We start from the raw sequence: 72,089 nt of genomic DNA, 5'->3' as shown, positions 1-72,089 counted from the left end.
GCGTCGCTAGACCTTTTTCAGTGGGGGGGGGGGGGGGGGGGGGGGGGGTGTAGAGGCCAACGATAACCGACAAAACTAGCGACCAATTACCGACAAAATTAAAATAATGTCCAATATCAACAAATTTAACCCTGTAAACCCGGGGCCGAAGGCTAAATTGTTTTTCCTATGGACTATCTATAGTACTTGCATATGCGCAAATGGTCATTTTCCTCGACGACATAAATATACGAATTATTTCGTCAAGTCAGTCAGCATCATAGCTGATATATATTTTAATGCAGGCGCGCAGCTAGGATCTCATTTTAGAGAGGGCGGTAGTGAGCAAGCGAATCACTTAAAGAGCGCTCATTACGGGAGGTGGGTGATAGGCCTCTAAATTATTAGTAATAGAAGACGATTTATTGTACCTTTCTAGACTGTTAATTCTTGTCTAAATGAAGTCCCCCCCCCCCCATCCCGCGCGAAGCGCGAAAGCTTTGACGTTTCATTAAATAATTTTGAAAAGAAGACGATTTGCTGTACCGTTCTCTACTGTAAATCCTTGTCTGAATTCAGTTTCTCCCCCAAGTTTGTTTTGGCGTTTCATATAGAGAAAGTAGACGATTCGTTGAACCCTTCTCGACTCTAAATCCTTGTCTGAATGAAGCTTCCCCCTCCGCGCGAAGCGCGGAAATTTTGCCGTTTCATTACAATATAGAGAAAGGAAGACGATTCGTCGTACCGTTTTCGATTCTTATTACTCCCTATTCATCTGAATTCAGTTTCCTCACTCTCGCGCGAAGCGCGGAAGCTTTGACGTTTCAATACATTATTAGAGAAAGAAGACGATCCGTTTGTACCGTTCTCTACTGTAAATCCGTGTCTGAATTCAGTTTCTCCCCCAGTTTTGTTTTGGCGTTTCATATAGAGAAAGTAGACGATTCATTGAACCCTTCTCGACTCTAAATCCTTGTCTGAATGAAGCTTCTCCCTTCGCGCGAAGCGCGGAATTTTTGGCGTTTCATCACAGTATAGAGAAAGGAAGACGATTCGTCGTACCGTTTTCGACTCTTATTACTCCCTATTCATCTGAATTCAGTTTCCCCCTCTCGCGCGAAGCGCGGAAGCTTTGACGTTTCGTTAAATTATTAGAGAAAGAAGACGATTCGTTTGTACCGTTTTCGACTCTTAATAAGCACTATTTGGTGTACTGTTTTCGACTCTTAATTCTTATCTGTATTCAGTTGTCCCCCCTTCCGCGCGAAGCGCGGAGATTTTGATGTTTCATTAAATTATTAGAGAAAGAAGACGATCCGTTTGTACCGTTCTCGACTCGTCTAAATGAAGTTTTCTCCCTTCGCGGGAAGCGCGGAATTTTTGGCGTTTCATCACAATATAGAGAAAGGAAGACGATTCGTCGTACCGTTTTCGACTCTTATTACTCCCTATTCATCTGAATTCAGTTTGCCCCTCTCGCGCGAAGCGCGGAAGCTTTGACGTTTCATTAAATTATTAGAGAAAGAAGACGATTCGTTTGTACCGTTTTCGACTCTTAATAAGCCCAATTTGATGTACTGTTTTCGATTCTTAATTCTTATCTGAATTCAGTTGTCCCCCTTCCGCGCGAAGCGCGGATATTTTGACGTTTCCTTCAATTATTAGATAAATTAGATGATTCGTTGAACCGTGCTTGACTCTCAATCCTTGTCTGAATAAAGCTTCTCCCTCCCGCGCGAAGCGCGGAAGTTGTGACGTTTCATTAAATTATTAGAGAAAGAAGACGATTCGTTGTACCGTTTTCGACTCTTAATAAGCCCTAATTGTCTGAATTCAGTTTCCCCCTTTAGCGCGAAGCGCGGAAGATTTGACGTTTCCTTAAAATATTAGAGAAAGAAGACGATTCGTTGCACTGTTCTCGACTCGTCTAAATGAAGTTTTCCCCTTCCTTGGGCGTTTCATCACAATATAGAGAAAGGAAAACGATTCAACGTACCATTGTTGACCCTTAAACCTTGTTTGAATTTAGTTTCCCCGAAAATGTTAAACCTCTGATTTCTTTAGCTGATATTATAGGAAAGTGAATCTTCGAGAAAATACAAGTATTGTAGTTGTAGTCACTCTCGAAGTCGTCACAGCGGATAAAAAGTCACAGTTCGTAGGGAAAAAAACTTGTCGGCCGACCGACAATATACATCTCACCGACTTCAAAATTCTGCATTGAAATAGTACACGAGGATCGAGCAAGAATACCGACACAGCTGACCCGACATAGCAACATATTTACCCATGTCTTTCTTGCTCCCTCGACGAGACGACTCCACCCAGCAACCCCCTTCTCTCTTTTACTCCCACTCCTCCTTTCTCAGGCTCTTACCTCTCCTCTCTCTCCTCTCTTTCACCCCCGTTTCTTTTGTTTCCCTTTTACTCTTTTTTTTCTTCCCCCTTTTCTTTCTTTTCCTTTCTTTCCTCTCCTCCCTCTTTTTCTTTTTTCACTTTCTTTCTTCTCTTTTCTTTCCTTTCTTTTCCTTTCTTTTCTTTCTTTCCTTTTTTTTTTTTTTCTTTCCTTTCTTTTCCTTTCTTTCTTCTCTTTTCCTTTTCTTTTTTCTTTTCTTTCCCTTTCCCTCTCTTTTTTCCCTCCCCCCTTTCTCTTTTTTCCCGACGGCAGCGCAATTTTACCGACAATATCCTGACAAGTGGGGGGGGGGGGGGGGTGTCGCACCCCCACACCCCCCCCCCCTTTGGCGACGCCCCTGGCGACGAGAGTGAAGCAGCACATTCTCCCACTCCGTCGAACGAAGAAATTATGTAATTCATTCGAATATTTCCCAAAGCTAATCACATTTGCTGATGTTAATATTATGATTTTGCAAATATGAACTGCGAAAACTAATGAAAACCTCGTCAGGGTGAAAATATTTCGAAAATAGACGGTCATAGCTACCATGAAACAGACGAGAAATAGCGCGTTGCCAATCTGATATTATTGTAAGGATCGTATGCAATTCTCTTGAATGCACGTACTATGACACAGATCTGTGTAGAGATCAGTGGCTCCGTACCGACAAGACTCGAGTAATTTTTGTGTAATTAAAACTTTTGATGAAAACATTTCTTGTATTAGCAATGCAATGGTAGTTTAAGAATAGGCCTACAGAATTAGAGTCCCTAAATATTCATTGTAATTATAAAAAAAAAGATATATGTCTTTTTTATTTCCAGTCCTGTAGTTGTTTTTACATGTTTTCAAATGTTTTTTTATTTTTTATTTTTTATTTTTTATTTATTTATTTATTTATTTATTTATTTATTTATTTATTTTTATTTTTTTTGGGGGGGGGGGGGGGAGTACTCGCTTTATAATAATAGGGTATACGGGGATGTGGGTGATTTTTCTTCCTGGAGGAAGAAATATGACAATGTTTATTCAAAATTACACTGCATTCCCTGGCTTAAAAATTGATAACAAATACATGCTGAGGTAAATATGTGAAGTGTACAGAATGATGATGTACAATTTTATGTCGTCTGGATTTTGAAATCATGTGATGTTATTATAGTTCTTTTTGTTATGTTTTGATGAACGGAATGCCCATCTACATGTATGGGTGAAGAACCATTTACTGGATGAGAATCTGAAATAAAAGATAAATGTCAGTATGCGAAAGCTTCCACTTAACCAAAAATAAATAAATATACTTGTATATATGAGACATTCATTTGAAGAAAAAAAATCCTCCTCCAAAGGGGATGGGCCGGGAAAATTCATTAAACACCTGATAAGGCCAAGGACCTTTTATGTCGTACTTATCATTGATGTTTTCGGCTTGCTCGTCAGTGAATTTCTTCGATGCCCCCCCCCCCCCTGGATCCACAGCTGCCAAATGATAAATTTATTGAAGTGTATCTTCATTGAAGTGTTTCGGAAGTGATCCATATTCCATTTCAGGAAAGTAAAAAGAAAAACCAAATGAGTAGAACTAAAACATTTTTTGGTGACATGTGACAATTTATTTCTTCAATCGTTTATTCATGTTCACCTTTAATAAATTCATTGGTTTCTTCCTTTATAAAATATTTTATTTTTGGTTAACAAATTATGCCATGGGGGGGGGGGGGATACTCTCATTTGGTTCCGACTGGGGTGTGCCGCTAACAACTGACACCTTGTCACCATTTGTTTAGTAAAAAATGTATAAGGCCTGACGAAATGTATAAGGCCGACAACTGACCCGTACCTATATTTAATGGTCATTATTTAAAAAAAAAAAAATTGTATACTCCAGCGAAGAAATGAGCTAAAATATCCGATCTGAATTAGGCCTACAAAACCCTAACCCTTGTCAAGGGATTTTTTGTGAAAAAATCACGCATTCCGGCGGCACATGATTCCCGTCCCGGATCCCCGTAAACTTTTATAAATATATTTATTTATATTCATTTATTTTTGGTTAATTGGAAGCCTTCACATACCGACATTTATCTTTCATTTCACATTCTCATCCAGTAAATGGTTCTTCGCACATTTAGTTCATCAAAACATAACAAAACTAACAGAAAATATGCTCTAAAATCTGTGTATTTTACTTATTAAACAATATCATTGAGTGTTTCTTATAAGTATCGGCTTCTGGTATACATATCTGACAGGAAGAGAGGGAAAAGGATATAAAACCTTGTCACCATTTGTTTAGTCAAAAATGTATAAGTCCTGACAAATAAAATGTCTGTAAACCAAACATGTATGAAAACATTTTGTAGAACTATAATAACATCACATGATTTCAAAATCCAGACGACATAAAATTATGCATCATCATTCTGTACACTTCACATATTATACCTCAGCATGTATTTGTTATCAATTTTAAGCCAGTGAAAGCAGTGCAACTTTTGAATAAACATTGTCATATTTCTTCCTCCAGGAAGAAAAATCACCCACATCCCCGTATACCCTATTATTAAGCGAGTACTCCCCCCCCCAAAAAAAAAAAATCAAAAATCAAACATTTGAAAACATGTAAAAACTACTACAGGACTGGAAATAAAAAAGACATATATCTTTTTTTTTTATAATTACAATGAATATTTAGGGACTCTATTCTGTAGGCCTATTCTTAAACTACCATTGCATTGCTAATACAAGAAATGTTTTCACCAAAAGTTTTAATTACACAAAAATTACTCTAGTCTTGTCGGTACGGAGCCACTGATCTCTACACAGATCAGTGTCATAGTACGTACATTCAAGAGAATTGCATACGATCCTTACAATAGAATCAAATTGGCAACGCGCTATTTATCGTCTGTTTCATGGTAGCTATGACCGTCTATTTTCGAAATATTTTCACCCTGACGAGGTTTTCATTAGTTTTCGCAGTTCATATTTGCAAAATCATATTATTTACATCAGCACATGTGATTAGCTTTGGGAAATATTCGAATGAATTACATAATTTCTTCGTTCGACGGAGTGGGAGAATGTGCTGCTTCACTCTCGTCGCACGGTGAGTTTATACACGTGTACGAACGGAGAGTCGGCGGTCTCGTTCACGCGCATTTCTCTTAAATAACTTGTCAATTAAACTTATGTTTTATACGAACGGCAAGGATTCAGTCGCGGGGATAAGCTGATTTGGGATTTGTGTATTTTTATCCTAGTTTCTGGTTACCAAAAACTATGTACCACAAAGTCAGTCCAAAAAAAAAAGCCCTAAAATCGCGCTCGGCCCACGGTCTACAATGTTTGGTGAAGAATATGTGTAGGTCTATATTTCATTTCAACCACTATTGTCATCATTGTATCGAATTCTATCAGACCTCTTCGTCTACTGAGTATTAGTGAATGCGAATAAAACAATCCATACAAAAGTTAGCCTATCAAATCTAATCAAGAGAATGCCGCACATTTTTATATGATTAATATTCATTAAGTAAAAATCAAAATTTACTCGTAGGGTAACAACAAAAGAAATCTTCAGAAAATGACAAAAGAGTTTTGCAGTTAACAGATAATAACCTTTTTTTGTTTCATAAAATAAAAAAATGTCACATGTGCTTTCAGAAACATAATGTTAGACGGGTAAATGCATTTACAGACAATGTTAAAAGTTGGCCCACTGATATAAGACCATGAACTCTAACAAATATGTGCACCAGTACTTCCTTTTCCTTCTGTTTATTGTCATAGTTTAACCCAAATTCATTTTCCCTTTTTTAATATTTATTTTTAAATGTATATAACTGCATTTATGTTTATCAAATTGATATCTTCATATACATCTATTTGATGGCATATCATAACAATAAATATTAACTAATTTAAAAGAATACATTGGAACTATTAAATAATATGTATTAATAATCTATATATCGGTGTTTTTACTATCTTTAGCGCAGTACCCGGATGACAGATCAATATTGATTTCGTATTGCTCTGTCATCCGGGAACTTCACTGTCGATACAATATTGCTTGATTATCGATTATTTCTCTTGTCAGCCTGATATCGATAATAATAATAATATTGTTTGGCCTTGTTTTCGTGGGATACAAAATATCATTACAAGTGCGTGCATTTTAGTTGATCATGAAAAGGTTCAGCTTTAATACGCAGTGATGCTGGGATCCCATTTCTAGAAAGTCTACGAACAAACTGTACTGCATGTTTATCATTTAAAATAGTTAATAATTAGATTTGTCTTTAAGTTCCTGAAGTATTTTTGCAGTGAACAAACCTTTTTTCCATATCTTAAACATTCTGACGGAGACGAACGCTTCCGTATGCGGGTAGAAGTCCTGTTCGTTTGACTGTAACTGCTAAACATAAATGAAATAAAAATGTAGACATGACAATATGTACAATCACAGTAAATGCACTGACTACAATTTCACAATTCGAGCAAGTGGTTCTTAGAGTCATATTATATTCTTTTTCTAACATAAATTGTTCAGATACATTTGTGATTTCGAGCTCGCTTCCGATTTATATTTTGGTCTTATGAGCTAGATTACAATTAGTAAGTTAGACGAAAAAGCAAAAGTAAATCGTTTGTTCGTACGAAAATTATCAAGGTGTACATCATTTAAATAGGAAGGTCCTTTTTTATTTATTTATTTATTTATGCAGTTCACAATTTCATAATTCGTAAATGTTTTGTAGCGAAGTATTTACACTATTTACAAAGAACAAGACAAAAAACAGAAGTATTTTGTTAAGACTAGTAAATATAAAAATTATGTTCGATATAATGAGAACTGATATAAAGATTATAATGTATGTTATATCTTACATCTGTGAAATGCATAGGCGCCGGAAGTGGGGGGGGGGGGAACAAAATTTTGCCCCCCCCCCCCAAAAAAAAAAAAAAAAAAAAAAAAAAATGCAGTAAAGGAGTAAACATGGTTCGTATTTTTAACCCCAAAAAACAAATCGAATCACATATAAAATTAAAGGGGGGTTATTTCTTATTCGATATCAGTGATTTACAAATGTTGCTGAAATGACATGATTTTTCTCAATTTTTTCTCAATTTTTTTTGGTAAGTCATACATTTTTATGCGTTTGTTGAAAAATTAGAAATTCCTAAATTTACGGTCGGGCTTGGGGGCTCGAGCCCCCCTCACTTTTTGAAAAATATGTTACAGAGAAAAAGAAAGAAAGAGAGACAAAAATAGTTATAAATGAGGTATCACAATATACAATATGCTCATCTGACCGTAATTAAATACCTAAAAAACCCGAGCTTCCGGGGGCTCTGCCCCCTGAACCCTACCAACGGCCCTTAGGCAGGCCCCTTGATGCTCATCTGACCATAGTTAAATATCTAAAACCTCTGAGCTTCCGGGGGCTCAGCCCCTTGACCCCCTGACGGGGCTCAGGCCCTGGACCCAACGCCAGTTTACGCTCTACCTGATAGTTAATAATCCACTTTGAAAAACGTTCCACCGGGCCTGCATGTAACGTGTTAGAGTAGTGGTGATGCAGATTTTTCTTCTGCCCCCTCCTTCCAAACGTTTTTGCTCAATACGCCACTGCCCCTGGCAGATGAGCCCCCTGGAATGTTCGCCCCTCCTCCCCCCCCCCAATCCCAAAATGCTTCCGGCGCGCCTGGTGAAATGATAATACATTTGAGTGCTCTTTTAAAGGAGTTTGTTGAATTTATGTTTCGAATATTGTTAGGTAAAGAATTCCATACATCTGGACCCCTCTTTCTGATTGATTTCTGGGCTAATATAGTGTGAGGATTTACCACATGTAAATTCGATGACTGCCTTGTTGAATACGAATGAACCATGTTATTAGGTTGGAACATTAAAGATAATGAAGTAGGTAAAAATTTGATAATGAAACGGAACATAAATATGGCAATTTGGAGGAGATTAATATCATCAACCATTAAGCATTTCAGTTTAACAAATAGTTGGGTAGCATAGTCACGATAACTAGCTCGGGTACAAATACATATTTAGCCAACTGATGGTCTCAGCATCAAGTTCTTAAAGTCCAGAAGCACCGTGAGGAGGTTTGTAGATAGGATAAGCAGCAATGACGTGATCAATAGTTTGGATCTTTTCACAGGCACAGTTTGGCGACAGATCAGCTCCAATTTTATGCAGGAAATATTGTGTATGGCCAACTCCTGTTCTGATACGGTTGAGATTGACCCATGCTTTTCTTTAGAGACCACTGCCCTTGGTTTTCCACAGGGCTCTGGGATGAACGACAACCATCCTATAGGACATCTTCCCCCGGAAAACTATTCTAGGGGTTAGTTGTCCGGGGGTAGTTGTCTCGGGGGGTAGTCGTCCTAGAGGGTGGTTGCCCTAGTGGGTAGTTGTCCTATGAGGTAGTTTTCCTAGGGGGTAGTTGACTGGGGGTGGTTATCGGGGGGGGGGGGGTTACGCCATAGATCACATGGTTTGCGGTTTCCAGTTCCGGTACCACAATAATGTCCTTTTGCAAGACACTAATCTATATTACCACTCTCCACCCAGGTGTTAAATGGGAACCCGATATAATGCGAATTAATGTGGTTCTATAGGAATCCGGCCGGAATATTCCACAGGAAGCGGAGTTCATGCACTGTAATGTGCGGATGAGCATTTAAATCCACTGATCGGGTTAATATTAATTACTGTGTAAAGCGCCCAAAATAGTATTATGAAGCGCTATACTACAATAAATTTGTAAAATGTGACTTTTATTATAAGCACTTGTTAAATTAGACAGTGGTACATCTCACGAAGTTTTGCTGTCTTCTTCAGTTTTAGCCAAAAGCGTAGTCCTGTTTTAGAGTGTTGCTATATCACGGGCGGGTTAAGGGTGCACCACCGGCACGTACACCATTTTAAAGAAATTAATCACTTACCGTTTACAAGAGCAAATGTGACCTTTATTACAATTTTCAACCAAATAGTCATATCAATATATATATATTTATTTATTTATTCATTTTATTTATTACGATGTTGTTGTTTTTGTTGTTGTTATGTTGTTGTTGTTGTTGTTTTTTTTTGGGGGGGGGGGGGAGGGGTTGATATTCATGAACTGTGGGATGTTAAGTATTACCGAAAATGTTGTAACCCTTTTCCTTGTTGTTCCGAATGATACTCCTAAGAATAGATCCGGCCCTTTGCTATTCTTCCGTTATGGCTGCAAATTTTGACATTTTATGACAGTGTATTATCAAAGTTGCTGTACTTTTAATATTACGAACTTGTGGTTTGTTAAAGGAATGATTCTGCTATGGGCTCTTCTTAAGCCTACATTAGGAAACGTGTAATATATTCGAATATTTGTTTGGGGTAATGTTTGTTGTAGTCTATCGTTTAAGTGTACATGAAGTTCCAAATTAATTAATTGTGACACTCTGGTACTATTCAGCCTATATTTCACTTGTTACATGTGTTTCACTGTTTCCTCTGTATATTCATATTATATTCATATGGTTGTATTGTGCTCACTTCTACACAGATATTAAAACATAAATATAAAAATTAATGATTTGTCTGTTTGTCTTTTGTCTGCTATTATCCACTTAATTATTTCATTGAATGCTTCAATACATACATATTTTGACAGGAAAGCACATTCAGCATGACACTGTATTTAGGTGATGTCATCAATAAAATATCGTAGTATAATTCATTTCAGACTCGAATGGAATATACACGACACTTGATAACGAGCAACGAAACATCAAATACCACACTTCAGCTAATGAGGAAAATCTAAGCTTCTTCAAGCAAGTTGCTTGGGAGAAAGTCAAACAAGTTAGAGAGAGAGAGAGAGAGAGAAAGAAAGAGTGAGGGCAATATATTCATTTTCCCATGGTCATCCTACAATAACTATAGTGAAGAGATTTTAGGCAGCTTCCTTTTAATCGCTCCAGCACAAAGTGACTGAAATATTAAAAATGACCATTGATTACTGAGCAAGCAATTCAAATATTGGAGAACATGCCATCCACGGTATATTTTTAGTAAATCTCCGATAGATAGAGAAATTAATATCTAAGTTGTCGCCCAAAAGGGATGTATATCATTTACCAATAATAATAATAATAATAATCCGGTTTTTTATATAGCGCTCAATACACCGATCCAACGATGTACCTAAGCGCTTTACATATATATTATTACCCCGGTCATCGGATTCAGGCTTACCCGCACACAATGTGTGCACATTTTCCACTCCCTGGGGAGCATTCCAGCCAGTCGCCATTTTACAGGCGCACACTTGCTCGTTCAACCACATGAACGTTCGCATCCTACCGGGTACCCATTTAACACCTGGGTGGAGAGTAGCAAGTGCAGGTAAATATCTTGCCAAAGGATATCAGTGCCGTGTCGGGATACTGACATTATGGTCGACTTATTCCCTAATTTCAGACTCCAATATTCACTGATCTCAGCTTTCAGACCTTCATAATTATATTTGATTTAATTCGTCCCATTTAAAAAAAAAACTCTAACGGACAGCCTTCTCCCTAATTTCAGTTGGACTAAATTTAACACCTAGAAAATCTAAGATATCTTTCCATTACAAACAAGGGGATCTTTTGTTTTTTATAAGATGAATATAAAAATGTGAACAACTCGTCGCTTTCAAGTCGCTATATTTAGTTTCATTTGTTTCTCAGGGTATCATGTATCTGTTTCAGAAATCTCCCTAATGAAAACTTTTCTGAAATCATTTTTGTAACCGGAGAGTATGGCATTATTTTTATATCCTCTTGAAAGGTTAAGTGAAGGACGTATCAACGCTGTTACATGTATCAGGTTTTGTTTTGTTGAGGAAATCAGGCGGTATTCCTGATGACAAAATATGATTTTTATATTTCCGTTACTAGACAGAAAGAACAACAATGAAAATAAAAGAAAGAGAAGCAAATATACAAAGGAATATCGAATCAAAGAGTGATAACAGACAATTGCAGTAGTATTTATATCTTCATTTTTCAAGGTTAGAGCAAACTGCAATGGATCTGCTAGTGCAATACTATTGACTTTTCGATCAGATAACTGTTGAACTGGGTGCTCTGACAATTATCATGCGGCGACTATTGCTCATGACTTTGTGTTCATTTTGTCAAAGTTATAGGGTTGGGTTAAGGATAGTCCCTTAAAGGCAATGCACAGTTTTGTTATTGGTGATGAATTTGGTTCAAATGAAAAGTTTGGAAGCATATGCGATTTTACGATATTCGATGATCGTTGTCGCGGTTAAAATCAAGTCTAAAGTGATGAAATTGTAAATGATAAAATCTTTTTGTTGTATAGCACCCTCTCTAGACTGATATTACTTTAGCTTGAAACCAATGTTTCTTGACTACAATCGACCTACTTGCTATTTCCGTTTGGAAACTATTTATCAGAACTGCATCTTCTGAAGTTGTCATGGTCACAGCTACCATGAAATGGCCTTTGGTGCTATTTGAAATATTTGAAATTTAGCGGGAGCACCGGTAAACGTTAATTAATTCAATTTCTCGAAAGCAGAAGTGTTTTAGTGGCGAAATTTTCTAAGGCTTTTAATAAATCAACAGTCAGGGGCATCCAAATATATCAAACATTTAAAGAATTACTATCCATCCAATTTTCAAAATTTCCCAAAACTTTGCATTCCCTTTAACAATGTTTCTTGACTATAATCGACCGACTTGCTATTTCCGTTTGGAAACTATTTATCAGAACTGCATCTTCTGAGGTTGTCATGGTCATAGCTACAATGGAATGGCCTTAGGCTGATGAGGCTTAAAGGCGCCGTTTGAAATATTTGAAATTTACCGGGAGCCCTGGTATATGGATTATTCAATTTTCTCAAGAGCAGAAGTGTTTTCGGGGCTACATTTTTGAGTGCTTATAATACATCAACAGGGGCAACCAAATATATGAAAAATTTAAATAATTACTATCCATCCAATTTTCATAATTTCTTAAAACTTTGTATTATATTTAATGTAGATGGCTGTACCCTTGAGGAAGTCTGGTGCCTATGTAAATGGGAAGGTTGGCAAATGTCAGTTTAATAAAACAAAATACCCCTGCACTAGACGATTGAACTTGTGTAGGTTTATGGTTGCAATTCGGTTTAAGTTATTTTTTGGATTAGGGTTAGGGTTTGGGTTAGTTTGAGTAATGAGGCCAGCGGTGAAGTTCAGAGTTCTGCTTCTATATGAGATTTTTAAAGCTGTAGTCATCGCACCATTTTAAGTATTTAAAAGTTTCGCGTCACCAGCCCAAATTCATTGACAGATTTGTTTTCCTTTGTATTCTCGCGTGACAGCCGACGCCTCTTGCTCCAATATATATTAGTATTATCCGGTTTCTGAATGTTGCGAGTGATTGAAGTGAGCGGGCAAAAAGGATTTGTCATCAGTATTATACCATAAAACATTCACATTCGGTCATCTCGTTGCCATGAATCATTTCTTTTGCGACAGAGCGAAGCGAGCGAGGAAAAATACACTACTTTATCTGTAAAATGTTTTTTCCTGATCAAAATACCCCAATTCTTATTCTGGCACTTGCTTTTTCGGATACTTTGTTTTAAATAAAGTTGTTTTTACTCCATGCAGACATCACTGACTTTCTCTCGCGGCCTCCTTCGCGGCCCTGCGGTTGAAAAACACTGGTGTAGGATAATGGTCATGGAACAACTATCTCCGGAACATGTTTCTATCGTACAAACTTAAATATAAGATCAAGATCTTGATGATTTATTTAAACAAATCCCTCACATGTAGCCATTCATTAAGCGGCCACTGTTTATTAATAGAAACTATGATGAATATCCCCTCCTTTGATTGATGTGATACTTCGAGAGTGAAGTTTCGATTACAGGTCTCAATTTTCTTCAAGCTAGGCGCACAGCATTCTTATTGTATTTCACAGTATACGTTTCAGTATAACTATTTTATCTTGTTTCCATACAAATTTATTTTCCACCACTTCCTTAAGTTTCTTTCCAATTGTTGTGCATACGTAAACGTCATTTTGCAATTGTGTGTAAGACCAAGAATGTGAAATGCTTACAATTTAATCGCAACGAAATCAACATTCAGGAAGATGAAGTCTCGTTTTCAACTTTTTATCTGTCTGTTAACTATTATATGCAGAAACGGTGAGTTGATGATCATTAAGATATTAATCATTGGTTTACCATTTATCAAGTAATGTACGTTTACCTACACAAGACTGATAGCTTTATGGCATCATTACCTTTTTTCTGTCGAACCCGGCAAACAAATGCAACAGCACATTTGCTTTCATGTGTCTCCAAAACTTTCTGTTTAGTCATTTTGAAATATCTTGGTTCATGAGCCTTCTGTATGATATCAATGAATAAGAATCGAAAAGAATTGTGGAATTATGATAACAATGACGATGGTAATATTGACGGTGTTATAAACATTCATATCAATAATTTAGAAAAATGAAAAATGGTCTACATTGCACATTTCAACATCCTTATTCGAATACGTTTCTCACAATGTTCTGCATGAATTATAATGTGCTTGCAGGCTGCCATGGGAATAAACACGTTTCCATAGTAACAGCGGATACCATCCCCGTTGATGGAGGGAATATTACTCTCGGTTGCAGCTATTCATCCATGGTCATCAATCGTGTTGTATGGCAAGATGAGAATGGTTCCGTGCTGGCATCACTTAACTGCAAGCCAGGTCCCTGCATGGAAAATGTTCCAAGGTCTCAGAAATTCGATTTGGTGGTCAATGGTAGTACTATAAATCTAACCATCAGGAATTTGACAGCAGAAGACAGTGGGAATTACCAATGCTCAGTGCAAACTAAAGATGGAGATGGTTTTGATTCTATCACGGTGGAAGTACTTGAGCAAGGTAGTCGGTCAAATCTTATTTGATTTGGTAAATTTGGGGGGTCTTTTGAACATTAATTGGGTTTTTTGACATTTTATTCACAATATGAAAGCATTATGATTTCTACGTCATATGATATACTTTCTACTTTTGTAAAGTTAGCTTCGAATATTTAAATAATCTTTTTTTTTTTTTTTTTAAAATCTCTGGCTACATTTTCGACCCGATATAGGTTGCAATGATCAGATTCAAATGTGTTAGAATTTTTCTTTACTTGTTGGTCCTGTATCTGGCGGAAACTTTCATTCTTAAAACGTTATTATTTTTCTTAATTGAACTACAACTATATCATTTCTGTATAAGCAATATTATTCTAAATCATATTCGAAACAATCTAATTAGTGTCCAAACTTACATAAGGATACAAATTCGTTGTATTCGTCCATTGCGTGATCAACCTGTTTTATTTTTACAATTATAAAATTATTAGTATATTTTCTGCCTTCTACTGTCCTGTGTAATCAGGCATTAATTAGGCTCGTGTTTTTTGTTTACATGCTTCTTGTTTCATTATACAATGATGAAGAGAATTTGGCAATACAAATATATATAATCATCTTCTAGCTCCGCCAAACAGAGTATCCATCTTTGGCGGCCACTTTCTAACCACGACTGCTGGTGAAGAGACTACCGTCACCTGCATATCTCATGGCGCTAGACCTCCTGCAACACTAGACTGGATCATTCCGGATACTCTTCAAGTGTCGCTTTGGAAACAGGTCAATGTGGCAAGAGGTGGTTCCTATGTGTCATTGCGGAGTGCTAGGGTGATACCATCTAGGGGTGACCATGGAGTGATTCTTCATTGTCAGGTCTCGTATCCTGAACTTCAAAGGGTTCTTGAAACTGAGGTTCGTCTTGATGTCCAAGGTTAGTTTTCGTAGATATTATAAGTTATGGAGAACTAATGAATTAGAGGAAAATAAATAAAGATTTTATTCGTGACATTGAGACATAAACATTGGTGATACTGTGTTTCACTATTGAACATAATCCGCAGGTACAAACAAATTTTGTGACTTTTCTCCACAAGGTTCGTGGCTCTCGAATTAAATGTGACAGGTATTTCGAACGGTTTCGTATATTTAAACAGGCAGAGGCGAAATATATTTAGTTTTCGTCGTTAAAAAAAAAATCGACAGGCACATGCTGAAAATGAGTGCAAGAACGCCAAATTATACTTCTAGAACGGCTCCCGGAAAAAGGCAAGTATAGTCATTTACATTTGAAATTGTTTACCTTCGTCCATCTTCCCGAGACGACATCTTAACATTTTACAAATGAAAGAAATAATAACAACACCAAAACCTAACTGGTATCATCCCACTGTATTTCTGCACATAGCACCACCAACTTCCCTGCAGATCTCCACACCACCAAGACCCATCATAGAGGACGTAAATGGCATCCAGGAAGTCATCGTCTTTCAAAATACTCTGACATCTATCACTTGCAAAAGCTCTGGATCTCGCCCAGAAGCTAATGTCTCGTGGACGCTTGATACTGCAGACAGCTCTGTTAATACCACTTCTTCTGTCAACCCTAATCCTAATGATGCGAGCTTATACGACACCGAGGGTACCCTGCAGATCTTACCAGAGAGACGCCATCACAATCAGACTTTTCGTTGCCTCGCTAGTTTTAGAACGAGCCGGCGTTACATAGAAGTGTTGTTGCTCGTTTATGGTATGTGTGATATGTGTATCCTTTGTCGTTTCGTCCACTTTCTTACAATAGAGACTTTTAGATTTGCACGTCAACAGCTTTGACTGCAACGTGTGACGTCATTTTAAGGCACTGCGCATGCGTCACGTCGTCTCAGTCGGCGATCGAGAATGAGCCAACCTTGATTTTCCTAAATCTAGTACGGTATATATATGTTGCGTGCGCATAAATATACAGTTCCTCAGGTAGACAAAGGAACATCCCTTCCCTGTTATTACGTAAAAATGTGTAGAACAGGTGTCACATGCATATTTACCTGTTCTACACATGTTTACATAATAGCAGTGAAGGGATGTTCTACCACAGCAATAGGCCATTTCGTAATGTAACCAAATTTAATGCATAAGTCTTTGTGAAGTGCCTCAATAGATATTATTTCATAATAGTATTTCAATAGTCAGAATTCAAACTGAATATCTTAAGTGTTGCTAGGTAGGTCAAGCCATAATGTTTGTCCAACCTGGCAACAACTAATGTATGCAGTTCGGATTCTGTCTAATGAAATGCTATTATTCTTTTTAGGTGAATGAAATAATATGTATTAAGGCACCTCACAAAGGCTTATGCATTAAATTTGGAAAATGGCCTATTGTTGAGGGGTAGAATGAGGAACTGTATATTTAGTCCCCTTTCTTTGTCCGTCATGTTTATAGTGTTACTTCCTGCATGCATGTATATCGTCGAGTGCAATCTAAAAGATTTCTAATTGTAGTCAACATGGGCAGTTGAGTACGTTGACACGCATGATCAGTCGGCGTTCGTCGTGTTCTCGTCCACTCAATCTAAAAGTCCCTAATGACAGAGTTTATACCCGTATTCATACGTGTAAGATTTAATTTGTAATTTATAAACTTTGTGATATAAGGCCTCTCCAATCCACCCACATTTAAAGAGCAAATGTAAAGCGATTACCAGAGTAATAATTTTTTGACACAACCAAGAGGAATATTGTATTGGCTTTTATTGTATTTTTAGAACCTAAATATGTATTTTTTTTTTAAATTATGTGTCCCATTTATTCCACTTAAACATATTTACTTTTCAATCACCATCACATCTTCCTGAAATTAAAGGTACACATACACTCCAAGTCATATACGTATTATTTCTTTCTTTCCTTTTTTGTTTTTCTCTTTAAAAGAATCTGTATCCCAATTATACCATCTAAATATCTTTCACTTCCAAGGACCGCCAGATCTTCCTGAACTGAAGGGCACCCATGCACTTCAAGCTGGGGTACCTGCATCTGCGACCTGCACTTCTAACAACGGATACCCTGCACCTCTAGTTCACTGGCTCCTTGGATCTAGGAATGTCACCAAAGAATCTACACTTGAAGTAACATCACATCCGGGCGGTCGCATCGGAGCTACAAGTAACCTGACTTTCACGCCGTCGCCGGACGATCTCGACGAAGTAATCGTCTGCGTAGTTATTCAACCGGCACTTCATCCTACCTGGTCAAGGAATGTTACGGAAACTCTCTATATATCCTGTAAGTTTAACTCCTCTCCAACACACAATGTTTAATAAAATTATCGGAACATGATTATTATTATTATGTATATATATTTTTAATTGTTTTGACAGGAGATTATGCGTTGAATGAATGGATAATAATTAAATATGGTATTAGGGATGATGAATAATCTTGCCGTTAATGAAATGGCTAAGTTCGTTATAAAACGGTATACCTTTGGCAATAATAATTGTAGTTTATTCGAGATCTTAAACTTTTGGTCTTCTTCTGACATCTCTAATGCTGTGGTAGAACATCCCTTCACTGCTATTATGTAAACATGTGTAGAACAGGTAAATATGCATGTGACACTTATTCTTATATCATTTTCTACTGCTACATATCTCTTTTACACTATTTGCTGTTACAAACTCGTCTCGTTCTCTCCCCTCCTATCTCTCTCTCTCTCTGTCACACACACTAAAACGCCGACCAACCACACACACACATCACTACTCCCACTTTCTCCCACTTTCTCTCCCTCCATCTCTCCCCAATGTCTTTTTCTTACACACGCAAAAAACACAGGAACAAACACAACTCCCTTACCATCTCTCTCTTTCCCTTATATTCAATATGCAGATTCGCCCGTAATCATCCAATCTCATATTCGGCGGCATATAACTTCTAATGGAAGCGTCGTGGCAACATTCACATGTGTTTCTCGTGCCAGACCCCCAGCTTATATCTTTCAGTGGGTTTACAACGAAACAAGTTTGGACAACGGAACGCGGTATTTGATTGTCCACAGGTCGGCCCAAGATGATGAGACTGTAACTTCGAGTATGCTGATTATCAGCGATGTGCATGAGATTAATAATGGAAATTATGAATGCTTGGCTAACACAGATTATGGTGAAGGCATTGCAGTCATCAACTTTACATATTCCCGTAAGTACACTTGTCATGTATCTGATGTTAATGCATAATCCTGAAGTAATTTGAAATCGATATTACGCTCCTGTATATAATATGATGCAGATGGTAATATTGAAATGAAACAATATGATACATGTTTAACTCGAAGGATACTTTGTAAGCCTGCAACAAATTTGCTGACTTTTAACTTCATCGACGATATGTTCTTGATAAACATTTAAACGATTGTCAGTTTAAGTGTTTATTGCGAACGATGAAAATATAGTTTTGTTTTTGAAATGTTGTTAGGTACATTCTCTTCAACACAGTTTTATGTTAAGTGATATTACTTATGATCCTGCATGTGATCCTGACTTATCCAGGTTATCATTCCTGGGTCCCATCAAATAAATCAATCTACACCTCCTGACCTTAGCTCTAGTACGGCGCTGTTCAATCTTCCTCTAACATACGCCACAACTGGTGACAGTCCTATCCAGGCACGTTCTCCTCGACTCGGGAGTGAGCCTCCACGATTAATGTATGTTTCCACTTCTTTGGATATCTGTATTAAAGTCTCAAGACCCCCCTTTTAATCACTTATCAACAATAATATTATGCTTGTTTCACATTTTCTAATGGTAAACAAATGGGAAACAAGTTTTTGTATTGAACTCCTACAGACCCAGACTCACCTTTTGGTTTCGAGGTAAACCAAAGTCAGACGACATCGTCATCTCTCTTCGTTGCTTGGCAACCCGGATTCGATGGCGGTAGCTTGCAGACATTTACGCTCAAGTACTGTACCCATGACAACGCATTGAAGGACCAGGACTGTGGCATTGTCAGCCACTTAAATACCACCAATCATCAATTAAGAGGACTGAACTCATCCACATGGTATCGTTTGGTTCTCTGGGCAATTAACGACGCTGGAAGTAGTAGTACCCAAGAAACAGTGGCATCAACAGCAGGTAAGATTCAATTCTCTTTAAACAATATACATTTGATTATCAGTTCCTAGGCCGGATTTCCCGAAATAATAATCGTCTTTTTTCATTTTGAAACAAACCACACATTTAATAGAATGACTAAGTAATGATTGGTCGGGGGGAAAGTTTTATTTCCCCGTTTTAATACGTGGATATTTTAAATTCATTGTTCGTCAGCAAAGTTACCGCAATCATTAAACCTCTCTTAGTCTAGGCAATAGTGTTTCCGACATCTCTATGCTAAGCGTAATTGAAAATGGAGTACAAAATCGCTTCGTGTGCTAACATGAAATACTGCTTTTATCAAGATCACAATCTCAGGAAGGCCATGATTACAAACCTGTATTCTGACAGTTGGCCTTCCTTTATTTTCTTTTCTTTTTAGAACACGTACCTGTGGAGAAAACAAATATGGCCGACAGCTTCATAGTAACATTTGGAATTGGATTGTTGGCTGGTGCTTGTTTTATCATGATACCTTTAATCGTCGCTGTTCGTGTCTTTGGTGTATCTTGCTGTTTGAAGAAAAGCAAAGGTAGAATTCCAACCTTTCCCTAATTCGTCCTAGAGTCCCTATTGCCATTGTGACGTCAAGATAGTCGGATATTTATCTTTAAATCGATCAGTACAAATTAATAAACTAACCCCTGGAAAATTTTGAAAATATTTTGAGTTTTATCTGTGTAAAGATTCCAGTATAAATTGAAGTAATTAAGTAGTTTGAGTTTGTTTATAAAAGTATTAGGTTAGTTATTTTGTCCTCCATCACGTTTGAATACACAAAATAAGGGATTTGTTTAAGCAAAGATAAGTTATGAGCATCAATAATAGAAACTTTATTAATATAAATATACCCGGTAGGCTATATAAAACTTGCATTCGTTCAATTTCAACCCCGATACATCTCCTCCCTCACCACAGATGAACCAGAAACAGGAACTACCGGCCAACCGATCCATACACGAAGGGTATGTACCACTCAATACGGTTCTTTTTATCTGTTACTATCTCATGAAGAGAAGAGTATTGGTTTCTATTATAAATATTTGCATGAAGTTAGCTTTTACATAAATGAAATATAATTTTTAAATTTTATATCGCTTTTGCTTAATATGGTGACGTTTACCAGAATTTATTTCGAATTAGGGCATGTGGAGAATGAACAGGCAAGATTTTAATAATGCATTGCAAAATCTGATCGGCTATTAATAAATTCGTTTATATACTGCCAACTGATTTTATTTTAAATTGAGAACAAGGTGAGAGAGGGGAAAAGGGCAAATTTAGAACATTTTTCCAAGGAAATTGAACCTACTTCTATATCCTTCGATTTATTTCGGCACACATTCAGGATGATGGTGATGAATTAGTGTACATCGACGTGTCGCATGAAACCACAAGCCCTCCCCAACCCATCCGCCCTGCTCGCACCGAAGAAACCCATACCGTCTATGCGTCTCTGGACCACGATGCCACGTCCAGACGCAAGGAGGAAAAGAACATTGCTACAACCACCACGGCAACAGTTGAGTCACAGCAAGTGGACGACGATGGGTTGGTTTACATCGCCCTCTCACATGACACCAGTCATCCTCGGAAAAGTGCGCATATTCCGAGCAGCGGAGGCACTGTCTACGCATCTCTTAACTTCAATGCCATGGAAAGGCGTAAGGAGACGGACGACTCTCCGACTACCTCAACGATGACGTAGGATTTCCAGCAAATGTTGTTGTTGTTGTTGTTGTTTTAGTTTACAGGCGTTTGTCATTCAGAAGTGAATATTTACGCCGAATTTACGTGAACAAATTACGATGGGTTAGTCTACAGCAATGTTGTCCATGGCACAAATAATCCTTCAAGAAATGCACCTACCGTAAAGGGAAAAGGCCACCGACTACGCTTCCTTTGAATCCGAAGCCACGGCAAGGGTAAAGAAGAAAAAAAAATGGGCCCGACTATTACTATGCCGATGACGACAAAGGACTTCTAATACATACTTGGGATGGGCTGCTTTACATCACTTTCGCCTAAGAAACAAACCAAGTATCCAGAATATACACCTTTTCAAAGGGGGGTAGAGATGGCAAGGCTCAAGGGGGAATACGGCCCATCGCGTCTTAGACCATGCCAGCGATGAAAAAGGACTTCCCGTAAAAATGAGGATGGGTTAGCTTACATCACTCCAGAGCACATTTGGTTTGTCACAGTGGTGTATGTAAGGTTACTTAAGGCTCCTTGGATTTTACCGGGGGAAGAGGTGCAAAGTTTTTTTTCTCTCTTTCAACAGAAAAAAGAGATTACCTTAATGTGACCTTAGTTAATAATGAAATCTTGCATTGTTATCTGTAATATTTTGGGATTTTAGTCCGAACATGATTTTGCACTCCTTTGATTACCACGTTTAAATTGAACTCGTGGTGTTCAGTTTCGCTCTTGGCAGCCCCGACATATGGAACATCTTTTTTTTGTCCGCACTTAAAACTAGAACGTAAAAGGCAATGAGCTATATTTTATTGAATTTTGCGATATTTATTTAAAATACAAAATGTTTGTATGTATGTGTGTAACATGTAACCGTCGTTTAATTCTTAACTATAGGGACAGCATGATATTTGTATGCATTTGCATGCATAATATAGGTACAAATTGAGGGGTACTTTAACAGGTTAAGATATCTATTTTAGAGAAACTTATTGTTACCATGGCCGCAAAACACACTTTAAATAAATTGCACTACAAACATGTCAAGTTACTTTACTTCATAGATAATCGAGTAACTATCTTTTCACTTTCAGGTTAGAATAAAAGAATAAAAAGAGCATTAATTTCTGTGAATATCATGATATATCTATAAAAAAAAACAAGCGTATAGTTTACCTTATAGTCGATGCATAATATTTATTAATAGTGATATGAATTTATGATAGCTTAAAATTGCCCAATTCATCTCCGAGTGTGGTGAGCATTGTATTAACAATTATAGGCAAATAATGACAAAGTCAATCTTCGGTTCTTTTTTTTTCCTTTTATACACTAATGTGACTACAAAATCTGTCGAACAATGTGACATTTTTTGTTAATGTAAGTTATTCAAAAAACGGCTTTTATATTTTCTTGAGAAAATGGGCTGTAACACAAAAAGCATGTTCGCTTCCGTAATATATTTATTGTATATGTTTATCAATTCCACAAATACGCTATTGCACGCCTAAGACATGGAAGAATTGAATCTTGTATAACGTTTTTGAAATTCTAATTCTGAAATAACTTTATGATAATAATGTATTTCTTTTTGGCCTTAATTGAGAGTTACCTGACTTGAGATAAATCAACCCAGAAGCAATTTCAATCACCTCTAGAGTCTAATTAACGTGTTGTGCTAACATTACACTGACATATATTTCTGAACTGGATTTTTATAGGTAGTACAATGAAATATTGAAATGGCCCCACTTTTAATTTCCTGAAAGTCTTTGCGATCTTAACATGACAAAAAACTAAATTTGCATTTTTATCTCAAAAAATTGTTAACATATGGAGCATTCCTCCAGAGTCCTCGTTAAATCCCCGTAAAAGCCCTTTCGCTTTAAAAATTTAGTGCCTGCAAGTTGCTAGGCCTGTTTATATGTTATTTTTACCGTTGAAGACAACATGTATCATTGTTATGTATTCTTTTTTGATTTTTTTCTTGCATTTTTGTGATTAGATGATATCTATAAAATGAGTCTTTGATAATTTTTGAAATACATAAGAAATCTTTTAGACATATAATTATTGATACAGAAAGTGATGTTTTCCGGTTGATTTTCATTCAAATTTTAGTTTCCTCGGCAAAATTATGCTAGTACAATATTGGTAATAAAAGTACTCTATCAAAAAATGTATTGCAAGCTGCTCCATGATGTATGCGTGTCTGTGTGTTTGTGTGTGTACGGGTAGGTTATGCGTGTGTCGGTGTGTGGGTAAAGTTGCATTTCCGGGTGTGTGTTCGAGTGTGTGTATGTATGTTATGTGTGTGGATGTATGCACATTGTCCAGATTTCTCTCATAGAAAGCTTGAAAACCTATTTAATACAGAAGGAAATGCCAATGGTATACATGATGATGGCCAAAGTCATTTATGTACGATCATCTTTAGATGATATCTATAAAATGAGTTTTTTCTAATATTTTAAACAGATAAGGAAATGTTTAAGAAATAGTAGTAAAGCTTTTAGGCATATAATTATTGACACAAAAAGTGAAGATTTCCGGTTGACTGATTTTCATTCAAATTTTAGTTTCCTCGACGAGATTATGTTAGTACAATATTGGTAATAAAAGTACTCTATCAAAACATTTATTGCAAGCTGCTCCATGATGTGTGCGTGTCTGTGTGTTTGTGTGTGTACGGGTAGGTTATGCGTGTGTCGGTGTGTGGGTAAAGTTGCATTTCCGGGTGTGTGTTCGAGTGTGTGTATGTATGTTATGTGTGTGGATGTATGCACATTGTCCAGATTTCTCTCATAGAAAGCTTGAAAACCTATTTAATACAGAAGGAAATGCCAATGGTATACATGATGATGGCCAAAGTCATTTATGTACGATCATCTTTAGATGATATCTATAAAATGAGTTTTTTCTAATATTTTAAACAGATAAGGAAATGTTTAAGAAATAGTAGTAAAGCTTTTAGGCATATAATTATTGACACAAAAAGTGAAGATTTCCGGTTGACTGATTTTCATTCAAATTTTAGTTTCCTCGACGAGATTATGTTAGTACAATATTGGTAATAAAAGTACTCTATCAAAACATTTATTGCAAGCTGCTCCATGATGTGTGCGTGTCTGTGTGTGTGTGTGTAAGTGTATGTACGGGTAGGTTATACGTGTGTGGATAAAGTTGCGTGTCCGGGTGTGTGGTGGTGGTGGTGGTGTGTGTGTGTGTGTGTTGTATGTGTGTGTATGTATGCACATTATCCAGATTTCTCTCATAGAAAGCTTGAAAACCTACGTAATACAGAAGAAAATGCCGATGGTTCACATGATGATGGCCAAAGTCATTTATCTCATTTCCTATAAAGATTGTATTTTTTTTTTCTTTCGGGGGGGGGGGGGTTCTGTAAGTGAAGTATTAAAAAATGAAAATTCTAAAATTGTAATTGTAATTTTTCAATTTTTAAAATCTTATTTAGTCTCTAAATATCAAAAGGATCATTGATTGCGATTGGCTGATCTATATGTTGAAATAAGAGAGTATTTTTATAGCTGTAAGGAATCAACATCCCTTTAAAGAGGGTCTTTATGAATGTACAGTGAAACAGGAAGGGGGAGGGGTTGTAATGTTACAAACCTGAAGCGGCCGAGAGGGAGAGGGACAATGGTGTATTTCAAAGAAGGGCAGGTTTCTGGGGGAAAATACCGCCACTTTTTTTAACCTAATAGTCAGCAGATCAGGTAATCATTGTAAGTCCAAAAACACATGTAACATAATCACCATGATCATAGTATCAAAATAGATAGTTTCGGATGATAACCCCAACCCCAATAACTCCGAATAAGGCGCTCCAATTACTGATTTTGGGGGACTAAATTTATATGGATAACATTACGACAATAAATGCTTCCCCCTCCTCATGCCAATGTCTAAGTTGTCAAATTTCCATGGGGGTGTCACCCTCTACGAAGAGGGGGCGAGGGGGGGGGGGGGCTAATGTCTTCCTCTATGGGTCGCCTCATTATCATTACCAACACCATCACAGTTTGTCAATTGTAATATAACCGATATATTTTGGACACGATTATATGCTAGGCCTAACCTACATGTGATTCTATTTTCATATACTGATTATAAAAGCGTGTTCTTGCTACGTAAATCATACTTTCGTTTAATTAATGGCTCAGCTTGTTAAGCCCGCTACGTAGTATAGGGCTATACAATAGCGCTCAAACATAATTATGCAGTCACACAAAAATATACAACAAACCAAAATAACTGTATATTAATGACAGTGATCAATGCTGCTTGGAACTTTCGCTTTCGTACTCTTTGAGTTTCTGTAAAGTGATTGTGGTTTGTCTTGAATGTGGATATTGTTTCTGTGCAATGAAACTTAAGCTTGGCAGTGTTCTGTCAAAACCTTCGATACAAAAACACAAGCGAATTATGTTGCAAGAATTTTTTTCTAGGATTTGACAAATCATTTAACATAGACGAGAAAGGACTGAATGCAGTGGATTATTATGGAGATTTCTCATCAAATATTAATCTCTCTAATCCTTATCTTTCTTCTCACAGGTGAGTTTGTGGTTCATTTAGCACTTCCAGTATTGACACTCTTTTGTTTTCAATCAGTTTCCCGGTTACTAACATATTTAAGTTTATGGATGTTTGTTTCCCGGGAACCTAGTTGAATAGTTATTCCATTAACATGTTATTGATAAATGAACGAAAATACTTGAAATCCAGTCCACAAACAATACATGTTGCTATGTTAGGCATGCATGGGACAAGCTCAGGTTTTCAAAAACAATCTTCGTTTAAAAAGTATGTGTACAATATTTCATATCTACCATTTTATTTTGAAATCCAAATATTCGTGTCACGCTGTTGGATTTTTTAAAATACTTTCGGTTAGATTGGATTGCCACGCTTTTAATGATTAAAAACGGTTGTGTATTATAAAGGTAGATAGCAGGCAGATATTTGCTTTATTTAGTTAGTGTTGTCAATATGAAGCTTTAAAGCTTAATGTCTAGGAGGCAAACATACTATTTTTAAAGATGAAGATTACACGAACATGTTTTATTGCAAGAGGGTCGTAACCAGGATTTTTCCAACCGCTATGAAGGTAAGAGGGGGGGGGGGGTGTATAGATTGTGTAATCGTGTAATCGCTGCTGTCTTATAAAAACCTAACATTATCCGCATATAACAACCTTTATCTGTCATCGAAAGACACCGCATAATTTACTTATTATATGTTAACAGTATCAATTGAAAGGTCAATTGAACAAGCCTGTGAAACTTGCATGAAATAAAATACTTCTACTACCACTACCACTCTTTTCCTTCATCGTCTTCTTTTTCTTCTTCTGCTTCTTGTTATTATGAGTATTATAATTTTTGTTTATATCATTATCACTGTAAAAATAAGGATAATAATTATTATTATCACCATTATCACATATGTACACATGACCTAAATTTCAGGCTGCCGATGTGACGTAACGGTGTCCATATCAATAAACCATGACAAGATTCCAGTAACGGGGAATGACATCACACTATCCTGCATGTACTCTCCCATTCACCAACATCGGAAGATAACATGGAAAGACAATACAAACCACTTACTAGCTTCTCAGTCCTGTACTACAGACGGCTGCCAGAAAAACGTACCACGTCCATCCAAGTACAACATCACGGGAGATATCTCCAGCGGTAACCTAACCATTATGAATTTGACACGAGCTGATGGCAGGAGCTATCGATGTATCGTAGAAATCGGAGATGACATTGGAAGTTCCACTCTGAATCTGACGATTTTACAACCAGGTAAGATTTGAATCTACCAGCATTTGATATAAGGAAACGCGACACGAAACTGAAATTCAACTAAAATTGTAATACGGCAACTACTACTTCTACTACTACCCCCTCTTTCTCTTCTTACTACTATTCTACTACTACTTCTACTACTACTACTACTACTACTACTACTACTACTACTACTACTAGTACTACTACTACTCCTACTCCTACTCCTACTACCCTTACTACTACTACTACTCCTACTACGACTTCTACTACGACTACTTCTACTACAACTACTACTACTACTACTACTACTACTACTACTACTACTACTACTACGACTACTACTACTACAACTACTACTACTCCTACTACTACTACTACTACTACTACTACTACTCCTACTACTACTACTACTACTACTACTACTACTCCTCCTCCTTCTACTACTAATTCTACTACTACTACTACTACTACTACTACTACTACTACTACTACTACTACTACTTCTACGAATACTACTTCTACTTCTTCTAATACTGCTTCTTCTACTGTTACTGCCTATACTTCCACTTGGTATAATTTCTCCAGGGTAGATACATCGTTATCAATACCAATAATGCTGTTTCTTAGGCCCCTGCAATTATTAGCATCCTAGCATTGCCAAAAACTTATTTAATACACCTGGGTAGAGAGGGACAAGTGTGGGCTAAACACATGTTTAGGATGTAAGCACCGACCGAGGAAAGATCGAATCTGGGATGTCTCGTATGAGAGTCAAAAGTCTTCACCAATATACTAGTCAACTAAAGTGCTGGTCATCTTCGGGAAATCTTGTACAGTTGATTTCTTTCAGTACAATACCAATCTCTAGAAAATTCGACAGGGACTAGACACAAGTAATAAATGTACTTGGGAATATACAGGAAATAAACAACATAACAAATTGGAGGACATTACTTCTGTAAACAATATTATAAACATTGCGATAGTTTAGTCTCATTATTGACAATTGAAGCAGTAGGGCAGTTTGAACACCATGGAAGGTTAGACTATTTCTATGTGACATGTAAACATGAAAATGGGGAGGATTGTCAGTGACAGTGGACAGTGACACAAAAACGAAACTCCATTTTGGTTTATGTGTCACTGAGCACTTGGGCCTTAAGGAGTTAAGTCTATGTTTCACTAGTCTTTGACTCCAATGGGGGTGTTGGATGGAGTTAAGTTTTTGTGTTTCCTAGAAAGCCCACATTTTTCTGAACATTTTGATATCAAATAGTCATTTGGACAAAATATGGAGTTACGTCTTTGTGTCACTGAACCCTCGATATGTTCATTGAACATTTATAAAGAGATCCCTTGACTTCAATATCACTATGATGTGATTTATGTTCATGTGTGAAGAAATGTAATGACAATGTATGATATACATATTATCATGTAGAGACACCGGATCCTCCGAAAATAAGCATCCCTTATAACTTGGAAGATGGTGATCGCGCACGGCTGGAATGCACATCAGACAATGGTTACCCCTCTCCAACGATCCACTGGTATATAGGATCTAGGAACGTCACCTATCTATCTCGGGCAATAACTAGACCTGATGAGTTTGAACGAGCATACGTCAGAAGTACACTCGAATTCAAACCGTCAAAAGCGGACCATGGACAAATCCTCACATGTAGAACAGTGCAGATGACATCAAGCAGTACTTTGTCTTTGCAGTCTCAGAACGTTAGCATGGTTCTTGATGTTCTCTGTAAGTAAGCGTGTGTCATTTATGTTTCATAAACGAGTTATATTTTCTGCTGTCTATTTCTCGTATAGTTGCACTTCATTATATGTTTTATTTCGCTATTCTGTGCTGTATATGTAGGGTCACTTGAATTGGAAAAAGCGACCTTCTGGTTGAAGTTATTTATTTGATCCTTTTCTTTCCCCGGAATTCATGTGACTCACTTCAAACCTTTCTTACTTTGTCTTTTTCGAAAAAATAATTACAATAATTGTAAAATTTAAAATATTTACTTAGCAAACATGTATCCTGATATCAGTCAGGTCAAGCCACTTTTTCGAAATGCGTTCATGGTATACATTTGTGCCCGTTTCTTGTAACGTTTTATTTGTAAAATTTACCCTAAAATCTCTTTTTAGACAAATTCTCCAAGTTTTTGATGTGTCCACAACTTTTTATTTCCTTTTCTCTTCTTCCTGTTCTTCTTGTTATTCTTGTTTCTTTCACTTTATTTTCTCCTTCTCCTTCTCCACTTTTACCCCCTTTCAACTATTTCTTTCCCCTTCAAATACAGATAAGCCTGTCATCCTCGAGCTCTCTTTTCGGCAGTTTGTGACGGATGTTACCTTTTCCTGCCGAGCAGATGCTAACCCATCTGCCTCCCAGTTTACATGGTCACGCAACGGGTCAAGTATGAACAATACCACTGGAAATACACAAATACGTACCAATTATCAGGAGGAGCATACAAATTCTTCAAGTGACCTCACCATTCGAGATGTTTCACCAGATGATCAAGGGGAATACAAATGCTTGACATCGACAGGCCGCGGTGGTGACAGCTCGGTTATCAACTACACTTTTGCATGTACATATAATTCAACTTGTAACATAATGTCATAGATTTTCGAAAAATCAATCTCATTGGCTATTAAAATTTTGCTTAGTAAATTCTGTATGAACTATTTCCACACTTTGTAGTGCATCATGATAACTTTGAACTTTAATTGCGTTCGTGGTGTCAAAGTTTCCATCGTGCCATTTATAATGGAGATTTAAATGGTTTATTAAATGAAGACGACTCTGGATTTTAAACTTATATCAAAAGGCTTGAGACGTCAAAATAGATTGAAATGATTAACAAATTGATACAATTCCATACGTTAAGATAATATTAAATCTATTATGCCTAATTTTCATGTTCCGCATGATTTCAAATACAAAAATGAACCGATTTATCCTTGGCATGAGGATTTAAACAAACGAAGATGTAAACACTATTCCATGTGTGGCCTCTTTCTCCGTGTTTGATAATCACTGAACAAAGTAATACAATCAGTAACGCTATGCTCCACTATCCACAACTTGTAACCAGTTGAAGTGTGGGAAGTTTTTACTGACTTGATTGTATCTTATTTCTACAACAGTTACCCCGGATGCGCCTTCTAACCTAGAAGTATACCGACAGCAGACGACATCTTCGAGCATCACTCTTGCCTGGCAACCAGGATTCTATGGCGGGTTCCAACAAACTTTTAGCTTTCAGTACTGTACAAATGAAACGCCAGAACCATTAGATCAAGAGTGTGATCTTGCAACACATATAGCTGGGACAAACCATACTCTGACTAGCCTAAAGCCGTACACCTGGTACGAAATTACTCTGTGGGCGGAGAACATCTTCGGGAACAGTAGTACAAGGACAGCCATGGCGTCAACAGCACGTATGATACACATTTGCTATAATTCAAATGATTTTCCTTCCATGTCCAAAAATTTCCAGCTGTGTGGATTGTAAATTTTCATGTTAAAATTTGATTATATACCAGAGGTAAGAAATTAAATGTAAATAATACAAAATAGAATACATAATAATCATCCTTTTTGTTCTATGCTGTTCTTCCTGAGGCCCCTGCAATTATTATATCCCAAGTACCCATTTACACGTTGGTGGTGAGTGGCACAAATCCATTACTTTCTTGCCAAAGGATGTTAGTCTCGGGCAGACATTCGAACCCTTGGATTAAGAGTCAAGTGAATGAAACACTGCACCACAACACCTCAAAACAAATAACGATTATAGTTAAAACATAAGCCATAACAAACATTCAACCATTATAGTTCTAATGAAAACGATAGTTGAATGGTACACCAAATGTATGAATTATTTTTTGCTGAAATCACTAAATCTTTCGTTTCACTTTTAAATATTATGTAGAGTGTATGCGGCAATTTCAGTGTCTGATTTAAAATGCCTTTTATGTATATCGATATTCAATGATGTAACAATGATGTTAAGATGATACAGTCAAACCTGTCTATAGCGACCACCCAAGTGAAACACAAATAGTGGCCTTTGTAGATAGGTAACATTTAACGCGTTTTAATCTTTCCCTGTTTTTGTTTTCTCTCTCACTCTTTCTATTCTTTTCGGTTTTCCAATGATGACAGCATTATCACCAAGAAATTATGGTAGGCATAGACTAATAACACTTTTATACTCCTCGATTCAGGAAATTTTCTTATTCTTATATATTTACATGAAAATATGTATGTTGAAAGCCCATAAGAAACACTGGGTTATTTCTTACACAAAGGTTCTCTTGAACACATTTTTTTAAAAGAAACGTTATAACAAAAACATGTATAGATAAATGTAGTAAATACATTATTTGAAAGCATAGATTATCACTTTCACCTAATGACAAGCATAGACATTTATTTATAAAAGCCGTATTAAGTTCACAATACACGGTACTTTCGAGTTTCTATTTTTTAAATCTTGTGCCAGTCTCCGTTTTAATTTTTTCATGCTTGTCCTATTTCTAAATTTATATAGGAGTATTCATCACCCTGGACACATCGAAAGGAATCCTGGCCTTTTCAGAGAGAACAAATACAGACCCACCCATAGAGGAACTCTGCTTTATTATCATTCGCAATAGGACCGAATGCGACTTTGTTAATGGAACAGAGTGCATTGAACCCGGTACAAAGGTCAGCATAGTCCCGGAAGAAGACCCAGTTGTGGTGACCTTTGGAAGGGGTTTGTGCAGTGAACCGGATTATCCCAGAGGTTAGTGTTCGATTTTTTTCTTTTCTTTTTGCAGCATAATTAATTTCTTTCGTACATTAATGAATGCATCGTTAAGCATATCCAATAATGATGGACATGAAAATCAGCCAATCAACATTCACTCATACACTACGAATCTGCAATGCATGTAAGAGCAGGGATGATAACTTTATTTTGAAACATCATCATTATATAATTGTTGAAAATATTATTTAGACAAAGTATGAAGCGTTAGATTATGTTTTGTTTTAATAACTGAAATTTGAAACCATTTCATTTATTTATGATTCTTATTTTTTAAATTATTTTCTTACAAATAAGTGATAGCTTTTACCCATGTAAAGCTAATCGTTTCCTTTTCACCTTTGACCTCCCGATTGTAGTGACGTCGGCATCTAGATTAACATATTTCTTGACAATCATCTTGGGTGTGGTTGGTGCTTCTGGCATCATTCTGCTTTTCTCACTGGGGTTGCTGTTTTCTATAAGGCATTGCATGAAGAAAGGTAAGGATCTCTCGTTCTCCTTTTCGTTTCATATCTTTCTCTTTCTATCTCCCGCTCCCTTCCTTTTTTCAATTTCTTTCTTTACGTCTAATGTTATTAAATATTATGTAATATTAACTGAGTATAAATTCCAATACTCGGTAATCCATTCACATTTCCATAAATTTTCTGATTCAATGCTACCTGATAACGACACCTTGATAAATACCTCGATCATTTCATTGAAACCAGTGTACCATTTGTTCACTTTTACCATACACGGCATTAAACTGTGGTACCGAAATAATTATGTGGATATATAGAATGTTTCCATGATTGTGCCTATATTCCTCATTATCTTTCACAGATAAATCAGGAACAGAAAGTGAAAGTCGACCAAGCACTGGACAAATGGTACAGCCTTTTGTTTTATGTCAGGTTATCATGCTACTACCACCACCACTACTACTTCTACTACTACCACCACCACTACTACTACTACTACTACTACTACTACTACTTCTACTACTACTACTACTACTATCCCTACTACTACTACTACTACTACTACTATCACTACTACTACTACTACTACTACTACTACTACTGCTACTACTACTACTTCTACTACCACCATTACCACCACTACTACTTCTACTACTACTACTACTACTACTAATGATAGTGATAAGTAATTACAATAATGTCAATATTATGAAGCGCTTAGGACGTATCCATCTCTACTGATGATCAAGGCGTCTACAACATAATTTCAATTGAAAAACTCCAAAGTGAATCAAACTAGGTATGTGGGTTAAACGTTGAACTTTAAGTAGGGGAAATTGATTATAGTTTAATAGCAAGCATGAGGTGTTTTTTTTAGGTATGGCTTTGACAATTTAAAGGGTACTGGCTGTTGGAAGAGATAGTAACATATTCCACACATAGGAAAAAGAGCTGACGATGCAAATGCTCTATGCTCCAATTTTCTGTTAGAAATCTTTCAGTAATCTGAGTTAAAGAACAAAGTCTAATGTCAAAGAAAACAACACTCTATTAAGACTTATGCATTTCTCTATCTTAACGCTCTTTCTAATACCATGCAGATAGATGAGGATGTGCTGATGAACGACATCGCCCCACCAGCAATTGATCACCATCTTAGATTTGTACCTGCTTGTTACAATGGGCCCGGGGGATCCAATATTCACGTCATCCTTGACCCTATTAATGCAATTGTCGCTCCTGAAGATGAGAAAGAAGACGAGGCGGTGGAGGAGGAAGAAGAGGAGGAAGAGATGAAAGATGTGTTGGAGGTCGAAGAGGATGATGAGGAGGAGCTCAGTTTGGCAACATCCACAGAAGTACCTGACCCTCAGTCGATGGACAATGATGGATTGATTTACTACGACCGTTCACATGGCACCGTTAATCTTCAAAGAAACGCTCCTACTCGCTTTAAAGAAGACACCATCTACGCATCGCTTGACTATGATGCCATAGGGGCCCTCAAGAAAGAGGAAGATATCCTGGAGGCGTCAGTGACGTCAACAATTCGGGCTAATGAGGATGAGTCAGCCAAAATAAACCGACAAAGAAATAATCACCCTTCCCAAGCATGCGAAAATGTGCCTGTTCGTTATGTTGGACCCGGGAGATCCACTGTAAATTCCTTCCATGACTCGACTTGTTTCGGGGAGGCGGTAGATATTTCACCAACCTCCCAGAAAGTACCAGATTCACAGAGGATGGATGGTGATGGTTTGATCTACATCGACATTTCACATCAGATGGCACCTCATCCACGACCCGCTCTTGTTCGCTCTCGGGGAGATACGGTCTACGCAGCACTCGACCATGATGTTATGGCAACCCGCAGCAGGGAAAACATCCCTCCAACATCAATGATAACATACTCTAACACGCTGTTACTAGATGATGAAGATGACTACGTCAATCTTTCTAAAGATGCCACCCTTCCCTCTACGAGTAATCTAACTCGAACGGGGAAAGATGGCACCCAAACCTTCCAGGACCTCTATGCCACGATAACGCGAAAAAAGCAGAAGGATAATTAGACCACCTTTTCTTGCCGAACAGATGCTAACCCATCTGCCTCCCAGTTTACCTGGTTACATAACGAATATGATGTGGAATGACGGGGGGAAAAAAAATCAACTTTGGTTACTTTAATGCCATAGCTACTACCAACATGGACGATTACAACATTATGGCCACTGCAATACTCTTTCAGATATTATGCGATAAACCGCCACAAGAAAAAAGAAGAACACAAATATAAGATGCGTGTATTTACTGAGCTCTGTGTTATGAGATACAAACATCTGACGCACATTATACTTGACATCAAATATATCATGGAGGAAAGCGAGAATGTATCTGTACGCCATTATTCTCCACAGTGTTCTCCACATTTAATACCCCGGCTTTATCATGTAATTATGGCGCTCTAGTATTTCAAGGATTTAACTCCTGCCGGGTACCACACATTGGTTGAGTATGGCAAATGTAGATTAATATTTTAACAAAGGACATTAGTGCAACGGTGGGAATCGAATCGCGAACCATCTGATCCATAGTCCAGTATCCAAAAGACTATGACACCTACCTTTATACGCTACTCACACCGATGAGATTCATACGATTCTGAACAAAGACCAAACAGAATGCCCCTACAATAATTGGTCGGCTTAGAGCCGGCGTGGATTTGGCCGTGTGACCGAGGTTTTAAAGGTTTGTCTATAGAGCAACTAAACTGGTTCTATACGACAGAGCCTGTGCATTAGGTTCACCGCAAATCATTCAAGCAACGGGTTAAAGCAGGGCAAATTTAGTGTTTAGAGCTGGTGTTTTGCACACATTTTTTGGGAGCCAGTAACCTTGACAACTTGGCCAGTATGACGTTCCGAAGTTCCAGTTTTTGAGCATCAAGTAACGCCTGACTTGAATGCTCCCTAGGGAGTGGAGATTGTGCACACAGTATGTGCGGGCAAGAATTGAATCCAATGACCTGGGTAATAGTATATATGTAAAGCACTTAGAGACATTTGTATTAAGCGCTATTTAAAAGCGGAAAATTATTATTATTATAAGTGATACGTTTCGGTAATACCCAGTATATATTTTGATAGCTTCATGTATACTAATATATTCACATGTCGGTACTGATCCATAGCCAATGTTATATGATATCTTTAGTTAGTATATTCAACTTTTAGAAGTACTCTGTAGCTACTGTTATATCTACACTAGTATACTAAAATGTACTACTACACTGTAACTTGATACCCTCTAAAAACTAAACTGTTCAATCACCATTCAAAAAGGTCGATGAGTGACCGCTGTTTCAAAATGTCATATAAAACACTTTTAACATACTTGATTCAACCCTTTATATTATAGTCATGGAACTTGCATGCTAAAAGTGAAATATGCCCATAGGAAAAAGTGGCGACTCTTCGGCCCTTTTGAACATCTAAACAACATTTTAGTTTTTCTCTTGTACTACTCCGTAGATATTGTTTTATCAACTATACTAGTATATTAATCTTGTAGTACTACTCTGTAGCTATTGTTATATATATATATATATTCGAATATTTACTTTAGTGGTACTCCGAAGCTATTGTTATATATCTATTCACAAGCATATTCAATTTTTGATACTACTCTGTAACTAGTGATATGTCATTTATTCTAGGAATACTCAACTGAAATAACTGGTACGATATAACATAATTCTATTATTGCTATTCTCAGTAAATGTATTGTCCTATATCACTGATGCTATTAAACACTAAAACAATGTGGTTTATGATTTAGACTCCTTTAATCATAACATTTAAAGTTATTTAGCAATCTTTGTTTTATTTTGTATTCATGTGGAAAGTATGTAAAAACTTATAAATAATATGTGAATGATTAGGCCCAGTAAAAAAAGTTTTCGTCTCATCCACTTTCAATATTTTCGGCCCTTCTCAATTCGTTTGTCAATTGATGTGTTTTTGTTTTACAATGGGATGAACAAAGCAAATTTTACCTTGTTTGGAGCCTCTGTAGTGCTTGTAAAAGTGAAAATTCAAATTAACACAAATTGTGATGACATTTACCCAATGGTGGTTGTATTCGGTGAATGGATAAACAAAAAATGAACAAAATGGATCCCCTCCTCCTCATTTCGCACCTTCTTATCGCCAATCACTATAAACATGACAGACAAAGAAAGCGGACAAAATATACAGTTCCTCAGGTCGATAAAGGAACATCCCTTCACTGCTATTATGAAAAAAATGTGTAGAACAGGTGAATATGCATGTGACACCTGTTCTACACATGTTTACATAATAGCAGTGAAGGGATGTTCCTTTGTCTACCGGAGGAACTGTATATTTTGTCCGCTTTCTTTGTCATGTTCATAGTGAATGTCCCTGTAAGCTTTAATGGTTTACTAAATCACCGAACGGCAGATATTTTTGAACACCCCTTCTTCATGTGTTTTTTTTTTTTTACTGATTTTCCCTGGCTAATTCCAAACATTATGAAATGTGAAAGAACAGGAAGGAGAAGGGGAAAGAAAGAGCAAGAAAGAGAGAGAGAGAGAGAGCGAACCAGAGAAGGAAAGGAAGAGAAAAGGATGGACAAATGAGAAGAAGAAAAACGTGAAAGACCATGAAGTAGGAGGGGAGAAGAGAATGAAAGAAGAGGGAATGAGAGAGAAAGAAAAACAGGGTGCAACATCCCACGTTCATAGGAGTTCAAGGAAGTACATTTTAACAAAAGGGCAGTACACAGTTGTAACAATGAAGGACTGTCAGGCTTCTCACGAGAAAACTATTGAAATTTACAAAGGGAGACACCTGTTGAGGGTTGAGCCATTGAACTATTGGAATATATTTCAGGCAACAGTGGAAAAACATTTAGTTGCATACGTATCAGATTGTGCAACGCACAAGGACTGATGTTCATTGTCGATGAGACGTCTGTGGATCATTAGGGACTTTTAGATTAGATTTTTTAAGCCGAACGGGCGCCGTGGTGCTGAGTTGGCTGCTCCCGATTCTCCCGGCGTTTTTATCTGACCGTTAGGCCGTAGAAAGCCCGTAAAGGGCCCGTAGGGCACCTTACGGGTCCCATGCGGGGTCCGGACGGTGCCCTGACGGGCCCCTCACGATTTTTGGGGGTCAATTCTCATGAAAAAATCTTTACGGACGCCTTGCGCTGCTCAAGGGTTCCGTACGTGTACCCTACGGCGCCCTCAACGGCCCCTCAAGTGCCCCAGGTAAAATGCACAACAACAGGCGTCTGCCGTCCGGGGGCCATTTAAAAAGAGTATTGGCCGTGCGGGTCCCTCACGGCGGCATTTCGAGATGTACAACGCAGTTTTAAATACAGGAGGTGCGGATACCAGAGGACACATACAAAGTGAGTCAGAAAAAATATCCCACTTTTTTAAAGTTGTATTGTTTGAAGTATGAATATTTAATCATGAGTTTCATGATATTTCTTGACAGAGTTATCCTCCCAGTACATTTAGGTACCATTTTTATTTGAATCTCTGCATGCATGACTGAACATCAGACAATCTTTACAAGACTGCCATATCTCACTTGCGCCAAGTTGCTAGGTAAGGAATATAATAATGTTTTGAACAAAGACAGCCATTTTTTTGTCCATTAGCCAATTAGCCAGACGGACAAAAACACACAAAGACAGGCACACGCGCACACACACACAAGCGCACACACACACACACACACACGCACATGCACAGGCACACGCACACAAATGAGCATTTCACTCCCGACAAGTGTGTGTGTGTGTGTTGTATGTGTGTGTATGTATGCACATTATCCAGATTTCTCTCATAGAAAGCTTGAAAACCTACGTAATACAGAAGAAAATGCCAATGGTTCGCATGATGATGGCCAAAGTCATTTATCTCATTTCCTATAAAGATTGTATTTTTTTTTTTTTTTTTTGGGGGGGGGGGGGCGTTCTGTAAGTGAAGTATTAAAAATTGAAAACCTGAAGCGGCCGAGAGGGAGAGGGACAATGGTGTATTTCAAAGAAGGGCAGGTTTCTGGGGGAAAATACCGCCACTTTTTTAACCTAATAGTCAGCAGATCAGGTATTTCATTGTAATCCAAAAACACATGTAACATAATCACCATGATCATAGTATCAAAATAAATAGTTTCGGATGATAACCCTAACCCCAATAACTCCGAATAAGGCGCTCCAATTACTGATTTTGGGGGACTAAATTTATATGGAAAACATTACGACAATAAATGCTTCCCCCTCCTCATGCCAATGTCTAAGTTGTAAAATTTCCATGGGGGCGTCACCCTCTACGAAGAGGGGGGAGGGGGGGGGGTTAATGTCTTCCTCTATGGGTCGCCTCATTATCATTACCAACACCATCACAGTTTGTCAATTGTAATATAACCGATATATTTTGGACACGATTATATGCTAGGCCTAACCTACATGTGATTCTATTTTCATATACTGATTATAAAAGCGTGTTCTTGCTACGTAAATCATACTTTCGTTTAATTAATGTCTTCCTCAATGGGTCGCCTCATTATCATTACCAACACCATCACAGTTTGTCAATTGTAATATAACCGATATATTTTGGACACGATTATATGCTAGGCCTAACCTACATGTGATTCTATTTTCATATACTGATTATAAAAGCGTGTTCTTGCTACGTAAATCATACTTTCGTTTAATTAATGGCTCAGCTTGTTAAGCCCGCTACGTAGTATAGGGCTATACAATAGCGCTCAAACATAATTATGCAGTCACACAAAAATATACAACAAACCAAAATAACTGTATATTAATGACAGTGATAAATGCTGCTTGGAACTTTCACTTTCGTACTCTTTGAGTTTCTGTAAAGTGATTGTGGTTCGTCTTGAATGTGGATATTGTTTCTGTGCAATGAAACTTAAGATTGGCAATGTTCTGTCAAAACCTTCGATACAAAAACACAAGCGAATTATATTGCAAGAAATTGTTTCTAGGATTTGACAAATCATTTAACATAGATGAGAAAGGACTGAATGCAGTGGATTATTATGGAGATTTCTCATCAAATATTAATCTCTCTAAACCTTATCTTTCTTCTCACAGGTGAGTTTGTGGTTCATTTAGCACTTCCAGTATTGACACTCTTTTGTTTTCAATCAGTTTCCCGGTTACTAACATATTTAAGTTGATGGATGTTTGTTTCCCGGGAACCTAGTTGAATAGTTATTCCATTAACATGTTATTGATAAATGAACGACAATACTTGAAATCCAGTCCACAAACAATACATGTTGCTATGTTAGGCATGCATGGGACAAGCTTTTAGGTTTTCAAAAACAATCTTCGTTTAAAAAGTATGTGTACAATATTTCATATCTACCATTTTATTTTGAAATCCAAATATTTATGTCACGCTGTTGGATTTTTTAAAATACTTTCGGTTAGATTGGACTGCCACGCTTTTAATGATTAAGAACGGTTGTGTATTATAAAGGTAGATAACAGGCAGATATTTGCTTTATTTAGTTAGTGTTGTCAATATGAAGCTTTAAAGCTTAATGTCTAGGAGGCAAACATACTATTTTTAAAGATGAAGATTACACGAACATGTTTTATTGCAAGAGGGTCGTAACCAGGATTTTTTTCTAACCGCTATGAAGGTAGGAGGGGGGGGGGGGGTGTATAGATAAATTGTGTAATCGCTGCTGTCTTATAAAAACCTAACATTATCCGCATATAACAACCTTTATCTGTCATCGAAAGACACCGCATAATTTACTTATTATATGTTAACAGTATCAATTATTGAACAAGCCTGTGAAACTTGCATGAAATAAAATACTTCTACTACTACTACCACTCTTTTCCTTCATCGTCTTCTTTTTCTTCTTCTGCTTCTTGTTATTATGAGTATTATAATTTTTGTTTATATCATTATCACTGTAATAATAATGATAATAATTATTATTATCATCATTATCACATATGTACACATGACCTAAATTTCAGGCTGCCGATGTGACGTAACGGTGTCCATATCAATAAACCATGACAAGATTCCAGTAACGAGGAATAACATCACACTATCCTGCATGTACTCTCCCATTCACCAACATCGGAAGATAACATGGAAAGACAATACAAACCACTTACTAGCTTCTCAGTCCTGTACTACAGACGGCTGCCAGAAAAACGTACCACGTCCATCCAAGTACAACATCGCGGGAGATATCTCCAGCGGTAACCTAACCATTATGAATTTGACGCGAGCTGATGGCAGGAGCTATCGATGTATCGTAGAAATCGGAGATGACATTGGAAGTTTCACTCTCAATCTGACAATTCTACAACCAGGTAAGATTTGAATCTACCAGCATTTGATGTAAGGAAACGCGACACGAAACTGAAATTTAACTAAATTTGTATACGGCAACCACTACTACTACTACTACTACTACTACTACTACTACTACTACTACCACCCCTCCTCTTCCTCTTCTTACTACACTAATACTACTACTACTACTACTACTATTACTACTACTACTACTACTATTATTACTACTACTACTACTACTACTACTACTACTACTACGACTACTACTACTACAACAACAACTTATACTACTACTACTACTACTACTACTACTACTACTACTACTGTTACTGCTGCTGCTGCTACTGCTACTACTACTACTACTAATGATAACAACAATAACCAATAATGCTTTTTCTTAGGACCCAGCAAATATCACCTTAATAAAGGAAGTAAGCACCGACCATGGACAGATCGAATCTGGGATGCCCCGTATGAGAGTCAAAATTCTTCACCAATATACAGTGCTCCAAATAAATTTAGCACTAACCAGTCAACTAAAGTGCTGGTCATTGTCGGATTTTTTTTTGGAAAATTGATTTCCTTCAGAACAATACCATACTCTACAAAACTCCATAGGGACTATCTACACAAGTACTGCATGTACTTGGAAATATACAGGAAACAAACAACATAACAAATTGGAGGACATTACTTCTGTATACAATATTAAAAACATTGCGATAGTTTAGTCTCATTATTGACAATTGAAGCAGTTAGGCAGTTTGAACATCATGGAAGGTAAGACTATTTCTATGTGACATGTAAACATGAAAATGGGGAGGATTGTCAGGAAAAAGATATTCAAAGTCTCTTGGAAATAACCTATTCAAGATAATAGGTAACGTTCCAAAAAATAAATACACGTATACTTCCAAAGTAGACAACAATCAGCGCAGGATAACATTTCTTTGGAGTGGGACTTGAGCAAATCTTTAATGCTGTGATTACTATGATTGATTTGCTTTGTGGTTGAGGATTACAATAGGTTACAAGTATAAATCAATTTTGGTTTTGGTTTTGAAACGTTTTGAGGAAGTGTCATCTCACACGGAACCCATCTCATAGCTTATGGGGTTGCAAAAAAATGGGGCCTAATTATTTAAAAACGAATTCAAAGGTAGTACATCCACAGACCCCCACTTATTTCAACAATCTCTGGATACGGCTCCGTATAAATATGTTATTTTACGTGGCCTTAAATGGTTCTTTTTAATTGATTAATCAAGCATTTCCCTATTAGTTCCCCCTAGGTATATTTGTAATCTCCAAGTATTCACTGCACTACCGCTTGTGTATCTGTGGACATGAATTGTGATGGTAGTACACTCGAGCATTTCTTTATTTCGTTGTACAGTTTCACCAGACAAATTACTACTTGACTCATCTGGCTCTATGGATACTATCACGAACGCAAGGGGAAAAAACCGTACCATTGTCTTTTTGAACGTTTCTACGTCCATCAACTGCAAAAGCTTGGGGTCTCGACCAGCAGCCCAAATGTCCTGGCGTATTAGTGGCTTAAATGCGACAATGGAATTTGTAACTTCATCTTCGAGAGGTCTGAACTCGCTGGGTGAACTTGCGTACGATACTGAAAGCATTCTTCGAATAAGGCCGGAAAGACGCTATCACAACAAAAGTCTTTACTGTGTAGCACACGTTGCGGGGATAGACGCACAAGAGGAACTGAGGATGATCGTATACGGTGGGTGACACTAACATGGGCAAGTCCCAAGTTTTTGATCATGTGGTGTCCCAAACCTTCCCAATCAGTATTTTGGAGATCTTGGCCCCGTAGTACAAAGGTTTGCAATTTATACCAAAGTGGTAATGACCAATCAGAATCATTGTTACACGCACATATTGTTATCAAGGCTGGTTACTAACCAATCAGAAATGTTATTTCAAATTTGCAATTGATGGCAAACTTTTGAACATAAATTGACAGCACGTTTGTCTTTTCACTTCCCATAGGTCTGATCTAAGTTTAATTTGGGCTATCAAATTTAGATATATTAAAATGTTGGGCGGTAACGTTTGGTTGAAAATAGTTTAGATTTACCCTTATACACTCCATGGACATTAATGGTATATCAATATAAAACACAGTAATTCTACAATGTCACCTAGAATTTTTCTATCAGTTTCACTTGCCGGAAAACACACAACAAGCTGATAAGGTTCGCAAAACGTCCCCCAAATCGTCAACCGTTTATACAACGTTTACATAAGCCACAAGGAACTTTCGTGTTTCATAAAACACGATCTTAATCATTTCCTAAAAAAAACTCAAGTGCAATTTCAAAAACCTATTGTATGTTCCATAGAAATCACAATATGTGTAGGTAATACCTCATTTTAATGTTCGCACATTTGATAGGTGACGTATAAGGCCATTGAAAATGCCTTGGCTTAATTAAAAAATAGGGACTTTTAGATTTGCACGTCGACATAGTGGACTGCTACGTGTCACGTCCCTTTTAAGGCAGACGTGACACGTAGCAGTCCATTATGTCGACGTGCAAATCTAAAAGTCCCTTTTATCATGCAGAGACACCGGATCCTCCAGAGATAAGCATCCCTTATAACTTGGAAGATGGTGTTCGCGCACGGCTGGAATGTACATCAAACAATGGTTACCCCTCTCCAACGATCCACTGGTATATAGGATCTAGGAACGACACCTTTCCATCTCGGGAAATAACCAGACCTGATGAGTATGAACGAGCATACGTCAGAAGTACACTTGAATTGACACCGTCAAAAGCGGACCATGGACAAATCCTCACATGTAGAACAGTGCAGATGACGTCAATCAGTACCTTGTCTATGCAGTCTCAGAACGTTAGCATGGTTCTTGATGTTCTCTGTAAGTACCCGTATGTCATTCATGTTTCAAAAGCGAGTTATATTTTCTATTTTCTATTTCTCTTATAGTTGTACTTCAATATTTGTTGTATCTCTCTATTCCTTAGTATCTATCTAAAGTCACATGGATTGGAAAAGAAGACCTTCGGGTTGTAGTTTATTATTTGATTCTTTTCTTTCCCTGGAATCCATGCGACTCACTTCAAACCTTTCTTCGTTTTGTCTTAACATTAACTTAACATCGTAACATTTAAATGCCAGGTTACTTAGCAAACATTTATTCTGATATAAGTCGGGTCTAACCCGTTTTCCGAAATACTTTTATGGTAGATATTTTTCCTCGTTTTTTGCCACGTCTGATTTATCAATTTTACCCTAAAATCTCTTTCAAGAAATAAATTTCCTCCTTGTAAGTTGTTATCCTTCCAGTTTATCTAATTTTCTACAACTTTTTATTTCCTTCTTTTCCTTCTTGCTCTTCTTGCTCTTCTTGTTGTCCTTGTTTCTTTTAGTACATTTTCTTATTCTTCTTCTCAATTTTTACCCCTTATTCAACTATTTCTCCCCCTTCAAATACAGATAATCCTGTCATCCTCGAGCTCTCTTTTCTGCAGTTTGTGACTGATGTTACCTTTTCTTGCCGTGTAGATGCTAACCCATCTGCCTCCCAGTTTACCTGGTTACATAACGGGTCAAGTTTGAATAATACCACTGAAAATACACAGATACGTACCAATTATCAGGAGGAGCATACAAATTCCTCAAGTGAGCTCACCATTCGAGGTGTTTCACCAGATGACCAAGGGGAATATAAATGCGTGACATCGACAGGCCGCGGTGATGACAGCTCGGTTATCAACTACACTTTTGCATGTAAATATAATTCAACATTTAACATTATGTCATAGATTTTCGAAAAATCAATCTCATGGGCAACTACAATTTCGCCTTGTTAATCCTGTTTGAACTATTTCCACACTAGGTAGTGCACCATAATAACTTTGAATTTTTCTTGCGTTCGTGGTGTCAAAGTTTTCATAGTGCCATTTATAATGAAGATTTAATTAGCTTATTAAAAGAAGACGACGCTGGATTCTAAACTTATATCAAAGGACTTGATACGTCGAAATAGAGAAAAATTATTAATAGATTGATACAATTCAGTAGGTTAAGATAATATTAAATATACTTTGCCTAATTTTTATGTCCTGCTTGATTTCAAATACACAAATAAACCGAATTATCCTGGCATGAGGATTTAAACAAACGAATATTTAAACACTATTTCATTATGTGGCCTCTTTCTCTGTGTTTGATAATCGCTGAATAAATTAATAACATCAGTAACGCTATGCTCCACTATCCATAACTTGTAACCAGCTGAAGTGTGGGAAGTTTTTACTGACTTGATTGTATCTTATTTCCACAACAGTTACTCCGGATGCGCCTTCTAACCTAGAAATATACCGACAGCAGACGACTTCTTCGAGCATCACTCTTGCCTGGCAACCAGGATTCTATGGCGGGTTCCAACAAACCTTTAGCCTTCAGTACTGTACAAATGAAACGCTAGAACCATTAGATCAAGAGTGTGATCTTGCAACACACATAGCTGGGACGAACTATACTCTGACGAGCCTAAAACCGTACACCTGGTACGAAATTACTCTGTGGGCGGCGAACGTTGCCGGGAACAGTAGTACAAGGAAAGCCATGGCGTCAACAGCACGTATGATACACATTTGCTACAATTCAAATTACCTTCCTTTAATGTCCGAAGTTTCCAGCTGTGTCGATTGTAAATTCCATGTTAAATTTTGATTATATAACAGAGGTATAGAAAATAAATGTAAATAATAAAATATAGAATACATAGTAATCATCCTTTTGTTCTATGCTGTTCTTTCTGAGGCCCCTGTAATAATTATTTACCAAGTACCCATTTACACCTGGGTGGAAAGTGGCAAATATCTTTCTTTCTTGCCAAAGGATGTTAGTCTTGGGCAGACATTCGAACCCTTGGATTAAGAGTCAAGTGAATGAAACACTGCACCACAACACCTCAAAACAAATAACGATTCTAATTCATACATATATTCGACCATTTTAATTGTCAATGAAAATGATAATTTATGAATTCATTTTGCTGAAATCACTATTCTTTCCTTTCACTTTTGCATGTCTTAAGCATATTATGTAAAGTGAATGCCGGGATTTTGGTGTCTAAATTAAAATACCTTTCAATGATATCGATGTTCAATTAAGGAGAAGTATCTGGTTCAGATGATATTTAACGTAAGCTGATCTTCCCCTGTATTTGCTTCTCTCTCTCTCTCTCTCTCTCTCTCTCTCGTCTTTCTGGTTTGCCAATGCTGGCAGCGTTATCGCCAAGAAATTACGGTAAGCATAGCCTAAACAGCTTTATACTTCTCGATTCAAGAAAAGACCAACGGGTGTTTTCTTATTCTAATATGTCTACATAAAAATGCGTATGTTAAAACACCAAATGAAACCCTGGGGCATTCTTTACACAAAGATCCTCTTCAACACACGTTTTTGAAAAGAAAGAAAAGAATAATAAAGCATGTAACTATGCATTAATATAGTAAGTGTATCATTTGAAAGCATATATTATTACTTTCACTTAATGACAAGCAAGAACATTAAAGTATAAAAGTCATAGTAAGTTAACAATAAATTTTACTTTCGAGCCTCCTTTTTTCGGACGCACTGTATATATCGAAGAAGAAAAAAATCTCGTGCCAGTCTCCATTTAAGATTTTCTCCCTTGTTCTAATTCTGAATGTATATAGGAGTTTACATCACACTGGACACATCGACAGGAATCCTGGCCCTTTCAGAGAGAACAAATACAGACCCATCCATAGAGGAACTCTGCTTCATTATCCTTCGCAATAGGACCGAATGTGACTTTGTTAATGGAACAGAGTGCATTGAACCCGGCACAGAGGTCAGCATAGGTCCGGAAGAAGACCCAGTTGTGGTGACCTTTGGAAGGGGTTTGTGTAGTGAACCGGATTATCCCAGAGGTCAGTGTTCGATCTTACTATGTTCTCTTTGCAGCATCATTAATTTCTTTCGTACCTTAATTAATGCATCGCTTAGCATATCCAGTAATGATTGACATACAGATCAGCCAATCAACATTCACTCATACACTCCGAATCTGTATTGTATATTAGAGCGGGGACGATAACTTTATATTGAAAGATCATAATGATTGTTGAAATATTATTTAGACAAAGTATGAAGCGTTAGACTATTTTTTGTTGCATAACAGAAATGTCCAACCATTTCATATATTTATGATTTTTATTTGTTTAATTATTTTCTTACAAATAAGTGATAGCTTTTAGTCATGTAAAACTAATTGTTTCCTTTTCACCTTTGACCTTCCGATTGTAGTGACGTCGGCATCTAGATTGACATATTTCTTGACAATCATCTTGGGTGTGGTTGGTGCTTCTGCCATCATTCTGCTATTCTCACTGGGTTTGATGTTTTCTATGAGGCATTGCTACGTGAGCATGAAGAAAAGTAAGGATCAAGAGAAGGAACCCTCTTTCGGTCTCTTCTCTGTCTCTCCCCTCTATTTCTCTCCTGCCCTATCACTGTTTCGTCCTTTCGGTTTATATCTTCCTCTCCCTCCCCCTCTCCTTTCGTGTTTTTCAATTTCTTTCTCTATCTCCAATGCTATTTTATTTCCTGATATTAACTGAGTATAGATTCCAATACTCGGTTATCCATTCACAGATTCATCAATTGTCTGTTTTAATGCTACCTGATAACGACACCTTAATAAACACCCTGACTATTCTGTTGAAACTTGTGTACCATTTGGTCACTTTTAACATAATTTTAATATATATTTGCATGTGATAAATTCTGTTTTAATGATTTTGTATTCATATTCATATTGTATATATGTTATCCCTGTAACTATTTCATCGATACATTAGCTTGTTTACTATTTAAAAAAAAAATAGTTATCACTACTGTTGCTGGTGATGCAGCCTTGTACAGGTTTTTCAAACCTTTTGCTGCTTCCCTAAAACATGTTTTGGGTTTAATGAATGTTTTAAAGAAAAAAAATACGTGAACCACAGCCCATAACTTAAAAACAAACTCTACATCAGTATGATTTACGAAATATTATTTCTAGAGTTAGAAGGTTCTTGACCATAAATACAGATTGTCAACAAATATTTAAAAAACATTCTCATCAAGTTGGCTCACTGCAAAATGGATCATAGGGCCATGCACTTTACATTGGCTGTAACGACCTCTTTAGACGAGTTAAAGTAATATAACATGCACCGAGCTTACTTGAAGAGAGACTGGAATGATAGTTTCCCTTCGGCGTAAATATTCACAAATGAATGATACACGCCATAAAAACTACAACAACAACAACAACAACAACAACATTTTGACATTTCATCCTTCTCGTATATTTCGTCCCGTTGCACACAGCATTATACTTTGGTACTGAATTAATTATGTGGCTATATAAACTGTTTCCATGATTGTGCCTATATTCCGTATTGTCTTTCACAGATAAGCCAGGAACAGAAAGTGAAAGTCGACCAAGCACTGGACAAATGGTACACCCTTTTGTTTCATGTCAGGTTTTATGCTACTGCCACCGCTAATACTTCTACTACTACCACTACTACTACTACTACTACTACTACTTCTACTACAATACTACTACTACTATTGTTACTACTACTACAATACTACTACTACTACTACTACTACTACTACTACTACTACTACTACTACTACTAATACTACTACTACTACCACTACTACTACTACTTCTACTACTACTCCTACTACCACCACCACCACTACTATTACTACTACTCCTACTGGTACTACTACTACTACTACTTCTAATGATAATGATAAGTTTTTACAATAATGGCAATACTTATAAAGCGCTTAGGACGTATCCATCTCTACTATTGATCAAGGCGCCTACAACATAATTTCAAATCAAAAGCTCCAAAGTGAATCAATCTAGGTATATGAGGTACAAGAACTAAACGTTGAACTTTAAGTAGGGAAAATTTATTTAGCTAGCAAGCATAATGAGTGTTTAGGTATGGCTTTGACAATTGAAATGGTACTGGCTGTTGGAAGAGAAAATGGTAACCTCTTCCACATATAGGAAAAAGAGCTGCTAATGCAAATGCTCTGTCCTCCAATATTCTGTTAAAAATCTTTCAGTAATCTGAGCTAAAGAACAAAGCCTAATGTCAAAGAAAACAACACTCATGCATAAACAAGACTTATGCATTTCTCTATCTTTACGCTCTTTCTAATACCATGCAGATAGAAGAGGACGTGCTCATCAACGACATCGCTCCACCTGCCATTGATCATCATCTTAGAGTTATACATGCTTATTACCATGGGCCCGTGGGATCCGATATTCACGTCACCCTTGACCCTAGTAATGCAATTGTCGCTCCTGAAGATGAGAAAGAAGACGAGACGGAGGAGGAGGAGGAAGAAGAGGAGGAAGAGATGGAAGACGTGTTTGAGATGGAAGAGGATGATAAGAGGGCGCTCAGTTTGGCAACATCCCAAGAAGTACCTGACCCTCGGCAGATGGACAATGATGGTTTGATTTACATCGACCTTTCACATGGCACCGTTAATCTCCAAAGACACGCTCCTACTCGCTCTAAAGAAGACACAATCTATGCATCGCTTGACTATGATGCCATGGGGGCCCTCAATAAAGAGGAAGACATCCTGGAGGCGTCAGTGACGTCAACAATTCGGGCTAATGAGGATGAGTTAGCCAACAGCAACCGACAAAGAAATAATCACCCTTCCCAAGCATGCAAAAATGTGCCTGTTCGTTATGTTGGACCCGGGAGATCCACTGTAAATTCCTTCCATGACTCGATTTGTTTCGGGGAGGCGGTAGATATTTCACCAACCTCCCATAAAGTACCAGTGTCAAAGAGGATGGATGGTGATGGTTTGATCTACATTGACATTTCACATCAGAAGGCACCTCCTCCAAGACCCGCTCTTCTTCGCTCTCGGGAAGATACGGTCTACGCAGCACTCGACTATGATGTCATGAAAACCCGCAAAAAGGAAAACACCCCTCCAACATCAATGACAACATACTCTAACACACTATTACTAGATGATGAAGATGAAATTTACGTCAATCTTTCTAAAGATGCCACCCTTCCCTCTACGAGTAATCTAACTCGGACGGGGAAAGATGGCACCCAAAACTTCCAGGACGTCTATGCCAGGGTAACGCGAAAAAAGCAGAAGGATAATTAGACCACACTTGTTTGTTTTAATAGATGCTGACCATAGATTTTCTTCGAATATGATGTGGAATGACGGGGGAAAAAAAAATCAGCTTTGGTTATTTTAATGCTATATCTAGACGATTACGACATTATGGCCACTGCAATACTCGTTCAGACATTATGCGGTAAACCGCCACAAGAAAAAAAGAAGAACACAAATATAAGATGCGCGTATTTACTGAGCTCTGTGTAATGAGATACAAACATCTGACGCACATTATACTTGACATCAAATATATCATGGAGGAAAGCGAGAATGTATCTGTACGCCATTATTCTCCACAAAGTTCTCCACATTTAATACCCCGGCTTTATCATGTAATTATGGCGCTCTAGTATTTCAAGGATTTAACTCCTGCCGGGTACCACACATTGGTTGAGTATGGCAAATGTAGATTAATATTTTAACAAAGGACATTAGTGCCACGGTGGGAATCGAATCGCGAACCATCTGATCCACAGTCCGGTATCCAAAAGACTATGACACCTACCTATATACGCTACTCACACCGATGAGATTCATACGATTCTGACCAAAGACCAAACAGAATGCCCCTACAATAATTGGTCGGCTTAGAGCCGGCGTGGATTTGGCCGTGTGACCGAGGTTTTAAAGGTTCGTCTATAGAGCAACTAAATATTCACTCGCCGTCCGGGTTACTGGTTCTATACGACAGAGCCTGTGCATTAGGTCCACCGCAAATCATTCAAGCAACGGGTTAAAGCAGGGCAAATTTAGTGTGTAAAGCTGGTGTTTTGCACACATTTGTTGGGAGCCAGTAACCTTGACAACCTGGCCAGTATGACGTTCCGAAGTTCCAGTTTTTGAGCGTCAAGTAACGCCTGACTTGAATGCTCCGTAGGGAGTGGAGATTGTGCACACAGTACGTGCGGGCAAGAATTGAATCCAATGATCTGGGTAATAGTATATATGTAAAGCACTTAGAGACATTTGTATTAAGCGCTATTTAAAAGCGGAATATTATTATTATTATAAGTGATACGTTTCGGTAATACCCAGTACATATTTTGATAGCTTCATGTATACTAATATATTCACATGTCGGTAGTGATCCATAGCCAATGTTATATGATATCTTTAGTTAGTATATTCAACTTTTAGAAGTACTCTGTAGCTACTGTTATATCTATACTAGTATACTAAAATGTACTACTACACTGTAACTTGATACCCTCTAAAAACTAAACTGTTCAATCACCATTCAAAAAGGTCGATAAGTGACCGCTGTTTCAAAATGGCATATAAACACTTTTAACATACTTAATTCACCCTTTGTAGTCATGGAACTTGCATGCTAAAAGTGAAATATGCCCATAGGAAAAAGTGGCGACTCTTCGGCCATTTTGAACATCTAAACAACATTTTAGTTTTTCTCTTGTACTACTCCATAGATATTGTTTTATTAACTTTACTAGTATAATAAACTTTTAGTACTACTCCGTAGCTATTGTTATATATATATATATATATATATATATATATATATTCGAATATTTACTTTAGTGGTACTCCGAAGCTATTGTTTTATCTATTCAAGTATATTCAACTTTTGATACTACTCTGTAACTATTGTTATGTCATCGTTTCTATTATACCCAACTGGAATAACTTGTACGATATAACATAAATCTATTATTGCTATTCTCAGTAAATGTATTGTTCTATATCACTGATGCTATTAAACACTAAACCTATGTGGTTTAGGATTTTGACTCCTTCATTCATAATATTTAAAGTTATTAGCTATTTCTTTTTGTTTATTCATGTGTAAAATATGTAAAAACTGATACAAATATTTGAATAATTAAAAGTGTGAGAAAAGGCGATTGTATTAGGCCAATAAAATAGTTTTTTGTGTCATCCACTTTCAATGTTTTCTGCCCGTCTCAATTCGTTTGTCAATTGATGTGTTTCTGTTTTACAATGGGATGAACAATTATAATTTTACTTTGTTTGGAGCCTTTGTAGTGCATGCAAATTTGTACATTCAAATTAAAACAAATTGTGATGAAATGTATCCAATGGTGGTTGTATACGGTGAATGGATAAACAAACAAATTGAAACAATGAATCCCCTCTCCTCCTCATTTGGCCTCAGTCTACAGATCCAATAAGAAGTACTTATTTAGTTACAGCTAGTCGGGTTGTCGGGTTACATGAAGTTTAGTGAGTTATCAGGCTCTATTGCCTGAAGGGTCGGATGTAACGTTTGTGAAAAGCACCTTCTTATCGCCAAAGTCTTGGGTCCAGTTAAGACGGCATTTTTCTGTAATAATCTACAGCAAATCTATGACAACTTGTTTCTCGACCCAATATTCTTAACAGGATATGAATAGCCACAATAGTTCGTAAAAAGGCCAGCGATCGACAATTCACAGGGACCTTTTTCCACATATGTTTATGTGAAAAGATTGACCTTATCTAAAGGACAAACTTTGAAACAAATTTTAAAATAATTGTTTCCATTTGATTTACCCGACCTTTCATGATATTGGGGCCTACTTTCACAAAATATCTTGTAACCCGATAACGTCACGTTCCCGACTTTTCGTGAGTAAGGGGGTATGTTTTCACGACAGCTCATTTCCCCCAACCCTACTCTAAGACCAGATGTAACGGAGTAAGCCCATTATATGATATAACAGCACCTGAATGACATTGACACCAAGAGGGACAATTTACAGCTACAGTAATGTTGATTATGATGTGGAGCTCTTGTTAACTTAAAAATAGAAAGTTACTTAAACAGTCTAGAACTCTTGAAATAGACATGTTGTGGTACTAGATCCAAACACAGATGATTACCAATAGCCTCTAATTGAAACCACATAAAATAAATGTTTACAAGTAATCAATTTTTTCAACCACAATATATCACAATAACATAGATAAGACTACTTAAAGCTAAACGCTTGAGGAAAATGCACAGTGCAGGCACTAACAGTAGAAACACAAAAGCAAAAACATTCGTTTTTGTTTTTGTTTATTGTTTTATTGTAACGGAACATTTAACATAATCACAAATTGTACAGATGTTTAATGTACTTTTTTGTGTCCGTTCCAAAATATTTGAACGTACCGACAAAAGTCTGGAAGTCTTCATTTTGTGAGAATATTCCATCAACATTGTTAGTAAAAAGTGATACCAACTGATTGTTTGATAGTTTGACTTGCAATTACCTTTGATGAATCGCTTTTTTAAAATTTTAACTGTCGTGCGAGATTTAAGGACTTGATGTTTCACACTACCTTTCTAAATTTGTAGCGCATTCCAATCTGACATCTAATTTTAAGATATCGATTTCGCCGGAATTCTTTTGAGGGTAATTTTATTCTTGCACTTATTTCTGGTCTAAATTGTTGTCGTTCATTTGGTACTCATTAATTTGAATAAAATTGTATGTAGAATATGAAAAATCATGAATCGAATATCACATTCCTAATTTTTGTTAAATGTTCGCGAACTTTGAACATCCCATCTTACAGCAGGAAAGAAAAGGAAATGGAGACAGCAGTGAAATATAAAATACATACGGGAAAAGTGAAAGAGAGGCTATCAGGGGCGTAGACAACGGGGGATGAGGGGGATGCATCCCCCCACCTCACAAGGTGGGGGGGGGGGGCGGATGGCATGTACAATCATCCCCCAGGTTTTGGGGAATGATATTTGCTTACTTAATAAGTCATAATGATGATAATAATAGTAATAATAATAATGATAACAATTATAATATTAATAATAATAATAATTATGATGATGATAATAATATTCCTATTCATTATTGTAATTGTTTTTATTGTTATTAGCCGCATTCACACCGTGAAAGCCAATTCAGACGGTAAAAAAAGAAAATCTTACAAGTATTTTGTGGTTATCTTGTGGTTTGGAAACCACAAGATAACCACAAGATTAAACAGGCGCGGATCTACGGGGGGGGGGGGGGTTTAGGGGGTTTAACCCCCCCCTTGGGCGGCCCAAAAAACAAACCAAAAAAAAAGGGGGGGGGGGAAAGAAGGAAAAAAAAAGAAAAAAAAAGAAAGAAAAAAGAACGCACGCTGGAGAGAAACCCTTTCAAGTGCAAATATTGTGAGAAGATATTCAACTCATCTGGTAACTTAACTAAACACATGATAACTCTGGATATAACTGTGTATTTAACTGTTACTTGATTTAAAAAGACGTTATCATGCACTGCTTTTTATGGTCTCCATTGTGTTAATAGATGCCAGGAAAACATCACTTACGGGGTTCAAATAAACACCCCAAAAAAAAATCGGCTCGTGGACGATGCTCCGCATCGTCATTATTGGTCAACCCCCCCCCTTAGCAAAAAGCTAGATCCGCCCCTGAGTCATCCCCCCAGGTGTACGAACCTGTCTACGCCACTGGAGGCTATGTATGGGTATTTTTAAACATTTAAAATGCAACAATTGTTTCTTACTTAAATTTGCGATGTTAAATGATCCCAATTCCGTTGAAAGAGTATCAAAATGGCGATAAGTTAATTTACTTTCATATGATACCAAACACATAGTGGTTCAAGGTTTCCTTGAAATATTATTAACAAAAACTATTTTTCGTCAAAGGGCCGCTTTTTTGGACGCCCCCTCCGATTTAGGGGTGTTCGCTACAAATAAAAAAAACCCTCTGAAATATTTTGTAATATGATAACATTTTTCGAATAAACAAGGTGTGCTTAGTTTGTGTGGTAGTGGCAGGCAACTCAAAACTGAGCATGATAATTGACTTTGGCCCTCCGCTTTATACACAGTAGTAACAATGAAGGTTTGTCAGGCTTATCACGAGAAGCCTTTTGAAATTTACAAAAGAGAACAATGTTGAAGGTTGAAGCATTGAACCATTGAAATATATTTTTAGACATTCCCTAAGGGTGGATAAGCATTTATTGTATACTTGTCAGATTGTGCAACGCACAAGAACTGAATGTACACTGTCGATAAGACGTAGTTATTAGTATGTGGATCAATGCCCATGTCGACGTACTTGTGTGTACCCAAATATCCTGCTCATTGAAATGACAATTTTCTGTCTCCAAAAACAAGTATAAATAGTCTTCTATTATTTCGATTGATTTTTAATCTTGAACAAGTATGTACAATATTTTGAAATTTCTTTTTTTTTGTTAATGTGTATATTTGGTGTCTTGGTAGCCATGTCTTTATTTCAATACTATTTGCTCGCCATCCATCTCTCGATCTTCTCGGATTTATGTCTCTTCAACTTTTTGTGTGAATCTTTTACAAAATAAATCTTCATCTACAAGGTTTTGTTATGGTTTTGGTCTTTCATATTATTTCTCACATCATCATCTTCCACCACTTTTGCAATTCTTCACGCTTATTTTACTCCGCACACTAAGGACATGAGTGTCAATCTCAAGGTAATTACTTATAATTGAAACAACTCAATTAAGGAATAAATAATTACAACAGTTATTTCATGAAGTCTCTTATAAGATCAACAAATTACGTATCATTATAGTCTGACCGGATACATTATAATTCTACTATGCAATATATAATACTTTCATGTTCCTCGATATATACCAAGAACGAAACCTGGTAATCAAACCTCCTGTGACAACCTGCATAATGAAACCAACAAGCGAAAATAAAGAAATTTAAATTAAAAGTAGCTGCACTACATTAGATCGAAAAATTAAAGATTAGTACATCCTTACTTTTATGTCTTACATTTCAGTTTTATTGTAATTTGATAGACCTAAATCTACCTCATAGGTGCTGTTTTAATGAGCAGAATATAGGCTCATATTCATTTTAAAATTATCCACCAGTAACTTTCAAAATCCTTTTTTGTTGATGGTTGCCCCAAATAATGAAAAGGGTTGTGCCCCCCTTAAAATCTAGTTGACAACTTTCACATTGAAATACCACTTGGATCTTCCTAAACCACCCAGTCTTCTTAATTAGGCTGTGAATACCGTAGTTCAAATTACAGGATTCCCTTATATATGCGGGGATAAATGCTGTTTAGATTTAAGTGTTAGCCTGTGGACTAGATCTAACATTAAAGTGTATGTCAAGTAATTTATAGCTGCACCATCTCAGGAAACGCAGTCACTTTTTGGTGATTTTCCCAGCCGACTAGCTACTCTTAATGAGTGTAAGACGGAATGCTTTAAATGGTTATTGCGCTGCTGATGTTTTTTTGAGAAATTATAACTCCACATTGGGTTTTTCCATATTCCTTGCCAAATAAGAAAGGCACACCTTTGTGCCAGTCACTGAATCTTTTTGACAGATTTTATGATAGGGTTGAATAAACATTATGTCTAATTCAGTAGTGCGACTTCATAAGGGCACGGGAACACGCATCGTTCTAAAGATAACAACAGTGGGCATACTGACTGACAAACATATGATCAGACGAAGTTTGGTACTACGTTGGTGTAGATCAGAGTGTACGTATAACCGGAATATTACTTTCAACAAGATAACAGTCGAACACGGAAATACGTCCATGCTTGGATTATCTTTGCGTTCGTGGATCTATTGTGTGTAGCAGGTGAGTTTTAACAAAATAAGGGCTCTAATATTATACAAGGTGTATGAAGGTTTAAATGTAAGGAGTGGTCCCGTATTGCCGTTTGGTCTACCATCAGTTCGTCCAATACCCAATTTGTATATTCCCATATAGTATAGACCCAGCCTGTCTATTATCCATATTGTCTAATAATTTTTTCATCTAATTATCGTTGCATCTATAAACTATTCGTTAAAGTATCCATTTGGTCAATAACCCACTTTTTTTCCATTTGCCAATTATAATTATAATCGTCTAATAAATATTAGATCTAATGAACGTTTGATTTATAACCCTTTGTTTATTACCCAACTGTTGTAGTACCATTTGATCTACCATCCATATGCTCTAATAATTATTTCGTCTTCTTATCATTTGGTCTAATATCTACAAAATTTATTGCTAATGATATAATGAGAGAGATATATTTAATATACATAGAGGAAAAATAGTTATAGTAATATTTCACACGACGTGCATGTTTTTCAAAAAAAAAATTGGGGATTCCCACATGCTAAGGCGTTGTAGTCTGCTTCAAAGGCTCTTTATGTGAGACCGTTGGGCTTTCAAGTTGCATCGGGTCTTGAAGAAAAGGTTGAGTTATTGGGAAGGTGTAAGATAACTTGTTAGCTTTATCATTACTTCTGTGTTAGTGGTTAAGCAATTGCTATTTTCCCAGTTATTATGTTAAATACTTTTCAAAACCAGCATTCTAAGTGTAGATTTTCGAGTTGATATCGACCCCGGTCGATTGATCGTTCGTCCCTGCCCGATTTAACACTTCAACATTAACGACATTCCGCAGCTTGCTTACAAAAGAATATTCGCTGTATTCCTGTTTATAAAGGCCGAATGTTTTATTTTACAGCTTTTATTTATGTTATCATGTAATTGAATTGAATTGAATTAAATTAAAAATTACATTGATACAAAAGATACCAAATTATTCAAGAACAAATTTAGAAATGAAATGGGGAACTACATAAATAAAGCCCTTAGGCCTTGTACAAGCATAGTCCGCAAAGCATTCATAGCATAATGTATTTTTAATACTACTTTTTATTATATATGTTTTGTAAGAAAAGAGCCGATTTCTCTATAATTAACACAATCCATGGTAAAAATCCGAATGCTGCAATAAAGGGAAATCTCTAAAGTACTTTATTCTGACCACATATGATTTTGTAATAAATATATTCTTTTCTCTGTCCTCTCTTTCTCTCCCCCCCTCTCTCTCTCTCTCTCTCTCTCTCTCTCTCTCTCATTCTCTCTTTTTTGCTCTCTCTCGATCCCTCTCTCTCATTATATCTTTGTCTCGTTCTCTCTCTCCCTCTCTCTCATTAATTTCTTTGTTTCCTTCTCCTTTCCCTCTCTCTCATTCTTTCTTTGTCTCGTTCTCTCTCTCTCTCTCTCTCTCTCCCTCTCTCTCCCCCTCTCCCTCTCTCTCCCCCTCTCTATCTCACTCACACACACTTCTCCCCCGTGTCGTCCTTCAGGCATATCAACCAGGAAGGGAGACAGACAAATTATGTAGTTGTGTTTCACTTTAAAATATATAATTACAATGATATTTAGGAATGAAGCAAGACACTCGACTTGAAGCAAGAATAGTGACACTTGTGGTGGGGTCACCATAACAAAACAGACATATGATACATACAAATTACGTACATAATCTACATAATTTCAACGAAAATAAAAAAAGATAGAGGAGAAGTGTAAATATATTATATTCAAATCTGTATAAGATCAATGTTTACAATTCGAGTATTGCGAAAAGGGGGAATGTTTGAAGTACTACTTTGACTACATAGATATACATGTGTACTCACAAACACACACGTACTCCTAGATACACACATTGGGAACCCTGTCATATTCAGACGACGTGTTATGTTTTTCACGAAAACTGGGGAATTCCACATGCGTAGGCGTTGTAGTCTACCTCAAAGGCTATTTATGTGCGCTCGTTGTTGCAGTCGGTCTTCAAGGAGGTTGAGTTATAGGGAAAGATGTAAATTAAAACAAATGTGAGCTATTATATTCTTTCTGTGTGAGTGATTTAGCGATTCCTGCCCCCCCCAATTAGTTTCAAACCATCCGTCGTCTTCTTATTATTCTAGGTGAGGATTTATGTCTTGATACCAGCCATCGATTATTCGTCCCAGCCCGATTTCAAACTTCAAATTTAAGATACCGATGCTTGCTTACAGAGGCATATTCGCCATAAAGACTGAATGAGGTACCCAAATAGATATCATATCTTTTTCATCGAAATTAAGTATTAAATAAATCATTTCACATGACAAGAATTGAGCAATGTCGCACTGCAAAATCTTGTTGTTGTTTATAGTTCCAGTGAATTTAGAGTGATTCCTAAAACCTTTTTTCAGATACACAATTGACCTGTATAATGTTTTATTTCCAGGTGACTTAATCCTTAACAAAAAAAAACTGGCACTTTATTACGATTTCTCATTCTTGAATATATACTCAGACTCGATCAAAGTATGATTTCTCATATTAATTGGAATGTCCCCGTCTACGTTGAAGCAGATAATTCGGCTTGTTCACGTTAGCACCATTGCTTAGTCAATACCGTACTTTAAATATTCATGTTTATTTTCATCAACCTGATACCACTCGAGGTATGAACTTGAAACTTCTTGTTCAATATATGTTATGTCATCGTGGCAAGATTATCTAAAGAGACTTTGAAGTAAGTAGGCAAAAGGTCAAATAGTTCAATATCTGAAAATAAAGGTTCGGGCCTCGTTATCATAATATCTCAAATATCATTAGAGGTATGATCGAGCCTCAAACCAGGTGAAGGGAAAGTGAAGTTTCTGAGCTAAGTTTGTTATTGTGCGAAATCATGGATATTTTGAAAGTTTATGAGGACGAAAGTATCATTGTTAACCATTATTACCTATCAGAACATTATCATACATTAGCGCATTTCTTTTTGTTCAATATACTTCGCTTGATATAAACTTGTAAGGGCCTAGCCATGTGGTTCAGATACATTGCTGCAATTAAAAAAACTGAGGACATATTATTCCTCATCCTATACTTGAGTGATTCTGAATGGAACTCACCTTGCAACCACAACAATGCTTGAAGGTGTAATTATTTTAGCTAATGAGAAGATAATCACAATAATAAAAAAGACAAACGAAATCAACTTAATTCAAACTTCAATAGCTCTAGACAAGTTTTTATTAAATTTTACATTTGCAGAATGTAATTCTAAATGTGGTTTGTACAATCTCATAATAATTTTATCAATAATTTTTTTTTATTGTAAAAAATTAATTGTTACCCAAAAAGTTGACACAATATTTCGCCTTTTTGACAAGTAACTAGAGAACTCTACCCTTCATTTGTTTAAATGAATATCTTTCTTGCCCACTCAATCTTTTTCTAAGTGAAACCTGACAAACAGCAAAGTTATTGTGCATATGGCGGTTTAGCCCTTACTGTACGGGGAGGGGATTTCCAACTTCTTCGTTTTACATTATTGCTATTTCTTAACTTTGTTGCCTTTTCTCCAAGTCGTGTACATTTTTTAAAACCAAGTCTATGAAAATTTGCAATACCAGTGGAAAGGCGGGGGACTTGGAAAACAGTCTTCCCCATTAACGGGCAGCTCAAATAGCCAAGTACAGGAAGGTCTAAACGTTCATACAACTCTGTCTATACATTTCTTCTTTTCTCCGATTTTTCTTTAATAGCACCATGGATTTGTCGTCATATGAGGAAGATATATCACCGATCCCTAGCTGCTCAAGAGTAGAAGTACAGCAAAGGTAGGATTATATCTTTCACAAGATATTCAGAAGGTCTCACGGACCTACTTTAAAGTATACATTTTGGGTAAATTTAGGTATTAAAATGGAATCTAATGTTGGTACGAGGTAACTCTGAATGAAAACAAACAAAAATCAATGGAAAAAATAATGAATTTGAGACGATGTGTTAACATATACTGCTTAATTATCCTGGCAATTTCAGTTATAATACTCTACAGAAAAGACACATCAAAGCACAACAATAACGGGAAGAGAAGAATCCAGAATGAGGAATTAAACAAGAGTTATTCAATTTGAAGTGACTTGAACCGTAATATAAAAACAAACACTAATGTGCAAATGAAATCGAAAAGGATCAACACAATATTTGCAGTATATTGGAGATGAAGTTTAGTGTACTTTGTATATTTCTTCTTCTTCTTCTATGACCAGGTCTCGCCCAGACCTCATACAACCAGAACCGAAACGCTTGAAGACGATTAACAGGTTTGAATGCATACTCTACAGGGAGAAATGGCACGCCATCAAATCTACCAAAGCTTTCTTCAACGATATCAAGAGTGTTGCGAAATTGATGCTATTCCCAACTACCAAAGAAAACACATGTCTTCCACTAGCATGTGGCGATGAACTTGCTTTTCTTGTGGATACTTCGAAACTTGAATTTGACCAGGACCTTACATGCGATGGGACCGGTAAGTACAAGAACTCCAAAAGATATACATATGAGCTAGTTGTGGATAATGACCAAAACATCTTTTTGTTGAAAGAGGGTCCCAAGCCTGGCTCTCAGAGGTACACACTTATTCGCAGATATTATCCTCACAGAGATACCCCTGGATTTTTCAGAATAATATACCAGCTACAAAAAGACGGAGTGTTGGAATGTCCGATCGCCTTAATACGCTACGAATGGAGAGGGCAGAAGACAGCCTTAACACTGACACCACAAGAGAATTGTAAACAGAGTAATAGTCCCTTCATCCCACCACAGAAGGCTTCGAATGAAGAATTGAAAGAGCCTTCAAGTCAGTCAACACAGGGCAGACCTGATGACAAGTTCCAAAATCAGGAAACTACTGTGGGCAATGATGCAGCTGCATCATTGCAACGTGATAGACAACAAATCTACTCACATTGTACAGCAGGGAAGAAACAAATTGATTTGAACAAATTGGCTGAAAAGAAACAATTTGTAAGAAGCATCGAGATCTCTAATGATAAAATTGAAGGCTCTCATCAAAGGTGTGTTGCTTACACAGACAAACAGATCGAGGACATGAAAAGAACTTGTACTGCGGGCAGTAGCATTTCGTTTACTGGTCCATTTGACCTTGGTCAAATGTATGTTACTGTTGCATCGTACAGACATCATAACTTGATGAATAAACAAAATGAAGAGAATGTAATCATGCCTGGCCCATTTCTGGTGCATGAAAGAAGAGATACTGAAACGTACCAGTACTTTGGAAACCAACTCTCCAAACATCTGGGAAATGAGCAAGTACCATTCTTCAAGACAGATGGAGATATAGCAATGTACAAAGGCCTGGCAAGTTCACCAAGTTTTTCCAATTCCAAGCATCTGCTCTGCATGAAGCATCATCGCAGAAAGGTTGAGAGCAAGCTTCATGAACTTGGACTGCACAAAAACACTGCGCAAATACTGAGATCGATCTTTGGAGAGCAAGTCGATGAAATACGTTACCAGGGACTGGCAGACTGTGAGAATGACAATGAGTATGAAGAAGCCCTTCTACATTCGTGTACCAAATGGAACGGTCTAGAAACTGCAGAGACAGGAAGGGATCCTGAATTTGCGACTTGGTTCATGCAACATCAATCACAAGAGGTCAAAGAGTGCATGTTGAAGCCAGTTAGGCAGCAGACAGGATTAGGAGACCCACGACGGGACGAGTGCGAATGTATGAACTCTCTGATCGCCAAGGGGCTTGGAGGAAAGAAGTCATGGAATGAACTGGTTGATAGCCTAGAAGACTTTGTGAAGTCGAAGTACACAGAATTGGAAACATCAATCAGAGAATCAGGCGAGAAAGGGTCAGTCAATAAGCATCTTGAAACAACACCACTGCAATGGGCTCACATGAACTCAGAGGAGAGAAGGGTACCACTTAAGAGCGCCGATATTAGTGCACCAGGACAGAAAGTTGAGGCGCTTTCAATTTCTCCCGAAGAGAGTGGAATCGAGGGACTTTTGCCGTACGAATTGCAAGCTGTTTGGAGTAAGGCTGAGAAGATCATCGATTGTAGTCGTAGCATTGTTGACTTTCCATCCACTAGCTCTCAATACATTTGCTTTGATGAAAAGGATTTCTTTAAGGTGTCATGCCAGGATGACTTCTTTGCTTGTGACGAGCAATGCAGATCATTTCTACTACATGATCGTTTGTTTTGTGAACACACCCTGGCGGTTGCAGAACAAAAGGACAAATTAGCAGACTACCTGTGCAGAATAAATGCTAAAAAGCAATCGTCCTCTTGTAATCAGACCAACGACGTTTCTTAGAAACAGTGCTCTGGGAAAGGACTGAAGAAGAGTACCTGTCAGAGAAGAGATGGCAAGAACATAGTTGTCAAAGGTTTAACGGCAGTTATCCCCAAACACATTCAGGAAGAGCCTTTTGTAAAGTTGATGGCATAAAACCCTGATATAGATGTAGATAGTAGTTTGGCCAGAATATGAATGTGCTCCCGTATGATTGTGTGTTGAAAAAAATGGATATCCGAGAGTTGGCGAACAGAAAGGCAAGCTTAGTCATGCAACCAGAGGGACTTGTGCCAACGTATTATCATTTGAAACGGGATTTTTGAGAATAATCTATCCTCATACTAAATTGAGGGATATAATTGTGCATGAAGAAGTTCTTGAGCAATTGACAGCTGAATACAAAGTTTTTCTGGAAAATTATTTTGTTCAAATTGCCTAAATTGCCAGCATGGCACACAATAATGTAAATACTTCTAAAGAGCAATTATTTGGTCGTTTGGATTGTGTATATCTGGAAAACGTTATAATTGATTGTTGATAATTACTGTGCAGATGATTGAATACTATTTCACAGATAACTAGTATCTTAACATTGTTTACCCGTCAATGCATTTGTTCCAGTTGTTTGACTTATCTCATTGTACGTTACATTACACGGTCATCGTATGTTTCCTCAGCAGTAGTATTCATTATCTAGGATCATACTGTATTAAGATAAAGGAAGTACTCATAATTTCTTGGTCATTGTTTCACCAGAAATATTCGACATGGTTTAAATGTGTTATACTATAAAGTAAAGGAGCATTTACATGTGAAGGTAATCTGCATTGAGATAGAAGACAGAGCAAAAGAGGTGAAGAAATGGAAAAGAATGGTAAGATGATGACCAAAACTCGCTTGCGTAGAAAATTTCACAGGCATGCTTTCAAGAATTGGTAGCCTGCGAGGTTTACATGTTGTTTTCCATCTCTAACTCTTAGTAAAAAAAATATAATTAATGTAAATGATGTTGACATTATTGCAGGTGGAAACTTTGATCCTTATCTGCCCAAAACGGCTGCATGTTGTTAATTCATATTGACTGTTTAAGTAATGCAATGTTCATTTAGACACAACGGGAAATTACATATTTGTGATGACTCGCTAAGTTTGCATGCTTCTTTTTTTTTCGGGCTTGACAGTAGGTCATGAATATGTATGTATGTTGTATATAAAGTTTCTTGGACCTTATATCTGTTTAAGCTATTCGTTGATCGATACTGGTATTTATTACCATAACAATTTGAGTATACGTAGACTACATATACTAATGTTGGTCTGTTAATTATACTAGATTATGTTCCATACTTCTTCTGAGATTTTCTTAACTTCTATATACTGGTCAACCTGTACGATTTTAGGCATTCTTGTCAGTGCGCTACTACATGCTCTCACATTTTGTTCTTTTCTCAGGTTTATACTTCATGGTTTCAGTTTTATACCTACTAAACATTTTATGCAATAGTTTTTGAGCCAGAATTAATTCCTCATGTTTATGTTCAGTATCGTGTCATTAACTAGTGTCACCATACATATTAATTTGATTTCCTCCTTGTGCTTTGTTTTTGTTTGCTGGTTTGTTTATGAAACGTTTTGTATTTTAATTACCTTCATGCTATAGTTTGCAGGTCTTCTGGATGCACCAGTTGGTCAGGAAGAGGGACCATTACGGTTACAGTGATTTAGTTTGCTTTCCTCTTCCCTGGCAGCCAACTGATGCACTCAGTGGACCTCCAAGAACATATGAAGTGACATATTTTGGCACTACAAAAATGATGTGTACTGAACTGTAATTTTCCCTATTGACTCGATTTATATATTCAAACATGTAGTGCATGTCTCTGTAATGATTTAAAGTTCATATAAAGTCAAGAGATACCCTTTTCAGCTGTAATGATTATAGTTTGTTCATGCATTACAAATCCATGGTTATTAATATGTTCACTCATTGCAGGCATCCTATCCAACGGAACAAAAGTACTTGTATTGCATATGTGGTCTAGTTGTTCAAAAACTATAGTGAGCTGTTGTTATTTTATTCAGTTTGAGTCTGATGATTCAGCAACTTTCAGAGAGCTGTATATATTTTCAAATTTAAATGAAGTTAATTTATCTTCTAGACGTTTTCATCGATAATTTTATATTTGAACAGTGTATATAGTGTGTAACTAAAAATGATACCCAACTTAAGTAGCGTATGATTGACAAGTCAACATTTATGTGACCTAAATTTTTTATTTCATTTTATATAGGAACTAACTTTTCTGTCTAACGATACCCTATTCATATATTTTGCAACGAATGAAGGAGCAACGGTGTTTTTAAATGTGCAGTCAAACTCTCCATTTACCAAGTTTAAGCTGATGCATCAAATGTGGGTCATGCCATATGAATGTTTGACTTTGGTCTTAAATACCTTTGAAAGTAAAATATTGCTTCAGGCCTCACTATTTCATGCCAATGATAGGTAGTTTAATAGTTTATGCATTTCTAGTAGATTGTTTCTGATTTAACATGTTTTCCTCTTGTTTTGTGCGATCTGCAAATAAATGGGAATACATGATACAATCATCAGAGTGTTTTATCTTGTATTCGTCTCTGTCTGTGTGTATTGTTGGAACAATCATGATGAGTACCAAAAATATCAACACAATATAAATTATAAATTGATTAGCAAATCATTACCAAAAAACGAATATGGAGTATTTTCCTACTTTAAAGGGGCAAGGAATATATCCCCCCCCCCGACCTGGTCGATATGCCCCCTCAAATTTAGACCCTCAAGTACAGCGTTGTACAACAAGGATGCCGTAGTACCCTGAGTGCCGAAACACATACCTACGGGTGACACGAGCAAAATTCGGTTATTTACACAAATGTATTGTTGAAAAAACGTAGATTAAATGACAACAATCCGAAGGTTCAAACCCGCAAGAATTTATAATTTCATGAGTAATTTTAATATAATAAAGACTTAGCACGCTCGCTCTTAAAAGTTAATAACAGCATGACTTCAAGCAGCCAAGATCCTAAATACCTCCACATGTGGGTAATGAGGTGCCAGAAAATATTTTTTTTGTTAACAGGGAGATACCAAAATATATTTTATATATTTTGTATCGAAATTAATTATTTAATAAATCATTTTACACGTACTATGATAGGAAATGAGCAATGTTGCACTGCAAAATCCGTGGTTTTGAGTTTCAGTGAAATTGAGAAAAGTTTTCTGAAAGATTTTGTACTGATAAAGGCTTGACCTAGATGTATAATTTCTTTTTTCCAGGTAAAATAAATCCTTCAAAAAAAAAAGAACATAGAAATTTACGACATTTGATCCTCTCATCTCATTCTTGTATGTATACTCAGAGTTTTTCAAACCATGAATTCTCATAAATGGAATGTCTCCCTCTAAGGTGAAGCAAATTATTCGGCTTGTTCGCATCGACACCACTGCTCAGGCACTATTGGAATTTAAATGTAGCTGTTAATGTTTATTTCCATCAATCTAGCACTACTTGAGGTGTGCACTTGAAAATTCTTGATGATATATATTGTGTCTTCATATGAAGATTGTATTATTAGATTTTGAAGTAAGTAGGCAAAAGTTCATGGAGTTCATTGCATAAAAATAATTTGTTATCACAATAACTCAAGAATCACTAGAGGTATGGTCGCGCTTCAAACCTGGTAGGGGGGGGGGGGGGAATCACCAATGAAAAGCGATCTGATGAATTCCTGAGGTACGTAGTTAAAGGTCAAAGGTCATAGAGGTCAATTTCCTAAAATTCAGGCTAAATTTAGGCTCATTGCTGCGATATTTTTAAAACCACTTGAAGTATGAACTTTTTATCCGTCTTTTTTCATTGTGATATTCCAAGAATAATTGATACCAAGATTTTACCTGAATTTAGGCGTAGGCATATCGGAAATAAAATGAGTGATTTCAAGTTCGGTGTTGAAAGCTGGTGTTGGTGTTGTGAGAACACCAACACCAGCCACAATACCGAACTTGAAATAAGGCTGGTTTTGGGATTGACCTCGGGAAATATGACGTATTTCCGGTGGTCTGTGTTGAGGGCTAGTGTTGAATGTCGTCTGCTGAACTGAGTATCGCGGTTGGTGTTGACGATTTACTAGTAAGTAATTTTCCCATTCACCAACACCAGCCCCTAGGGATTGGGAAATTCATGATTTCAAGTTCGGTGTTAGTGTTGGTGTTGCAGTATACCGCAGGTAACTATGCGGACATCTGGCACGAATCTCCCGATCATGCTAAGGTAAAAATCCATTTTAAAGGCAAAACAGAAGTAAATCATTGGAACTATTATGTTTTTCAACAGAAATATGTTTTATCTATATACTTTTTAATATGAATATACATTTGATATTCGATATGATGTAATTTAGAGGATTTTCTGAATGGATTATGCTTTTATCACAAGGCTTTTCGTGTGTAGAGTAGGACGTCACTCGTGTTGAGGCTGGTGTTGAGCTACCGATAACGCGCACGCGTGATCGCTATCGTCCTTCTAAACTGACCGTCGGTGTTGGAGCTCGGTTCAGCAGCCTTTCCACTCTCTCAACAACGAACACCGTACTTGAAATCTCTCAGTCTCATGCCTTTTTTAAAAATATATATTATTTTATTTATGTTTTGGTCACCATAGGAGACCTCTCAAAAGGGTTGGCCCCACTACTTGTACGTTAATAGTTGATAAGGAATCGTGGAATTCAAGGCCAAATATCTCTTCTCCCCTTTGAGAACCTTCTGTCTGGTTGGCTCTGCCTAGGTTATTGAAAGTGCTCCCTCTTTTGATGAGTTTGGGTATATGACCTCCTCCCTGGAAAGACGAGTTTATTTCTAATATATAGTATCTAAAAACCGATTATGTATGGCATATCACTTTCAGTATCCATTCTATTGAAGTGTTGACACGCGAGATAAATAGATACCTTCTCCGTCCTCCTCCCCCGCACACACACCACACACGTACACGCCCTTCCGCCCACATTAAACAAATTGGTAGTGATGAAAATAACTCTCTATTTCTTTCTCTCTCTCTCTCTCTCTCTCACACACACACACACTCTCTTCCTCCATCCCTCCCTCCGCTGTCTACACTCCTCTTTTTATTCTCACCATCTCTCTCTCTCTCTCTCTCTCTCTCTATTCTCCCTCTGTCTGTCTTCTCTCTTTCTCTTTCTCTCCTTCTTTCTGTCATACCTTGTTTATCTACACCTAATGTGACAACAAGATCAACACATGTTTTGTGTAAATGTTAAGCCCGCAACCCTCTCTGTTGAACGTTTCATGAATTTCTAGACCATATATTTGAGAAATTGAGTCATTGAGAAATTGATTAAAAAAAGAAAAGAAAGATATGTCATCTTTTTTTAAAGACCATTTATATATTCACGTGCATTAATGTGCCAGGTCATAAATTTGAGTTCAAAATATTGTTTTCCAAATTCAAATTGAGTACAAGGCATTATAAAGGAAATTTAAAGAATAAGTAACATGGTTTATGCATAGTAAATATGAATTAAATATGCTTGCAGCCTTCAGATTAACTCAAAATATTAATATATATATATATATATATATATATATATATATATATAAGTAAAGAGTAACTTGCTGTTCTTGGTCATAGACAATGTCGACTGATTCAACCTTAATGTACACAAAATACAAAATGAGGAATATAACACGAGTCAATTATAATTGCATACTAGCCTAGTTTTAACACCTTTTTAAAAAGAGTGCTTGGTTTCCGAAATTTAATAAAAAGAGTGTTTGGTCCAGTGTGTCGAATGGAGTTTTGAGCAAATACGGTTAAATGGAGTTCATCAGTTTTCAAGTGGGAAAAGATTGTTAATCTTTATTTAAAATGAACTATGGGTGGAAGTATGAAGGTATTTTGTAAGCGGGTCGAACGTAAAAGTGCAATTTGTAGGATATTGATAACATAAACCTGTAATGAATTCCGAACTCTCCTTTCTTACCAATAATTCACCATCCAAAGTACATCGATATTGCCTTTTCTGTTTTAATATAAATTCGTTTTCCTAAGATTAAAGGTATATTTTTGGCATTAAACCATTTTGATAACTTCGGTATTTATTTCAAGAATTTAGTTACTTAGTTGGAGATCAGAGTGGAAACGAAAACATGAGTGTCAGCAGCGAGTAATAGTGTAATGACCTGTAATCCCCTGTTTTACAACATTACTTATTCCATAATATACCAATGTACCTATAATTCAACGTCAAGACTGTCAAATTTATCGCTCAAATCCATTCGTACGATTGGCACTCTATCACATACTGGCAATAATGCTTATTCGGTTGACTGGGATTTTCTTAATACCAACATTGGGACTTAATTGCAAACATCCGAGGCTATCTTTTTTCTTACTGTTTAAACAACTTTTGAGACTAGAACTTGGATCCCAACTGATTAGCAACAAGAAGCAAGGCCAATCGAAGTAAACCACAATGACACAAATCTAAGAACAGATAAATATAACATGTAAATACGAAATCAAAGAGCGTGCGAGTTTTATAAAAAAACACTTCGGATATAGTTTTGTGTTTTCCTAATTGTCCTCTAGTTACAAAAAGGTGTGAAAGTGCATTTTGAAGTGATCTCACAATTAAAGAAAGGAATATTATATCTTCGATGTTCACATCTAGATATGCGGCGTTCAACATAAAGGGATGATTTTTGTTTCATTACGTGCTACATGTATTTCTATATAGGCCTATTTTGGTGTGAGGGGTGAAGGGGTTTGTTTAATTCGTTAATTCAACATAAATTATTAAAAGATAAATTCTTCTTAAAACGGTAAGATACAGAGGCTATATATGCAGAATTTAAGAAGTAAGTCCCTTAAAAATCCAATATTTTAGGTGGCCATTTAATGAAATCCTGTCCCGGTGCTATAGGTAAGAATATTCTTATACCTCATTACAGTTCAAATTCTGAAAAGCAAATAAACCTCTCACACATTGATCAGGTTATTGTTGTTTCAACCCACAAAGTTACAACAGACCTATCGTACATTTATTATCATAATATTTCTCTATAACATGTGTTCACATATTAAACGCTAAATGAGCAAAAATAGGCCTTGCTTTTCAACTGAATGAAGAAAACAAATATATATACTGTTTACTGGTTTCAGTAAAAAGGCATCTTCATCAAATCCTTGCAGAAAACATGACATCTATCATTATCTGCCAAAGCAAATTGTGTGCGGGCAAAATATCACTAGCATCAACATCCGACCCCCCCCCCCCCGGCGTATAGAGACTGAAACTGTCCCCCTTCAAATACACTCAAATATTTCATCACTTCTTTTTATCTCAAGTACTACTTAACATACAATATCCATATAACCCCAGCTTAAGTACACTTATTGTTGGTCATATCAACCACCCCGATAATCTTCATGCGATAAATGCTATGTACTCATTAACATATATAAATATGCTATTTCTTCCTTTATTAGCTTATTAATTTATATATATTTGATTTCATTTTTCATTTCACTTCCGTCTTTCTGTCTTCTTTATCATTTGTTTGCTTGCTCATTTTCGATTGAGGAGGTTTACACTAACAGAAATCTATAAAGTTTGCATTGTCTCAAGCAGAGTACATATTATAAGCAAATGGGACTGTTAAAAGTCTTTATTCACTATATGATAATTCATCATTCGTTTTCATTATTGTATTGTCATATGCAATTTCCTCTGTATTCACATACGTAGGGTCACCGACAAAAGTCGGGTTGTTCTTCCGTGTGAGTGTAGGGCTCACGTAAGATCCGATTTCGTCCTCAATTGTGGCTCCACCACCCAGTAGTGCCATGTATTGCTGAACCGGTGCTATAGGCCGCATCTCCATGTAGCCAGAACACATATCATGGTCTTCCGCATCTGAAACCTGTTCCTATTTAAAGGGAAATCATAGGTCAAGATAAAAAGAATACAATCAGAGTCCAAACCCGTCTCAATTCGGTTTGTCTGGTAAACAGTTTATATCGGAGGTTTAAATAAAGACCCGCAATATCAAGATAACACATAACTGCATCTGGCTAGGCCGCTAGGGGTTTAACGCACACCTCAACCTAACACAAGCTAATACGAGAGTATTAACCTTTTAGTTTAGCCATGACTAATTAATAAACATACCGTCTGCGTGTTGTTACCGGTTCGACTCCTTTGGCAAGGCATTTATCTCGATTTGCCATTCTTAATTAAGATGTAATAAATACATATCTGGTTGGAATTTATTCTTGGAATGAATTTAGAGCCTTAGGTCATGTTGGCGAACGTCCAGGTAATACAAGTACTTTGTAGGTGTAATTATCATTATGAGTTGTGGTAAAAATAAAAGCGAAAATTATCCGAATAATCACCCTAGCCTGTCCCGAAGTAGAAGGTGGATGACCTTGTTCTGATGATGTCTTCGATGAATGAGAATGAGATCCAGCTCGAGAAGTTGACCAAGTTTGGGCTGTCCCTGCTTTGATACATAATAAACCATTTTTGCTTTTATTTTTCAATTCAATACGTTGAACTAGACCAATTACGAAACAGTTCCTTTGCGTACTTGCCCCCAAAAGAAATGTATGTAACGTAATTGCGACCTGTTATTCCTAGTATCAGTACTAACCTGAGCTCTGTTAGCTTTAATAGGTACTGCGCTGAAAGTACGCTTCTTTCCATTGCTTTGCTGAAATATTTATGGAGAATATAATGAACATGCATCTACTTATCATACGTTGATTACAGTGTGTATAATGTTAGATTAACAAAAATGAACAGAGCCCTACCTCTCTTTGTCGATCGAATCACCAAGCTTATTACAATGATGAGCAATAGAACAACCAACGTCCATGGAACCAATATCAGCACCACCGTTGACAGACCTTCAAAGATTAAAAAAAAAAAAAAACGCGTACCAATATGTAACCATTGCAAATCTTTCTCATTTGCACTTACCAATGTAGATCTAGTTTTTGTCTAAAAATACAATTCACAAATGACCTTAACATTTTTCCTTTTTTTTCATTTGAAGTGTAGATTCCTTTTAATTTTAGGAGATAAATATGAAGACACTAGCGATATTAAGATGCTGTGACCTTTGTTCCTCC

The 72,089-nt window shown here is 36.9% G+C and overlaps 2 protein-coding genes and 1 long non-coding RNA gene across 3 annotated transcripts; all 3 read left to right on the top strand.

Moving 5' to 3' along the window:
• The first annotated feature begins 18,193 nt into the window (after positions 1–18,193).
• LOC589058 (synaptogenesis protein syg-2) lies at positions 18,194–23,361 on the top strand. The gene is made up of 5 exons (XM_030977580.1): positions 18,194–18,518; positions 19,169–19,459; positions 19,863–20,012; positions 20,399–20,445; positions 20,829–23,361. The coding sequence occupies exons 1-5, from the start codon at positions 18,413–18,415 to the stop codon at positions 21,186–21,188; spliced, it is 954 nt and encodes a 317-aa protein (XP_030833440.1). The 5' UTR covers positions 18,194–18,412; the 3' UTR covers positions 21,189–23,361.
• A 21,695-nt stretch (positions 23,362–45,056) lies between these two features.
• LOC115920874 lies at positions 45,057–46,651 on the top strand. Its single transcript, XR_004062585.1, has 3 exons — positions 45,057–45,336; positions 45,987–46,007; positions 46,421–46,651. It is a non-coding gene; the product is annotated as an uncharacterized LOC115920874 (long non-coding RNA).
• A 13,652-nt stretch (positions 46,652–60,303) lies between these two features.
• Positions 60,304–65,496, top strand: LOC105445676. The gene is made up of 2 exons (XM_030977579.1): positions 60,304–60,374; positions 60,810–65,496. Exons 1-2 carry the CDS (start codon positions 60,304–60,306, stop codon positions 62,902–62,904), a joined length of 2,166 nt encoding a protein of 721 aa, XP_030833439.1. The 3' UTR covers positions 62,905–65,496.
• Positions 65,497–72,089: the final 6,593 nt, after the last annotated feature.

This window comes from Strongylocentrotus purpuratus, unplaced genomic scaffold (genome assembly GCF_000002235.5).
Source record: "Strongylocentrotus purpuratus isolate Spur 01 unplaced genomic scaffold, Spur_5.0 spur5_scaffold_1, whole genome shotgun sequence".
Taxonomy (NCBI): Eukaryota; Metazoa; Echinodermata; class Echinoidea; order Camarodonta; family Strongylocentrotidae; genus Strongylocentrotus; species Strongylocentrotus purpuratus.
The sequence above is the reverse complement of the archived record's forward strand: the minus strand, read 5'-3'. Positions and strand labels throughout refer to the sequence as shown.

What these genes read in the sequence shown, in the direction of transcription:
- LOC105445676 (XM_030977579.1), top strand. Translation starts at nt 60,304, where the DNA reads ATGGATTTGTCGTCATATGAGGAAGATATATCACCGATCCCTAGCTGC. An exon ending in AGAGTAGAAGTACAGCAAAG is followed by an intron (nt 60,375 to 60,809) that starts GTAGGATTATAT and finishes TTCTATGACCAG; the next exon opens with GTCTCGCCCAGACCTCATAC.
- LOC589058 (XM_030977580.1), top strand. Translation starts at nt 18,413, where the DNA reads ATGCTGATTATCAGCGATGTGCATGAGATTAATAATGGAAATTATGAA. An exon ending in CATCAACTTTACATATTCCC is followed by an intron (nt 18,519 to 19,168) that starts GTAAGTACACTT and finishes GAACTCCTACAG; the next exon opens with ACCCAGACTCACCTTTTGGT. An exon ending in AACCGATCCATACACGAAGG is followed by an intron (nt 20,446 to 20,828) that starts GTATGTACCACT and finishes GCACACATTCAG; the next exon opens with GATGATGGTGATGAATTAGT.